The sequence below is a fragment of the Episyrphus balteatus genome, chromosome 3 (assembly GCF_945859705.1).
Source record: "Episyrphus balteatus chromosome 3, idEpiBalt1.1, whole genome shotgun sequence".
In the NCBI taxonomy this organism is placed as follows: domain Eukaryota; kingdom Metazoa; phylum Arthropoda; class Insecta; order Diptera; family Syrphidae; genus Episyrphus; species Episyrphus balteatus.
This window is the reverse complement of record NC_079136.1, coordinates 58,314,359-58,386,447: the sequence shown is the minus strand read 5'-3', so window position 1 is coordinate 58,386,447 and position 72,089 is coordinate 58,314,359. Positions and strand designations below refer to the sequence as shown.

Genomic DNA, 72,089 nt, shown 5'->3' with positions numbered 1-72,089 from the left:
CAACTAAGAAATATGAATAGCAAAAAGTTATTTTCCAAAATATTAAATAGCAAAACTAATGTGTTATTCTCATGCTACATGTAAGTAACATGCACTGCCTATGACCACCAAAAAAAGTCGGAGAACTGAGAAAATAACTTTTTATAAAACTTTAATGTATGCTACTTCTTCTAAGCAAAAAAACAAAACACTTTCTGCATTAACATTTTTTATATCTTTTTTTCAAAATTATGACCATATATAACAAAATTTTTTTTGCAAAAAAAAAATGTGAATTTCAGTCCCTTTTTCGAAACAAAAAAATTAAAGGTATGATATTTTACTAACTTTTTGTAATAATCTAGTAACAAGGCATTATTATCTTTCAATTAAGCCATCGAAACCTAAAAAATTGTTTAATTTAATATATTTTACGAATTAAAAAAAAAATGTTACATGAGAGTAACGCTGGGTCCGAAAGGGTTAAAAATGGTCAAAAAAACGTGTTTTTTAAAAACTTGTTTCTTCCGTTATTCAGTCAAAACTCACTAAACAATTCCAAGTTCTTGCAAATGTATGTCCTATTAGTATAAGGTGTTTTTCAAAAATTCATATTTCGAAACGCAGAGTGTTGGAAAAAAACCCGTTCAAGACGCCTAATTTTTTTTCCCTCATCTTTCACCTTGCACCTTTAGAATTGTAAAAAAAATGTTCCCTACCCAAAATCATCATTTTGTCATAGCCCCAACAAGTGTACAACGTTCAAACAAAACGTTATAGCTAAGTTTCAAAATTTTTTAGAATTTTTCCTTAAATGCAGTTAGGTACTCTTAAATTAATCTCATCTATCTATAACAAAAAAATCAATTCTCTACGAATTCGAGTTTAGATTTTAGCCCAAATTTCATCTTTCCGTTTTACCCCTGTTTACCCTATTAAATGACGGAATTTTTAAAAATTCAGCTTTAGGTTATTATCTTTCAAATAAGCTATAGAAGATTTTTTTATCTCTAATAGTTTATTTTTAATTTTTAATTGAAATTGAATTGCCTCGAAATTTTTGCCGCGAGAGTGGAATGGGATAAAATGGCTTCACTTTTTTTGTGGTGGCTGCCATGGTTCATCGATTTATAAAACTTTATCACGTCAAAAATGTATTTCTAAATACTAATGTTACACCTACCATAGTACATGAATATTTGGATAAATATTTGGATTCTAAAAAACGATTTTTTTTCTTTTTTTTGACAAACTAAATTTTCGAAAACGATACATTGGATTTTTTTTTTTTTCATTTTGTGCATTTTTGATTTTGATCGAACTTTTTTTCAAAATCAAAGAACATTTTTTGTTTCCATATAGGGGTGAGTCATCCAAATAAATTAACTTTTAGTATAGCATAAACCCCACCGACTTATTACTTTCTCTGTCTGAACTACCTTGATAAAGTCTGAATTGGAAAAATTATTCGATTTCGACAATTTGAAAACGATAACATTAGCAAAGATGATTGTTATGATTTATGGAAATTATCTAAGTTCCTAGGCCGTTATAGGTACATCATTTACTGAACAATTCAGGTTTTTTTTTTTACATTTTTGAAAACGTTCGATTTGAGGCTCGAAAACTTGAGATTTTCATAACATCATAACTCTAAACAACTGTCGCATGTTCTGAGGTAATAGGTATCTATATTAGAATAAATAAAGATTAAACAGTAATTTATTCAAAACAAAAAATCAACACATTTTTCAGTATAATTCTTTTTGCACTCTAGATGCATTCTTAACATATCATATTTTTCAATAACTTCTATACAGAAGCTGAAAGGTATAAAGTGTGGTATGAAATTATTAACTATATTGATATGACACAAACATTTTGTACGTGTGTCCAAAGTCTATTTTATTGTGAACGAATTGTTTTCGAAAGTCATTAAGGCAATTTTGGGGTTAGAATTTCATAAGTTTTTTGTGGAAAGAGAACTAGAGTAAATTTGTCAACTAAGTCACGTGCGGTGGGCATCACAGTAGAATGGTTTCAAATTTAGCATGAATCCGCCCCCGATATTGTTTTATATATGAATAAGCTAGGCTAGCAACAAAGGACCATATTATAACCTTAGGGTGCAAACGGTATAAAGGCATATTCTCTACGGTCGTCGGTTGTAGAATAGGATATATCATGCTATACGCATTTATAGGATGGTATGACTATCACCATCAGAGAGATAGATGTCTTCAATGGGATATCAGTTGACACGTTATCCAATATGGGACGGGATGTTCTCATATCGAAAAGGGAATACATACTCTACTAAATATAACGAAGTATATGTTATAATAGAATGTATGCCCAAAAGATAAAAACCTCCATCGGTGATACATTACCAAATTAGGGACTGTTTTTGAAAGTGCTTCGGCTGCCATGTGGAAATGATATATTTATGGTTTTATTTTTGGGTATAAATTTGTTACCCTTGTTGTTATATTGTTGTTGTTGTTGGTTTTCTGGGTATAAATAAACTATAAAGGTATACCTAAATCTTAAAGTGAGTCTTAAAAATGGGTCATTCATAGTGTCATATAGAAGGTGTGATGATGGAAACACTTTCAAAATAAACTTAAAAGAAACTCGTTAAGGGTTATAATAAATTATTTTTCATTAAATTTATTTTCGAAAGTGAAAGGATACAAAGAGGGGAAGACAATCGATGTAATAGTTTCTTTTATAAGAATATCCGGATGACTCAGAATATTTTCGAACTTCAGTTGTTTCCAAAAACTATACCTTCAGTTCATCATTTGTGTATATATTGGAATTCCTTTTATTTGATCAAGACAATCAATTTAAAAATGGATTTTTGTATTTCTTGTTGAATTGTTTTGAAAACTTAATTAAACTCTCTATCATAGACGATCTTGTGTCACCAGCCCGACAAACAATTTTGGCACTATAAAGCTTTACAGATCCAATGTTGCTTCTGTAAAGCATTATAGAAGCAAAATTGTTATAAGGGAGAAGTAGGTATATCTTTAGAGTTCTTAAGATATAGGTATGCCTAGTTTGCAAAGTTTTGGGGAATAATAAATTTTTTATATTTATTTTGGGAGCCCGTGTTCAACAAAAAATTAGACTCTTCGCACTTTTAAAATAAAATGAAAATAAAATAAGAATTTTAAATTTTCTTCTTTTCCAGAACTTAAAACTTTTCAAAATAAAATTTGTTACTTCAAAAACTCAATTTTGTACCTCTTTAGTACATTTTTTTCTTTATTCGTTAAAAAGTAGTTACCTAAAATTTTGGTCCACTGAAGCCTAGTAATTGAGTAGCTTCTCAAAATTTTTCGTCGCAAACCCCATTTTGTACCTTAAACCTAGAATTATATGAAAGGAGCACAAGCGCAAAAATAGTAGGTACCGAATTCCATACGTACCTACCTAACTAGGTACCTATCAATGTTTTCAAAAAAAAAGGTAAAATAAATGTTTTTTTTATTAATTTAGTTATTTATAAGTTTCAGACAATCGGAAGTAAACTTTTTAAACTTGAAATAAAAATAAAAATGTAGTTAGATACAAACAAAAACTGGAAATCGAATTTTTTGTTGCCACTATAATTTAATAAGCTTTATCTTTGGACATATAAAAATAATAATTTTCTTAGTTTTGTTCTCTAACTGCAATCTTATTATGCAGGATTAAGAACAGCAAAAAAAATAACAACACCAAACTTTTTTTCGAAATATGCAATAGGTACCTATATAATTTATTGTAGGTAGGTATACCAAATAATTTTTAGATTATAAACAAAATTTGCGTATTGACAAGTTATCTCACGATAAGTGAACTGATGAGTCCAAGTGAGCTCCACGGCAATGAAACGCCAAAAAATTTGTGTTGGACTAAAGGCCGTAAAAAGTTATACCTATTTAATCAAAAGTCAAATTAAATATAGTGCTTATTCTTCTACTTTACTGATTTCAGTAGTAGAGTCGTTCGTGGTAAGTGTGCGCAGCCGGTAAGTGTGCGCATTGCTATTTTCTCGAAACTAGTGTAAAAATTTAAATTTCTGCTGATGCACAATTAATTAAATATCTGATCTTCGTCGAAGTCCGTTATATTTATGCTTCTGTTGTTTTTAATGTTTCGAGAAAAAGCAAAAGAAAAAAAAGTTAACTTTCCTTAAAATTTTTCACACTTTTCAAACTGTGACAGTGACCTGTCTTTGACTTAAAGTGAAATCAATTGATTTTTTTTATTGAGCTTACTATTTAAACTTTATGTTCCAATAAAAATGTTATTGTTTTTTGTATTTATTTATTAATATTTTATCAAAAACAATAAAAAACTGCATTTGGGGTAAGTGTACGCAAAAATTTGGGGGCAAGTGTGCGCATGCAAATGCATGGGATTCCACTGAAAATATATATACTTGCATAAAATGCTTCAAAATGCATCAAAATTTCACAGTGTACAGAATGGATCAAAATAATGAGAAAATCGTATGGGAGCGGGAGTCTCAGACCCCTCGTTTGGTTTTTATATGTCTTTAAAAAATGAAAAAAAAGAACAATAGATATTCATTTAGATTACTAAGCAAAAGTACCTGCGCACACTTACCGTACACCCTGCGCACACTTACCCCTTCGAAGGGGTAAGTGTGCGCAATATGACCTGTTTTGGTTTTCTTAGGAAAACATAAATAATTTTATAAATATTAGTTAAATTTTAATTGAATTTAAGAAGTCAAAACATGTATCTGTAATAATCAATTTACTTTTTTTATGTACATCCTATATTATGCTTGTAATACTTATTCAAAGTCAAAAGTGCGCACACTTACCACAAACGACTCTATATATAATTTGTAGATATTATAAAACCTATTTTCTTCTTCTTTTCTAAGCAATTTTAATTAGGTACCTTAGGTTTTCTAGAACATACAATATTGGAAACAAAGTATGTCAAGGATGATTTTTAAACTTAACTTCCTGCGAATTTATTTCACTTTACCTATAGAATAAGTAGCTTCTCATTGAAAATAAAATTAATCTAGAAGGTCCTTTTTTTAATTTCTTCATTTTTGTTGACAAACGCAAATTTAAGTACTAGTCTACCATCCAACACACCAATCCAAAAATAAAGTACTGAAAATTTGTTTCGGTTTTTAGTGCAGAACATATATCTTCGTTTGGTGTGTGTGTTTTTTTTTTTTCATTTTGCAATGCAGAAATTGCAGATACATATCCCAACATCCTGGGATACCAATCTAGAATGTCCTGATGGAATCTCAATTCCACGGCTCACTGTTAATTTGAATTCTATCACCGAACTTCGTATTTAATCCTTTTTTTTTTGCTGCAATTCTCTTGTGTCCTTCTGATGATGGTAGATATACAACATGTCCTCCAGTTTTTGCATGGTGGAAGCAAGTCTATATTGCAACAACTGGCAAAAGGATATCCTTCTATATACAAACAAATATATATAAAACAACAAAAAACACATAGGTTTACCTATCTACAGACTGTAGATAGATTTGTATATATGCTCTATAGCTGGAGGAGACATTATTGCATTCCAAACATTTCGAATGCCACATCTGTGACATCATCCGCATACAAAATACTGATGCACTGCACAGCACAGCACATACGAGTAAAGTCAGAGTGTGACTGACTATACGAGTATAACCAACTGGCTCTGGCCAGAAGTTTGAATATTCTGCATTTGGTGCATCTTTTCCTGATGATACCATGGAACCCGCAAGGCAGTTTTGCATACACAAAATCCTCCTCTATATTATACCAGATACAATGTCGATGATGATGATGATGATGGTGGGTCCTCGCTTCTCTCGGTCCTGGGCTGGGTCCTGGTCGGTCACAATGCTAGCAAGCTATATAGCAGGCCACTCAAAACTCACTTTGCATCCTTACCACACTCTCTCTTCTATATCGTCCGTTCGTTCGTCTGTCCTCGTGTCGCTGCCGCCATACTCTGAAGAGCCGAAAGTATAAAGATATATATGTATCTACATGTGCATACGCAAATGCAGCCATGATTTATGATCTGAAACAATATTGAGCGTACGAAAATTTATGGAGTGCTCTGTAAAAAATATTATTTTGTCAGTTTTTCCCGTGTCTGTCCAAAATACCAAAAAAAGACTGAATAAAACAAAAAAAAGATACAAAAAATTGACAAAAAAGGAGAAAAAATATCCTGCAGGCCATCGGGCCTTATACAATTTTTTTTTTGTCCTTGTTTCCTTTGTTTTTACACATTTTTTGTTGATGTTCTTGAATTTCTTTTTGAGAGCGGGCGGATCGAGAGATTCTAGTTATTTTTTTTTTTTTTATTCAGTTCAGCTTCAAAGTTATCCAACCTACATGATTATGGGTAGAGATATATTGATTGAAGAAAAGATGAATGGATTGGATACAAGTTTAGTCTGGTTGTATATGTATATTCCTCATATCACTTCGTTTGAAAGCAGGCGATTTTTTTCGAGTTTTTTTTGTAAGTTTTTTTTTTTTTAGCGGACTGTCGAGTTCGAGCGCGTTTCTTTACGAATTTCAAGTACCTATGTAGCTCTTCGAGGTATAGAGAGGATGTCAAAAAAGCGTTATGTCTTATTTGTGCACAAAATTCTTTCTTTCTTTCTGATTTAACTTTTTTTTTTTTGTTGGGAAGATTTATGAGAGAATTTTTGCTTATTGATGTTTTTATTTTGTTCATGGAATTTATTATCGCCCAAATTGTGCAGAGATAAAATGTAGTTAGACACAGTGTCTCAACTTGTATGAGTTAAGAGGAGGCTTGAAATGATGCGAGGTGTGATGGCTCTGAATAACATAATAATAATAAAAAAACAAATTTGAAGATTTAAAATTAAATTATGATCTCATATTGCAGAATATAAAAAGCTGCGTTACGCCAGAAATAAGAAGAAACGCTGAACCTGTGGACGACGCCTTAGCGGAGCTCAGGAACTAGAGTTCCGACCTATAAGGGTCCGTCAATTCGATCAAGATGGGATGACCTCCGCCGTGATCTTTACAGCGACCCCTATTGGAACTAGGCTGTCCCCACTAGCTATTGGTGCTCATCAGCAAAGGCAAAGTAAACCCGGAGTTCCCATCTATATATAGACCTTTGTGTATACCTAAGTAGGTACATACTACCCAAGTATAATAATTAAGCTTTTATAAGGGTCAATGCAAGCTATTTTTTTGCTTGCATTAGAAGAAGGACAGGTCTTAGGCTAGGCGCACACATGCGATTTTAGTCGCGCGATTATTCAGTCGCAAAAATGGATCACATGGATTTCAATGCCTGTGAACATACATGCTTCCCACGATTAAAAATTTGAAAATTGTGTCTACAGTCATTGAAATTGTTGTCATCTAATTTCCGACTGAATAATCGCGCGATCAAAATCGCATGTGTGTGCCTAGCCTTATGTAAATCATTTTGGCACATTTTACCGAAATTGCATAGGACTTTCCACAAGCTAATAGCTTGTGAAAAACAGCTTAAAATGGCCTTACGGAGGTCTTCCTGCAGAGGATTTATCTAATGCACAAACCGGATTACTTGCATATGATGTTATAATAAGGCCTTATAGAAGTTGTTATAAGATGTTGAATTTATGCATAAAAAAAAGAATGTTTTCTTTGGATTTTTTCTATTTTGCATTTTCTACAATTTATTTAATTTTATTTATTTTATTTTTTTCCTTGTTTCTTCTCCGTTTTTGGAAATTCCACTGCTTTTTCTGTTGTTCTGAAATGATGAGAATAATATTTTAATGAACACATTTTTTTTATTTTCAACACATGGCCTGGCCAGGAATCGATCCCACGCACCTCTGCATACCAGGCCAGCACCTTACCAGTAGACCATGCTCGAATATTAAAGATGAGTGCAAAATAGGGAGCTAATTTTTGCTAATTGAAGTGCAATGTTTATTTCTAATGCGTTCAAAACATTGCATATCTGCATTATGATAACATTGCATACTTACAAGAACCTCTTGGAACAGGTCTTATAAAAGCCTTCTGTCACTTGAAAATACAAGGATTCTTTAGAAAGGTTCAAACAGGTCTTATAAAGGTCTTCTTTAACTGCTATTTACAAGGCTTCTTCTAAACACTTCTAGATAGCCTGAAGGAGACCTCTTTTTTACCGACTTCCAAAAAGGAGTATTTTTTTTTTTTTTTTTTTTTATGTTTGTTACCTTATAACTTTGGACTGAGTGAACCAATTTTGATAATTCTTTTTGTAATGGAAAGCTGGTGGCTGCAATTTCGTTCAGTTATATGCATAGGAACTATTAGAAAAACCATGTTTTTAGATAAAAATGATTATTTTCCAAAATGGTTGACTTGCGTAAGTAAGCCTTAAACTAAACGTATACAAACTATAGCTTGTCGAATCGAACAAAATGGACCTTATTCAAGCAAAATTGTTACTTGGGTAACAGAAGAACAGAAGAAGAACTGCACCTACACGAACCACCTTCTCAGAAGGAAGAAAAGAGCTGAAGAACAGTTCAGCAAGGCAGTGGAATTTAACTCTACAACAGAATTCTTGTATCTTTTTGAATTCAGAAATGTTATCAAGAACTTGAATTTTACTTTGATTACAACTTCTTCACTAATGAACACTGAAAATTCACATATCATAAAATCATGGAAGAAAAGCAGTTCTGAGTTTGTACATTCCCCGGTGTTCAATCATAAAATAAAAATCGAAGTGATCTATTTTTGACAACTGATTTCAACGTATCTGACTAATAGTTCAATGTTCAGCTTCTTTTTCCGTCGCATCTTTCGGACTCCGTCGGTTCTCATAAGAACGTGTATATTTTATCGGGCTTTAAAATAGGAAAAGGTTTACAATTCCCGTTGTGCTCTTCATCCATTGCTACATTCCAATGTTCTGAGAATCGGTTTTTGCAACAAAAGCAAAACGGAAAGTAGTTCAACAAACAAAAGTTGAATTTGTAATTCTTTGTGGCATACCTATATAATAATTTCTTTAGAGGCATCTTTCTTGTCAATATTTTTTTTTTATTCGGTCAAAAGTCAAAAACAGCAATTTTTGCACTTTGCACATAAAAATAATAATATTTTCGTAAATTGACTTATATGTATCTGTTAGGTGCCTTTATATTTTTGTACCAGCATTTGTTAAGTAAATATTCCATTTCAAAGAAAAGGTCGATATCAAAAATTCTTTATTTTTTTGGTTAGGTATCATTCTAAAACGAAGAATGCTTACAAAAATTGCATTGGTAGGTATACAAATGTGTAGGAAATGGTAACGGAGTTATGATTATCAGAGTTATGCGCGACAGAGCTACGAGCGTCAAAGTTACGCAAAACCGAAGTTACGAAAAACCGAACCGAAGTTATGAAAAACCGAAGTTACGAAAAAACGAAATTATGAAAAACCAGAGTTATGCACACCAAAGTTATGAAACGTGGTTTTTGGGTTGGCAACCATTGAGATGAACGATATACGGGAGGAACGTACCAAAAAGCTAGAGCGTAAAGGTTGAGTCAAGGCAAGAAAAAAATTGTGCGGGACGGGGTGTCTATTCCCTTCCGTTTAGCTGAGATGAGGGGATTTTCTAAAAAAATGACTTAATTTGAAAAAAAAATTATTAAAAACCAATCGTTACACCTATAATAAAGTACTGTACCTTTTTTGTAAATCCAAAAACTATATCTTTTAATATGTTTTCAAAAAAAGCTGTTTAATTGACTAGTTTTTAAAAAATAATTTTAAAAATCAAAATTTTGAAAAAAATAGTGGAAAAATAAATTTCGAACTTATTTCGTTCAAAACTTTATGTAATAAAATACAAATTTAAATTACATAATTTATATTATTCTTGTTTGTTTTTAAACAAAATCTAAAATTTGGATCCAAAACCGTCTTCTCGTTTTAGATGAATTAAAAAAAAAAAAACTACTTTTTTTTCAAAAAATCCATATATTTTTTTCGAAAATTAATTTTTCAAAAACTGGTCCATTAAACAGTTTTATTTAAAAACAAGATATAAGAACAAGTCTTTGGCTTTACAAAAAGGTACAATACTTTATATGATATGTAATCGTTGATTTTTAATAATTTTTCTTCCAAATTAAGTCATTTTTTTAGAAAATTGCCCCACCCGGCTAAACAGTTTTTCGTAACTTTGACGCGCGTTACCCTGTCGCGCATAACTCTGGTATTCATAACTTCGTCGGTTTCCAAATTTGTAGAATTTGTTTTCCATCCAAAGAGATTAAACTTTGTCAAAAGTAAAAACATTCTGTTTCTATTTTAAATAAACCTAAAGTTTGTGTAAAATATTTTAAATTCAATTCAAATATTGAAGTTTATACCTAGAAGTTTCTCAAAAGTCTAAAAAAAGAATCAAATAGATACATCAGTTTTTTGTACGTTGTTTATATATTTGTTTTGTTTAAAGGCATAGCCAATTTGTTTGAAACTAATTTCTTCGAATCGCTTAGCATGGAAATCCAATTAAAATGCCCAGACAACTTTAAACCAAAACCACAAACAAAAATATAATATACCTAGAACACTTGAATTACCGCCCATGCATTTGCTTTTGATGGCTATATCTAGACAAATAGAGACACACTTCATTATTATACTATAGCATTGTTGCATTTTCACTTTGGGACACTGTTAATTTGAAGCGTTCCTCCACATGAGTTGAGTTGCCAATATTTTTTTTCTACATGATATAGCTAATTAACTGAATTTTTTTCTCGGATTTTTTTTTCTTTAGCTGTGTTTTATGTATACATTATTTTTGCTGTTAAGTTAAAAGTTTTTTTATAAATTTGAAAAAAAAAATGAAAAAAAAAAGCTTTTCATGACCAAAAACCATCACCAACGTTTGGATGTTTCGAGTCGACATTGTTACTGATATGAATATGCCAGAATTTGGAATATGCAATTTCCATCATAATAGTAGAACAGACTCTATAGGTATAGACTAAAATTATGAGATATACTCATAATATGGCTACTATTGGCGGCCAAACAGCCAGGGTTAATGCTGGTATCAAAGAGTGTGAAGATGAATCTTATAATACAAGTGCAGTTGGCTCTGAGTCAAAGTGTTGTGATGCATAAATCAAACATTATGCAGTTCTGCAGTAGCACACACAAATCGGCACATTGCGACTATAATGCATTTTGCATTTGTTAGAGAATTTGACATTCATCATCGGCATTCGAAATGATCTATTGCTTAATTAATAGAAGTCAATTATTTTAAAATTTAATTTTTAATTTTAAAAGTTTGAGTAATTTTTACATTGATGTAGCTTTGCAAAAAAGATACCAAACTAGTTCTTTTCTTCGGTTAACAAATTTACCTGAAATTTCTGAAAATTGAAAAAAAAGGAAGCGGGTCATAATTCTGCTTGTCAAAATTCTGTACGACAAAATTCTGTGGGGTCAAAATACTGTAAGACCATAATTCTGTTCGTCATTATACTGTAAATACAAAATTCTGTACGTCAAAATACTGTATGAACAAAATACTGACTTGCAAAATTCTGTTTTGTAAAATTCTGTACGGCAAAATACTGTATTTTTAATACAGTATTTTTAAAGAAATTTCCTTTGATAAAAAACACTAAATACTAGCTTTAAATATAATTATTGACAGTAAAGTTGTCATTTTATACAAACAAAATTATTAAAGTAAAAATAAAAAAGTAAATCAATTCTAGGAACACAAATCAAACTTTTCTTAAACATACAAAATACATTTTACAAAAAAAAATCTCAAAATCAATATAAATTTAATTTTTTTCAATTTCAATTTCAATAATTTTAGGTATGCAACGTGGTTTAATTCAGATTGTTTTTTTAAATAAGTGTAGTTTTGTTTTCTCTCTCTTTTTTCCGTAGCTCCTAATAAAGTACCTAGATTAATCAGTATTAGAAGCTTGCCTCTTTATATAGTTCATCTCTTAGAAATTAATAGTAAACTCTCTTTTAAATATATCTGTATTTCAAAGTTCTGTAAAAATGCTGTAAAAAATTTCGTTTTGATAATGTAAAAAAGTGCGCACTCACTTTTTTACATTATCAAAACGATATTTTTTACAGCATTTTTACACAATTTTGATATACAGAATTTTGATGTACAGAATTTTGAAATACAATATTTTGACCAACCAGAATTTTGCTATACAGAATTTTGAATTCAGAATTTTGTTCGTACAGCATTTTGCACATACAGAATTTTGACATACAGTATTTTGGCATACAGTATTTTGAATACAGAATTTTGCAACATACAGAATTTCGACCCCAACCCAAAAAAAAAAAAACACTTTTATAAGTTCAGTAAAATTGCCGAAAAAAAAAATTGATATACTATACTAACAGCGATCAAATTAACATTTTGGATTGACAAAATCCGCCCAACAAATAAAATATCAATTTTGATATGATAATCATATAAGGTCTATTAAAAATTTTTTGTGCACTAAATTAGGAAGTCTATCAAATTTTAAGGAGTGGAGAGAAAATTCTCTCAGAGAAAAAAAATTATCAAAAGGTGTTAACCCTCTACTGCATACGAAGCCAAATATGGTTTTGTCTATTTGTATGCACTTTTCTCTTCTCTGTCACAAAAAAATGGTAAAGATTCAATACAATCCTCTTCTTTGTGTTTCTGAGAACCCATAGAGATAGTTTTTTCGTGTGTCCGACATAAAATAAAGGTGTATTTTATGATCACAGTTGAGTCGATCAGTCGTGTGCATTGAAATCGAAAGTGTAGAATATTTTCATACTTTAAGTGTTAATTAGCGTTTGTTTGGAAAGAAAAGTGGAATTAAAAATTTATTTTTGATGGATTGTCTTATTATGTATGCTATGAACCAATTTTAATTGAAAAAAAATGATTGGCCTGGTCTTGGGAGGGCAAAAAGTACGGAAGCCATATTTGGCTTCGTATGCATTAAGGGGTTTTAAATCTACAAAATTTGATAAATTTTTTTGTTGTAAATTTTGTTCCTTTACATTTTTACTTTGCTTTTAAGCTATGTTTTACTTCAGAAATGGAGCCCCTTCGCTTTTAGAGACATTTTTTTAATGTTAACCCCATTTCCAGGGGCGTAACTACAAAAAAATTAGGTGGAGGGAGGCTCACCTATAATATTTTTCAATCGTTTTATTACTTTTTAGTTTTTTTTAAGATCTGGGAGTGGGTGAAAATGTTGGAGCAAGACTAACTTCCACAGTGGAAAGAATGTGAACCAGAAAAAATATATGTAACTGAAAAAACAAATTGCTTTTCTCGGTTCCATGGCTTAAAATGAGCCAAATTTGAAGTAATTCTTAACCTTTTGTAATGCAATGTATTTATTTTACTTTATTTTGTTTTTAAATCATAAATATTTATCTTTTTATAATTTTAATTTTATTCTTTACCTAATCTGAATAAATAAAATTAGTAAAATTTCTTACCCCTTAATGCATACGAAGCCAAATTTGGCTTATAAACAAATTTTTTAAATTAATTAATTTAAACAAATTTTTTTAATGTAAACCGTTTTGAAACAACCCAAAGAACCAATGTAAAGCATTTTTTAATTTTTTCGTCCGCTAATATTAATTCATGCAGTAGAGGGTTAAAAAACTTTGAAAAACTTTGGAAGATTCCATATTCTTATTTCTTTTATTTTTGCGACAACAAATTATTTAATACAATTCAGGAACAATTCCGGAGGAAAATTTATCATCTCTATCCTCACGGGAAATTACCTATCTATCAAGTAGATAACCAGTACCTAGAGTTTTTTTTCAATGTGAACTTATAAACCCACTTGCACCATCCATCTAATATGATTCTCAAAAAAGATACTGTCGATAGAGTAATTAAAGTGCAATTTTTATGAGACATTTTGGACAGGCTTTCTCTTATCGAAGATCGAATAAATTAAACTCGCACATGATGGAAGTCTGAACAGCAGCGGTTATTCATTGGGCCAAGTTAAAACAACAGAAGCGATGTCCATACACTACACATAACAGGTCTTTCATGATATCATATCCGCTAACAATGCACAAAAGCTATAGTTTATAGTTATAGATACTATTATTGGTATCACTTTATTTTTCAGCAGGCATCAATACGCCTCAGACGTGTATACCAAATGTGCAACATGGATATTGGCGATGATGGTAGCTCCTTTAGTTGCACTTCAAAGGGACTGTTGGCACTGACACCGGCTACTGGAAACTTAAAAAAAAATTTTTTAAACTTTGATGTCTAATCGGATTTTTAGAAAAAAAAAAACACAATTCTATTAGTTATGTCCTCTTTTGAACATAAATGAATTACATAGAAAAAATTTATAATGTGCCACACATTTCTTCCCGGTTTCTAAATACATATGTTTATTAAGTTCCAGTAACAACATTTGTGTGTGTTCGAATTGGGAATAGTTGGTGTTGCCTCAGGATAGACCAGCGATATGGTGTCTCCTAGATAGAATATGGATACACAGCCTCACACGTACACTTCAGCCCACACAAACCCAGGAAGATGCGGAGACACATGATCAATTAATAAATCTTCCACATCGGGTAACATGTACCGAATTTAATCCGAGGATTTATAAATTTTTGACCAAAAACCCAGACCGGGAAACAAAAACGTGCCACAGCACAATGTGGTGCTTTACCACTAATTGGAACTGCCCCAAGCTCCACAGAAATAATAACATATATAGAGATTCTCAGAATGTTGCAAATTGAATAAATAATGTGCGCACTCTTTGATGTCGAGTATATTATACAATGATAGATTAGATAATGTAGGTTGGTGCCGCATAGAAGTATTTTAATATGATTATTTGAAACAAAAGAATTGTGACATGGGCGAAGGTACTATTAATTTAATTTTTAAGGACGTGTTTTACATTAAAACATATACCAACGCTCCAAAGTACCTACCCTCAGCAAATTTTTGAGTGATTATTTTGTATTCTTTTTTTCTATGTTTTGTACACCTCTAAGCAGGGTTGCCATGTCCTGAACTAGTTCGATAGATCAATTTGAAAATTTTTGTAGCCCAAAATCGGAGCCGAAAAAGTAGCCCAATACCAATAAAAAAAAAAAATCAAATTTGTAGGTATTATTTTTTATTTAAAAAAAAACAACGAAAAATTAAATAAGTTTTTTGTTTCTAAAAAAAAATATGAGATAGTATTAAATTTAACATGACTCAATCAAAAAACCTTAAAAAATCATTTTTCTTGCAAAAAAAAAATCGTAAGAATCTGACTTTTTTTTATTCTATCACAACCTATAATAAATTTTATATCATCTGAAAGCTTATTATTTCATCTTTTATATGAAGTATCAATCATATTTCTACCATGCCTACAAAAAAAAGTAAGAATTTTTGAAGCCAACCATGTCGAAATTTCAAACTGAGATTACGGTACTTCCTACACTGGTGGCTGGTTTTATTATTTAGAAGAAATATTTGGCTTTTTAATGGTATAATATTCTTTGTAAGCTTTTATAATAAAAAAAAAATAATATAATGAGAAAAGAAAGAAAATGCACGACTGGGGTCGCACGTACTTGCTCTTGTAGTTCAAAGTATCGTTATCTTAAATAGCTATTGGAAATTTAAGATTTTGTTTAGTGTCGAGAAAAAAAAATCAAAAAAAAAAATTGTAAGTTAAAAAAATTAAAAAAAAATTTTTTTTTTCAAAAACTAAAAAAAAAAATTTTTTTTCAAAAACTTTTTTATTTTCGACACTTCAAAATTATGTCTGTAAATTTTGAATAAAATTAACTCATGTTTTGATGAAATATATGAACTTAAAAAATATGTTAATTTTTGAAAAACGGCAACGCCATATTTCCGTTCTCCTCATTTTTTGGGAAAAACTAAAAACGCAGTTTTGTAAGAATCAATGGGAGTATTACCTACACCAAATTTAATCAAAATCGTTAGAGCCGTTTTCAAGAAATTTGCAATACCTCGAAAAATTTATATGGGAGATATGCGTTTAAAAGGAGATATTAGAAAAATAAAAAAAACGGGTCTAGGGAATTACTTAAAAATCATGTGTACCAAGTTTCAAGCAAATCCGTCCATCCGTTTAGGCCCTAGCTCGATGTACAGATGGACGCACAGACGCACAGACGCACAGACCGACGGACGGCATGACGAAAACCACTTTTTTGATTTTCTCCATCATCGTAATGTCGGTTTTGATTAAAACCTCGAGTTTTTTTTCTACACGAAACCAATACTTGCCCTATAGAGCAAGTAAAAAGGTAATTTGTTTTAGCTTTTTCTTGTAAATTATGATTGTTTGAAATAAATAAACGCTTCAATTGACTCATTTTAAAAGCACACAACCTGTTTTCTTACGATGTTATAACGTAAAATCATCGTCCGTAAACCGACTTTAAAGACAACATCTTTTTTTTCAAATTTCCACCTACCTACCTTTATTTTCTAAGGTCAAACAAATATAGATCCAACCCAATCACTTCTTGCCAACACAGGATCAATACGTTTTGCATAACGCAAACACCGAATACCTACCAAAGTAAAATACCTTTTATAGAATGAAATCGAGGTTACCTACAGTCAGACTATAAAGTTTACAAAACCTTCTAGAGTTATAATTTTTGGATAGCTCAGAAAATTCTGCACAGAATCAACGAATAAAACATTATTTTTCATTATTATTTTCTTTCCGTTTTATTTCAAATTAATTCATATTCAAATCATAGTTTATTCCTCTACTTCATCTTCCTCCTCGTTATATGTAATAATTGAAACCTCTGCAAATTAAAATAACAAATTCAATAAAATGTTAATATAAATAATTTTTTTAACAAACTTTTGTCAGAATGAAGCCATCCAGTACGAACATTCTGTTCACTGTTCATTTTAACCAACCAAGATTTCATTGGAGCATAATATTCAATAAGACTTTCTGCACTCACAGAAGGATCTTCAGGGAACATTGTTTCCAACACTTCACGCATAGGTTTAGAAGATCCAAGTTTCATCATTTTTCTAAAAAAGAAACATACCTACTAAGTTTGAAAAATTTGAAAACAACAACAACGACTTACTTCAAAGCATCACCAGCTTTTTTGTTGCCATAGAAATCACAGTTGTTAATCGGTTCCGATTTGTCTAATCTGGAGTATTGTTCACTAATCTCACAGAGTTTCTCATAAAATTGATATCCTAGCACTTCTGTCATGAATTTACTAAAACAAGGATTTAAATTAGTCAAATTAGTAAAAATAAATCAGGAAATCCTTACCTAGCCTGTTTGTTCTCAGTCAGTTCGGTGTAGAATTTGAATGGAAAATCGTATGCTTCATCACCACGATCAACTGGAGGTGCTACTCCGGCATGTTTCTCCATCAACTTCCAGTAATGTTTGTTCAAATCGGTCATATCAACAGTTCCAGCAAATAAGTCATACATGACTTTAGTATGGATGTAGTACACTGGCATATTAAGCAAAGTGTGGATACCCTAAGAAGAAACCAGTTTGACAAACCAAGATCTAATAAAACTTCAATTCTTTCTTACCATTCTCAAAAGACGATTCATTTTAACCTCTTCGGTAAATTTAAAATCAGTAACCAAGCCAATAGCACTTAAATGTTTTGGTGTTGAAGCTGACAAGACAACAGCTTCACCAACAGGAAACTGTAAATAATGAGCATCAAAGTAATAAACTGGTAAATCAACCTTTTCTCTAGCATAGTAAACTTCTCCCATATAACCATGAGCTTGTAAGAATTTCCTAAAGTCCATTTTCTGACAATATTGCATGTAAACATTTGGCGACATATCGAAAATTGTTGGTTTACAATCGCCCTCATCTTCGTCAGAGTTCATTTTGAAATGACTACCCCAGTATTCTTCGGGTATTGAATTGAATCCCAATGATTGATAGAATTTATCGGCCATTTTGAACATTTTCAAAGTGTCAAAGTCGTTTTGTTTAAGAATTTCATCGTATGGTGGTAAGTCTTTGTGTGGGTACATGTCATCAATGATACTACCAGGAGTCCATGCTTGGGCCAACACTTGTTCGAATAGATGATGGGGAATTGGTCCATTTGGTTTGATAACCAAATCACCGTATCGCTGGTACAAACGGTTGCGAATGAATGCATGTAGTTGATTGTAGAGTGGACGGATTTGTTTAACTACTTTCCTCATTTCGGTGATATTGTAGTCGTGCAGCCAGAATTCCAAGGGAGTTATTTCTGAAAAGTACAGAAACCATTGTTAACTATGAACTTGGTGCGTATCACACACAAGTTGTTGTTGTTCATTCAAAACCTTCAATAAACATAAACAGTTTGCTGAAATTTTCATTTAAAGTAAATATAAAGATTTAATAAGGTTCATTCTTATACACGAAGAAAAAAGACCACATAGAATTAAGCGGATCGCAACTTAATTTAAGCGGATTTCTGTATAGTTTTTTGTTAAGATGGCTTTCACCTTAAATTAAGGTGACAAGTCACATTAATTTCTTGAATGCGCAAATTAAAAAAAAAAACTGGCAGCCACCGGGGATCGAACCTACAACTGTTGGGTTACTAGGCCAGTGTCTTACCACTGTGCTATCTCGCTGCTGGAAATGAGTATGTTAAACTGCAAGTGAAGCTAGAGTGTGCATATTATTTGAAAATTTTTATTTTTGGTCGGTTTTTTTTTTTTAATGAACATTCACATAAAAATAAGATGAAGTTCACATTAAATTTAACTGAGTTTAAGTGGAATCAACTTATTTTAAGCGGGTATAACCTTATTTTAAGGTGGTGAAATTTAATGTGCGCATCATCTTATTTTAAGGTGACACTTTTTTCTCCGTGTACACCCAGAGAAAAAACGCATTGTAATTTTTAATACGTTCTACATTGAATCAATGGTGAAAAATATATTCATTAATTTTCTAAAAATCGTCCTATGCTTAAGTTACAGTTTGTCACATCAATTTTTATAAGTGAGATGGCACAGTGGTAAAGCACAAGCTTGTCAATCCAGGTATAGCAGGTTCGATCCATAGCGGATGCCAGTTTTACTTTTTTTTATTTTTTTTAATGTGTGAACAACTTAGATTTAAAGTGTGCTACTTTGATTCAATCATTTTCCACTTTAGGCTAAAAATGTAGTGATTTTCCATTGATTCAAAGTGGTTTCCATTGATTTTACGTTGTTTTTTGGCTCAGTGTACCATTAAAAATGCTTCACAATATTTTTTTTACTTCAAAACTAGGACCTTATCTGTCAAAGTCTGCAGGTACCGTTAATTTTAGTCCTTAAAATAATATTTAATTTTTTCACTCAAGTGTATCTCTCAAGCTACCAAGTTTGACTAAATCGCTTAGACAGACACATAGACAGACAGAACTGTAAGATTCATTTTTGTCGAATTATTATGTCGCATGTATAGATGCGAATCTATTTAAATTGCACAAGCCAAAATTTTTTCCCACGGGAGAATAAATTTTGACGTGTGAAAATAAAAATTCGCGCGAATTTTAATTTTCACACATGTGAGCAAATTTTTTTCCGCTTCGCATCTTTAGTGTGCGGTATTGTCATACAATTGCCAAAACGGGACTTTTTCATTTAATGTATTCAATGTTTATTCAAATGTTTTAAAAAGCTTTTGAATAATTGTATATTTATAAATGTTGTAAATTGAAGTAAAACCAATTTTTGAAAGTTGGTCTTATTTCACTTGGATTGATTTTATGACACCAATTGAACGTTAAATAAAGAAACTTTCGAAAATTGACGATTGTTCCAGTTTTGAATACTTATAAAAGTAATTTTCGAAAATTCACTCGAATTTAAAAGGAAATGGTAACGACGGTTACGAATAACAGAGTTACGCGCGACAGAGTTACGGCCGTCAAAGTTACGCGAAACCGAAGTTACGAAAAACTAGAGTTACGAATTCTAAAGTTATGTTAAGATATGACATGTGGTTTTTGGATTGGCAACAATTGCGAGCAACGATATTTAATTATGGAAATACAAACAAGAGATTAACATTTTTCTCATTAGTCAGAACTAAATGAGTTAAGCGAAAATGGGTGTTATTTAATCTTGTAAAATTTTGATTGGATAGGTATAGATATACAAAGTGGGTATTACAAAATACGCTATGAATAATTATCATCATCATATAATAAAACGGCAAACACTTATTTTGTGGTACAAAATACGCGGCCCACAAAAACCGAAGGGGCATAAATTATATACCGAACGATAGGAAATTTTATCTAGATGTGCAGAATGTATACTTTTTTTATTTTTTTTTTTACCGAAATAGATAAAAATAATAAATTAAAATTGAGAAAAAAAAACAAAAACAAATGTGCTGAACCACGCCCTCTCCCTTCTGTAAGTGGAAACTTCTAAAAGCAAAGACGAGAACCTTCGAAGACATTCTCGAATTTCGAATAAAATTAAGTGTTGCATATTCTTAGTAGTAAATAAAGTGATTTATATAGTGTGCTTATTTGAGCATAAATAAAAGTTACAATTGGCACTCGAATTTTGAGTGCGGGGTCGGCTAGTATTAATTAATAGAAAAAAAAAAAATACGTAGGTGCAATATTAGTTAGACAAATAAGAAGTTAATTTCAATTATGTCCCCCAAACTTACATAAGTATACTTATGTTTTTTTTTGCGATCTTCTCACAAAAAGAAAACCATATATGTATATCTATACCTATCCAATCAAAATTTTACAAGATTAAATAACACCCATTTTCGCTTAACTCATTTAGTTCTGACCAATGAGAAAAATGTTAATCTCTTGTTTGTATTTCCATAATTAAATATCGTTCCTCGCAATTGTTGCCAACCCAAAAATCACATGTCATAGCTTAACATCTTAATTTATAAGGTGAAAGTCATCTTAGCAAAAAAAAAGAGTGTGTGTACATACATGTACACGCGACTGAAGTTATACTTCTCATTCAGTAAATGTAAATGAATTTCATTTGACATTTTTAATTTCTATTATTAAATTAATTAATCCACACTTCGTTTTTTTACATTTTTATCAAGTGAACAATAAATTAATTCTTTCATCCTCCTTGCGTCCATGTAGTTTTCAATTTATTCTGTGAAATTTACTCATGTTGTGCGGTTCAAAACGTACGGTATATGGTTAACGAAAGTAAATGAATTGCGCATAAAATGTGCGATATGGTCATTTTATGAGAATTGTGTGTGCTTCAGCACTAGTAGTAGCAAAATGGAACTTGCAGGGTTGCTACAAAGCTCAAAAGTTAGCTGAGCTCAGCTCACAGCTCAGCTCAAATTTTGAGCTATGTACCATAGCTCAGCTCATTTGAGCTGAGCTGAAAGTGAGCTGAGCTGAAGGTTGAGCTGAGCTGTTGGGTGAGCTGAGCTGTTGGGTGAGTAAGGTAAAGTGAGCTGAGCTGAGCTGTTATGGGTGAGAGGATACATTGATTTTTATTTGGAAAGTATAATGAAATATGAAGATATTTTAAACTTTTATAAAACACCATAGCTTAAGATGTTTGGTTCTAGTTATTAATGGAATTATTTTAACACATGGATATTTTTATAAATAAAACAGATAATTTTTCATGATCTTTTCTCTTGGTTTTTTTAATAGTTAATATATTTCTATTTTTATAGTAAAATGTTTAATTTTTTATCATAAAAAAAAAATCCTTTACAATCCGGTTTTTGACTTTTTTCAAAATTCAGAGAAAATCGCGTTTGAAAGTTGGGGCAAATTTTTTTTTTCGAAAAATCCCCCAATCTTTGAACGCTCCTGGAAGCTAAACCGCTTGAGAGCAATTTTTGGGAGTGATGCCAAATGATAGCTTGTGTCATGGGCCTACGCTTTGCACATTGTCAGATTTTTAAAAAATCGCCTTCCATGTTAAACCGCCACATCATGCTTATTTTTTCAGAATCGTGCCTATTTTTTTTTTACTTTTAAGTTCTCCCGGTTTGACAACGCGTGGACCTACAGGGATGGGAGTTGTACCCAAATGTAGGTTAGAGTCCCCGCTACCTTTTGGCATCAAAAATTTTATTTTCATTTTCTTCAAAATTCCGCGATATAGGCGTTGAAACGCTTTGATCTAGAGACAGGGGAGTGGTGCCATATGAAAGCTTATATTCTCAGCTACCCGATAGTGGTATAATCCGGTTTTTCGATTTTTTTCAAAATTCCGAGAAAATCATGTTTGAAAGTTGGGGTAAAATTTTTGTTCGAAAAATCCCCGAATCTTTGAACGCTCCTGGAAGCTAAGCCGCTTGAGAGCAATTTTTGGGAGTGATGCCAAATGATAGTTTGTGTCATGGGCCTACGCTTTGCACATTGTCAGATTTTTAAAAAATCGCCTTCCATGTTAAACCGCCACATCATGCCTATTTTTTCAGAATCGTGAATATTTTTTTTTTTACTTTAAAGTTCTCCCGGTTTGAGAACGCGTGGACCTACAGGCATGAGAGTTGTACTCAAATGTAGGTTAGAGTCCCCGCTACCTTTTGGCATCAAAAAATTTTTTTTCATTTTCTTCAAAATTCCGAGATATAGGCGTTGAAACGCTGTGATCTAGAGACAGGGGAGTGGTGCCATATGAAAGCTTATATTCTCAGCTACCCATAATCCGGTTTTTCGATTTTTTTTCAAAATTCAGAGAAAATCGTGTTTGAAAGTTGGGGTAAAATTTTTTTTCGAAAAATCCCCGAATCTTTGAACGCTCCTGGAAGCTAAACCGCTTGAGAGCAATTTTTGGGAGTGATGCCAAATGATAGCTTGTGTCATGGGCCTACGCTTTGCACATTGTCAGATTTTTAAAAAATCGCCTTCCATGTTAAACCGCCACATCATGCCTATTTTTTCAGAATCGTGCCTATTTTTTTTTTTACTTTTAAGTTCTCCCGGTTTGAGAACGCGTGGGCCTACAGGCATGAGAGTTGTACTCAAATGTAGGTTAGAGTCCCCGCTACCTTTTGGCATCAAAAAATTTTTTTTTTTATTTTCTTCAAAATTCCGAGATATGACGTTGGAAGTTGGGGCGCTCACTTTCAGCTCAGCTCAAATGAGCTAAGCTATGGTACCTAGGGAGCTGAGCTAAAATGTGAGCTTTTTGCAACCCTGGCAACTTGCCACATGGAAATTACAACATGCAACTTGCCACATGCAACTTGCCACACGCAACTTGCCACATACAACTTGCCACATGCAACTTGCCACATGAAACATGTAACTTGCAACGTGTTGTGTGTTTTATGTTTGCCGTACTGCGGCGTACTGCATTTTTAAATACTAAAGTACTGCCTACTCTAAAGGTGAAACGACAGCCCTGCTACCCAGGGTGATCGCGTCATAATCCCTTTGACATTCTTGTCAAAAAGTAAATTTTCATACCCACCCTCCCATAAGAAGTATAACTTCAAAAACCATGCAGAAATCCGCTTAAATTAAGGTGGGATCCGCTTAATTCAATGTGGTCTTTTTTTTCGTGTGGGAACAATTTGCGAGAAAACAAGAGGTTCGTAGATTTAAATTAATTTTGAACTTATTTTATCTCAAAAACGTGACGACAAAGATTTTGTTCGAATTTGGATTTGAATTAAGAATATAAAAATCAATTAGAAAAGTATAATTTTGGTTTACCGAAAAAATAAGATCTCAGTTTTATTGAACATTGAAATTTTTCATTTATCATGCTTTCTAATATTTACTTAAGGGGGGAAATCCCTCTGGACGACAGCTTTTTCAATAATTTTGTTTGGAAAACCGAAAGCATTTATTGAAATTTGGAAAAGTATATGATATTATTGACATTATGAGGTATTGATACAATTTTTTTTAAGTAAAAAAAAAAAACAAAATGGCGGCTTTTCAGCTCTTTAAAGTTGACGCCTCGAGTTTGCGCCGTGCAATGCCCTGGTCCAGAAAATTATTTATAATCAAAAAAGTAATTTTTTTCCAATAAAATATATTTATACGCATTGCATGAACCTAAATTTATTAAAAACAAGTTTAAAATAAAAATTAGAGACCAAAAAAAAGAAAAAAAACAATGTTTCTTTATAAACAAATTGTTAAAAAAAAATATTTATTGTAAAAATTTTGTTGAACTTTTAGGTTTATGCAGTGGCCAGTTAGTTACCGAGTAATTTGCACTTTATTTCAAGTCGAAAGCTTCATTAGTTTTTGAGTTACGTTGCACGGCGCGAAAACAAAGGCGTTTCGAGAAAAATGCGTTTAAAGTTTTCGTTTTCGTTCTATGGTGGGTTCGGAGCGCATGAATTTCTGGACTATTTAGGACATATGAGGCTTCATTTAAGGCTAAAACCACTGAAAATAGTTTCTTCGGTTGATAAATGAATTTATTAAGGGAAAAAAAAAATAATGCAAAAATAAAAAATTCCAGAGGGATTTCCCCCCTTAAAAACATACTTTGCAACCATATTCAATTTTTTTTATGAAACATAAAAATATCCATGAAATAGCGAAATAAGAGGAAGTGTGATTTGCTAATTTGACACTTTTTGGGCTTTGTTTTTTAAATTTTTGAATTTTTTTTATGAAATATGAATTCTATATGTAAGATCTAAAACATTTTTGACCTGAATTTAGCCAAATTTCTAGCTTATATGTGCCCATGATTATGAAAGTGGACTAAGTCACTTTTTGCATTGTTTGAAGAAAAACTTACATAATAATTTTCTTATAACGATTTAATTATATTTCTTTCATGAAATCACTAGAGGAGCAATAAATAAGTTTATTAACTGCGATTTCGCTTTCAAATAAACTTTGCCCCTTAAATAATAGTTATTTTTAGGGGGTCATGACCCCCCCCCCCCCCAAACCACAGATGAAAAACAGAAAATTATAAGGCAAAAAGGTTGAAACGAGCTTTTAAACTCTAAGAAGGGTTTCTTTATTGTTATGACTAGGTATGCTTTAGGAAATAATTCATGGGCATATTAGCAAGAAGTCGTTTTTAGTTGTAAATATAATAAGGCCATGAAAAAAAATTTTTGATTACTTACACATTTTTTTAATGAAAACTTTTAAAACCTGAATAATCATATAACTTTCCATGATATAATAACTATTACATGATTACATGTATTCCGATCCACGAACGCTATATCATAACCAGGGCCCGGATTTTTATGCAAATGCATATTTTTTTTTTCGAGCATATTTTAAGAAAAATAAATTTTAAGGACCTTAAACTAATTTCTCTGATAAAACTATCTTCATCTGGAAAAGAAAGAATACTGGTGAGAACTTGGCAGCACTAAACACAATTCCAGCTGACTTTCATAAGTTTAAACTAGGTTTTTCTCAGTGAGACTATAGTAAAACTAGAGGGTTGGAACTCGCTTAGTAAACAAGTAAGTTTGATGAAGGAAGCAATTTCGAAAATGCAGTAGAGTCTTCAATGGGTCAGTCTATTTGTAAAAAAATAGAAAATGTTCTTAAAAAAAAAAACGAAGGATACATAAAAATGAAGAATTTCTCCACCATGTTATCCCTAAATGAAAATGAAAAGTGCCTGGATAGTCAATATTCTATAAGTCAGATTAGCTCTTTAATAAATGCTCCACTAACGTCTGTGGACTTGGAGAGGTCATTTTCCATGTATAAAAGTTTATTAAAACCAAATCCCAACGGTTTAAGTTTTGAAAATTTTAGGAAGCATTTCATGATTCATGCTTACAAAACCTTTTTACGAAACTAATGTACAAAGATATTTTATAAATAATATTGTATATATATTATAAATAATATATATATAAGGTAAATGTTTGACAGCTGAAAATTTCTAAAAAAATATATTGTCAAAAATTTAGCTTAATTTAAGCTCCGAAACAAAATCCTCTCGAAAATGCATTTGATATAAGATTTTGGATTTTTTTTATGTTAGCTAAAATTTAGCATATATTTTGAGCACTTGATGGTTTTTTTAAAATTATTTTGGAAGTAAGTTTTTTTAATCCTGTGACCCCCCCAAACCAATTTTCTAGATCCGCGCCTGGCAGATATATGTACTAATTTATACTCTTATAAGGGGAGAAAAGATTTCGGAAGAAAACGTGACTAGATAACCAAATTTGTTGAGACATTGTTCTTTCTGGATTGCAACCTTAAGCCCTACAACAAAATACTGTGATAACTTTTCGATAGTTCTGGTAAAACTATGCAGTTTCAATCTTGCATATTAAAAAAAAAATCATTGATAAGAAAAGGTTTAGGTATATATCTACTACTTTTACTTTGACCACTTTTAATTGAAAAATTTTCCCGGTAAGACTTATTCCTTTTCAGACTTACCAGTCAATGCAGCAGCTTCCTTCAAACTTTTAACCAAATTAACAAAATGTCCAATAGCCCATGCACCATTCTTCGCTCTCCATGTTGTCCAATAATATTTCAACTCCTCTGGATCTTGACTCTTTGCAAAAATATCTTGAATGTCTGGGAAAAATGCCAACTCAACAGAGTTATTCCGATAAGCTGGAATATCTTTGTCACTTGCTAATTCTTCCAGCATACCCATCGAAGCAAACAATTCAACAAATTTCTCTTCGCCAAGTATTGCTTCTTCAGCTGATTTACGAATAATTTTAAATACATACTTCAATTCAGGATCGACAAATTTCGAATCATCGTATTGTTTTGATTCTTTAACAATTTCAACTACTTTCTTGGCTGTTTTGACAAGTGTTTCCAAAGCACTCATTACTTTTGCCGGATCATTGTTATCGGCTTCAAATATTTCCCGGCTAAGTTCGTCATAGTAGTTGAACATTTTTGTACTAGCTCTTTGAACAAAGGCACGAGCTTCTTGTTCATTGGAATTTAATGGTGCAGCATTGCAAACCTTTAGAATTTTTGGAAATTTTAAGAAATCAATTCAGGTGAAATTTGTCAAAAATAAAATGCTTACTGCTACCAATCCAATAAGGAACAAACACAATATTTTAACTTTCATCACGGCAACTTGTTGTTGAAATCACAAAGTTTTAAACAACACTAAGTTATAACTAAGAACTTTTAGCTTTTTATACTCAGAGAAGTAGTGATAAGTTTGAAATCAAAGCTTGTGATCTAGTCATTTGGTCACCTCAAGGTCCAACTTTAAGAGATTAAATAATTCAAAACAAAGTCTAGTTTCCAAAAAGTTTCCAAAATAGAAGTTTTGAGAGAATACAAGCTGATAAAACAATTTTGCTAAGGTCTTGCAATATTGCAAAAAAATTGTTATGGACTACGAAAAGCTGATTAGGTAAGTCAAGAATTTGTGTGTTACTTTTTTCTTTATTGATGCTAGTTGTTATCAATTTTATACAGTTTGGCAGATGTTTCATTGCTATCAGTGCGCCCCTTTGACTCATGGATTGCATGTACTGGAAAACAACAGTTTTGTATTTGGAGTGACATCATTTTGCTAAGAGTGCGGTAAATTTTGAGTAAAACTTAACTTTATGTTAGGTTAGGTTAGGTTAGGTTAGGTTAGGTTAGGTTAGGTTAGGTTAGGTTAGGTTAGGTTAGGTTAGGTTAGGTTAGGTTAGGTTAGGTTAGGTTAGGTTAGGTTAGGTTAGGTTAGGTTAGGTTAGGTTAGGTTAGGTTAGGTTAGGTTAGGTTAGGTTAGGTTAGGTTAGGTTAGGTTAGGTTAGGTTAGGTTAGGTTAGGTTAGGTTAGGTTAGGTTAGGTTAGGTTAGGTTAGGTTAGGTTAGGTTAGGTTAGGTTAGGTTAGGTTAGGTTAGGTTAGGTTAGGTTAGGTTAGGTTAGGTTAGGTTAGGTTAGGTTAGGTTAGGTTAGGTTAGGTTAGGTTAGGTTAGGTTAGGTTAGGTTAGGTTAGGTTAGGTTAGGTTAGGTTAGGTTAGGTTAGGTTAGGTTAGGTTAGGTTAGGTTAGGTTAGGTTAGGTTAGGTTAGGTTAGGTTAGGTTAGGTTAGGTTAGGTTAGGTTAGGTTAGGTTAGGTTAGGTTAGGTTAGGTTAGGTTAGGTTAGGTTAGGTTAGGTTAGGTTAGGTTAGGTTAGGTTAGGTTAGGTTAGGTTAGGTTAGGTTAGGTTAGGTTAGGTTAGGTTAGGTTAGGTTAGGTTAGGTTAGGGTAGGTTGATTATGAACCCATTGTTTTCATCAGTCGCGACTCCCTTTGAATATACATACATTACTATATCAAGTGGTCAAAATCCTGCTTAAACATTATTTTGAGAACAATAATTGCTACTTGAGTGATGGCTTTATCTTCCACCAGTAGCTTTCTGTTAAATTCAAATCGTGAAAAAACGCTATTAGGCAGAAGAACTCTTACATATTAAATCAGTTTAGAAAATGAAAAGCACTCAACAAAACCAAGCATAGGTACGAGAAAAGTGCCTCAAATTTCCATCTTCTTAATTAGCGCTCACAAACATGAGAAGTGTTTTTTCTACTCCATCATAAACAATCTACCTGCACCATAACAACGGGTCTAAGAAAAAGGTTACATCTCGTTGTAATAAACTCGCGGATAGAATAAGAATCTGATCCTTGTAGGATTAATTACCGCATTATGGCATATAATAAAAACAAAAGAATCCGCTCGCTAATTAACTTACTGTGTATGTGTGGTAAACTTAAAAGTCTTCTGGTTGCAGGCATATGAGCCGCTAAGGAAAATGTTATAATGCTTTTTAGTATTTTCAATTAAACGAGATAAATTTATTTTCCTCCCTTAACAGTCCTTATTTTTCCACCGCACACATGAAGATATGTGTATGTGTACATTTGCATGTTTAGATCAGGTTCTTTAAAATTTTCTAGTTTGCCTCCCCTGAGTGGAGTCCTGTGTTGTGTTTTTTTGTTATTTCTCTTTTTCTTTTTTTTTTTTCCAAAAATGTTGAAATATGTTTTTTTGTGTTGTCAGAAAATTGAGGAACATCCTTTTTCCCAAAAATAATTAAACCATGTTTTTGGGTTGTTATTTTTTTTATTTTTGTTTCCTTAATTAAATAATTTGCGTGTAGGTATATATGTTCAATGTACATAATGTCTAAATATTATATTATATGTATGTATTTTACTGTATAGTGTATGTGGTGGTTTCTTTATACTTAAAAGCTTAAAAGAATTAACTTCTTTCAAAAACTGGATACCAATAAATTAAATATCTTCTGTGTTTTATTTGGTCCATTTCTACCTTTTCATTCCCATTTATTTGCTTCAAAGCCAACAAATCAAATAGGATCGAAGGTTTTTTTCGAATTACGATTTAATAATAATTTAATCAATTTTCCAGACATGTCAAGTACATGTCCCAGATATGTCCCAGGCATGTCCCATGCATGTCCCGGACATGTGCCGGGGATATGTCCGAGACAAGTCCGAGACATGTACGGGACATGTCTGGGAAATGTCCGGGCTGAGTCTGGGACATATTCGGGACCTATCCGGGACATGCATGGGACTTGGGACATGTGTTATGTCTGGGATATGTGCGGTCCATTTCCGGGACATGTCCAGGACAATAAGAAGATTTTATTTTTTTATATTTAATGGAAATTTCCCAGTAAATAGTTCAGCAGTGTTATAAACAATTGAGAAGTTATTTTCTTTCCTTCTCACTACTCATTAATTTTGTAAAACTAAAAGGACAAGATACAAGAATCAATATATTTTTTGTGAGTACAAAAATATTGGAAATCATCCAAATTGCTAAATTTCTTCCCCAAAAAGGCACTACTTTTTTTCATTTTCCTTTCCCTTTGAACATCATTAGAGCATACATATCCATAATAAGGAACAACATACTAAACGAACCTAATACATCCCTTTTATACACACAAATTCTATATACCCCCGCCTTCATATTTTTTTCTTCTGACTACAAAATGTAAGACTTTCTTGTCGCCAGTCGAAAGCTATTCATTCAACTTTCAACTAAAAGAAGAATAAAAAAAAATAAGTAAAAATATACAAAAACCAGAAAGACGCAATCAAAAGAACTCAAAAGCTGTGGAAGTTTTGGAGAAGATATGAAGGGAATAATTTTTTGTCTGGCTTTATATATTTTTTTTTTTTTTGTTCTTGCTTCACTTGAGAGAACACAGAATATTTTATTAGTATTGCCTTTTAAGTATGTCCCAATCCTATATAATAAAAATCAATCTAAGGGGATAAGATAAATTGTTTAAATAGAGTGAATGAGGCAGCAATGGGTGGCATATCTTAATGAATGTTTGAATGATGAAAGAGAGGACTAAGTGTGGAAGTAAAGTGTGGTTTTTGGAAAATATATGTTTGGGTGGCATTGAAGAAGTTCAAAAATTTACTTGGTGAAGGGTAATCAAAGCTCTTTAGTGGTTAAAGTTTCTTTTATGTTAAAGCATTTTATTGATTTGATGTAATAGCCTTTAGGTTTTCTTAAACCTATGTTTTCTATGTTACTTATAATAGTTTTATAACATCTAGGAGTCAATTTTCAATTAAAAAATTACAAATAAACAAAAACTATGGTTCACTATGGTGTATACGTATTTTTTTTGTAGTTTTTTTTTTTAATCACCAGCTTTTCTATAAATATAGACAAAGAACCATAGGTAACAATAGATAAGATAATGTGAAATTCGTAACACTGGTCACATGAATGCCAAAAAATTTCTACCTCGAGTGTACACAATAGGTATTATGAAAAATTTTTAAAAAAAATTTCATTTTTTGTAAGTTTAACCAAAAAACTCTTTTTTTGATGAAAACAATCAACTACGGTCGCAGGGTTTTAGTAGGCAATAAAACCGTATCCTAACCAATCTAAGCAAGGATTTTAGCGTGATGATCTAGTTAGGATTCATACTCTAACTCATTTGAAATACATGGTTGAAAGAAATTATGTCCCATCTGTTAGAAGTGAGACGTTTTGAATTGTTCCTAAAAAGATATACAGGGTGATTCAGGTAATATTCCAGAAAGCTAGAGCGTTTAGCATATGTCGATATAAAATAAACATCGCATGGGAGGGGGGTTCTATTCCCCATGTTTAGGGGCAATTTTCTAAATATCTTACTTCATTTGGAAACAAAATCATTAAAAATCAACGGTTATACTGACAAAATGACGTGCAATACCTTTTTGTAAGGCTATAAACCTCATATTTAATTCTGTTTTTGAATAAAGCTATATTTTGAAATAGTTTTTGGAAAAATAAATTTTCAAAGTCAAAATTTTGGAAAAAAATTGTAATTTCTAATTTTTCTCAAAATTTAATGTAATCAAGTACTAATTAATTTTTTTTTTTAATTCAATGCTCTTATGTTTTTAAACAAAAACAGAAAACCGGATGCAAAAATGTCTTGTCGATTTTGAGAAATATGAACAAAACTAAGAAAAAACTTTTTTCTTGTTTTTTTATGTGGAAGTACTTGTAGGTAAATTGATTTTTAAAACATTAACCTTTGTTAATTATAAACTATTATTCCTTTCTTCGTGACCTTTGTTAAATAACTTAACTTGTTTCTCTGTGTAGGCTATAGGTCGTTTTTGATAACTTATTGTTTTTCGTCGACGTTTCAAGTGTGAATACACTCTTCTTCAGGACTAAAATAATAAACTAATTCTAAAAAGTTATAATATATTTATAATAGATACTTATCTTAAACTTTTCTTTTCTTAAATTCTTTGTTATGGTTCTCAATAAGTTGCTTTTAGATTTCTTAAATCGCTCAAATATTTTAAAAATTCAATAAAAATGTCTTGAAAAAGACGTTTGTAATCATTGAATCTTCAAAATATAAAAACTTTTTATTCATTGATAAGAAATTCAAAAAAAATTTTTTTTTTTTTTTTCTTTTCTTTATCAAATTTAAGTGAAATTAAGTTGATTATAAAATTCACCTTAAGAAATAATTCCATTTAACAAACTGACTATAAATACAACTAAGCCCTTCACAATGGTTTTAGAAATGCTACATATTTTAAATACAGACAATACTGTAAATAGGAGATCGGATTGTGAAGGGCTTAGGGCCAATTTTTCAATAGTCAGTTAAACAGTCAGTTAGTACTTATTCCTAAGGATAGAGAAAAAATCAATTTTTCAAAAGGCAAATTTAGCTTATTCCTAGGAATAAAACTATCTGCTTCTTTCAGAGACAAATAAAAATTATTCTATAGAATAATGTAAACAACAATATTGTGTCAATTGTCAAAGCTGTTTTGAAAGAATTTTGAAAATAACACAGCGGAACACAAGAAAACAAAAACAATCATGAATAAAAATGACGTTTAATTTTTAATATTTTTGAATTTGACAATTTTTTTTTGTTATTCTGTAGAATAGATTTTTCTTGATTGGAAAATTCAATGTTTTTATCTGATTGTTTATGAGCCTAATAACTTTATTCGTCGAACAGTTAACAGACTGTTTATTAGAAGATTGAAAAATTGGCTCTTAGTAGTATTTATAGTCAGTTTGTTAAAAGGAATTATTTCTTAAGGTGAATTTTATAATCAACTTAATTTCACTTAAATTTGATAAAGAAAAAATTTTTTGAATTTCTTATCAATGAATAAAAAGTTTTTATATTTTGAAGATTCAATGATTGCAAACGTCTTTTTCAAAACATTTTTATTGAATTTTTAAAATATTTGAGCGATTTAAGAAATCTAAAAGCAACTTATTGAGAACCATAACAAAGAATTTAAGAAAAGAAAAGTTTAAGATAAGTATCTATTATAAATATATTATAACTTTTTAGAATTAGTTTATTATTTTAGTCCTGAAGAAGAGTGTATTCACACTTGAAACGTCGACGAAAAACAATAAGTTATCAAAAACGACCTATAGCCTACACAGAAAAACAAGTTAACTTTGTTAATTATTATTTTTTTTTTTTTTTAAACCCGGAAGTTTACTAGGGTACCTACAATAAAGTTACGTAGTATTTGATTAACATTGATTAGTCCTTTTCTCATTGAAAAAGCCTGAAAGAAAAAAAAAAAAAAAAAAAAGACCACTGACCTGTAAATTTTTTCTTATTATGATTGTGGTCACCCACCACCACTGAAAAGAAATCGTCTTTGTTTTTCCCGCATTGCTTCTGAACCCTATGATTTCTGCTACTCTCTCCACCTTTGATGTCATTTGATGCAGATCCATGATCGTTATGAGAGAGTATAACAATGCGTCACACATAGGAGTATTTGCAGTAAAAACCTGGTCATAAGTCGATTTTCTGAAAATCGAAATTGACACCGAAAAGTTTGGCAAAGTGGGTGCAAAATAAACCTGTGTCAATATGCTGCAATCATTTTTTTTGTTTTTCGATCGTGTCTTGTTAAAAAATGAGTTCAAAGTTAACTGTTACATCTACCTCATTTTTATTTGAATTCGTAGTATTTTGGCAAGTGTTATTCTATATGCGATATCGAAGTGTTGTGATAGAAATCTAAAAAAATTTAAATGGAGAATTCTTCTTCAGTTATTTATTAACGATATTAATAAAGTTTTGAAAATGTTAGATGGTTTTTTCTATTTTAATTCGGGCTTAGAACTAGTATCTAAAAACTTGATATTTTTGGTAAGTTATTATTTGAACTTTAATGATTTTGTTTTAGTATACCCCGTTATTCTGCGATGAATTGCAACTTATGAGTTAGTTTATATATTCTTTAACACAATGCAACAAAAATTGGGTGCTCTTAGGTGCTCTTTAGAGAATCGATTGTCAATTAGTTTTTCACTTACTGATAGAAAATACTCCTTACTCTATGCAACGTTTTTTATTTTTAAATTAAATTTACTGATGTTATTAGTGTATTTTATTTTGGGTGATCTTAATTAAGGTTGGGGAAGAGAGAAAAGAAACTGAGAATTGCGTATTAGGGATGAGGAAAAAATTTTGAGAAAAATAATGTCGACAGGCGGAGTACAGGCCATTAATCAATTTTTTTTAGTTTTTAGTAAAAAAATAAAAATAACAAAAACTAGGTTTATATTGTATTTTCTTGTAGGAATACTCATTTTAAACAGAAATAATAACAAAAACTACGAAAAATAATTATGGCCAGGTTTTTGATACAATACTCCTATGTGCGTCATCTAGGTATATGCTTTAGATTAGATGTAGGAGTTCTTTGAGTTCCCCCTTTCATGTCACTACATGAAAAATAAATATTCCATGGTAAATATAATTAAAATTTGTTTTATTTTTGGTTCTCATTGTATGTATTACATTAGAATGAAGTCCAAAAAAATGCACAAATTTTCCATGTGATCCATTTCAAAAGCGTCCTTTCTCACTAAAAAAACATCCTTTAACCTAAAATAATTTGATGAGCATATTTTATTATTTTTTTCTATATTTTAAAGGTACCACTTATTTTCAAAGAGTAATTGATAAAATTATGACTCTTTTATTACTTAATACTATGATACCTATGCAATAAGGCAAGTGCAACACAGAAAAACCTTTGTATCTACCCTTCCGGATGGAATACCCGGATGGAATACAAGGTAGCCCAATATCTGAAAATAACTCTTTTATGGAGTACTACCAATGTTGTAAATTTTATGCTTTTATCACAAAGTGCACGATTAAGCTGTTTTTTAATGCTAAGCCGCCTCACTATAACCTTTCTTTCAACGTCTCTTGAGGTAAGATGTAACGGGTGTTACGTTATGAAATAGATATTTTTTTGAATGAAAAGTCGTGGATATCGTATTCAATATGAAAGAAGATTTAATTACGTTTACAGCATAGGTATAAACATATTTCAAAGGAATTAATTAAAACAATGTGGTGTAACGGGTTTGACATATTTTTTGTAAGGGGCGTGACACCTTAAGAAAAAAATATATTTTTAAAACTAAAGAAAAAATCAATAAATTCAAGTTCCAAATAGGTATTTAAGTACTATTGACAAAATAAATAAATTAATTATAAGGGTCATAATCTCAGTATTTATCGAGACCCGAGATTTTTTGTAACAAATAATTTAAATTTTGGATAAAAATACGCCTATACCGTCGATTCAGATTATTCTAGACTTTTTAAAATAATGCCGGCCTTGGAAACTTTTAGAATGTTAATTTTTCATATCTTTTACAAAAAAAAATCTCATTTTTTTAATTTTTAAATTGAGGAAAATAAAAAAAAAAATAAACTAATATGAAATTATAATTATTAATTATTAATAATTTATTATTAATATAAAATGCAAAAGTATTTTCACATCATTAAATTTCTTATATTTTCACTTTCACAAAAACAAAATTTTGTTGAATTTTTAAATTTGTAAAAATGATCAAATTATTTAAAAGTGACCAGTTCCGATTATTCTCAAAGAAATCCGAATACTTAAACGCAATTTTCTTGCCTTCTCTCGAATAACTAACTCCATACAAATAACTTGAATACTTAAAAACATTACAAAATTATGATGTTGATAAACATCAGTATATGTCATTACAAAAGACAAATTCAAATTTATGAGCTATATACAAAATCGTTCCATCCGTCATTAAAGCTTTAACACATTTCTAATAGTGTGCTATATTGTAGACAGTCTACTGATTGACCTTAAATTCCACACAAAAGTCGGACATATATACATAAACACTGGTGACTTAGTTTAACAACCCATAAAACACTTCAACATTATAGCTCAATCATGAGACCCTTGACGTATCCTTACACCACAATCCAGACTGTATACAGTCTTTATTCGAAGAGGAACTTAATTCCATCTTGTCCAGACACAACAAACACATCATTTTGATGGGTCTGGACCAAAATAAACTCCAGAATCATAAAACAAGTACTTAAAAAAATGAATCTTTAGCGCCTTAACAAAACCATTTATACATTATGTGACCTTTATTTTTTGGACCTGCGATGGTTGAGTTGGTTGAGAAACACATATTCACAAGCTCTAATTCCAGAAGTAAAGATAATAAAAAAAAAAATTATTCGGGTAACACACAAAGTGGAACGGTTAAGGAATCGTAAAAATTCGAAACGTTCTATACTGCTACCAACCCCTCGCTGCTTGAGCTCTCTCGGTCTATGGATATTCACATAAATGGTACTCAAATTTAATGCGACCATTATTCGCGTCGTAAAATCCGATCAACAGTTGGTTGGTTGCTACTATACTATACGTTCTACTACGATATAATATAGCTTGGTGGCCTGAATTTGTTTTTTTTTTTGTAATTTTTTATGACAAATCAGGATTTTAGAGTATAATTACTTGAAATTGTTTGTTTGTTTGTTTTTTATTATTATATTCCCGAGATTACTTTTAGTAGGTGAAAATTGAATGAATATCTTTTTAAAGGGATGAAATTGTGAGTTTAATGACTGAGAGCTGGCTGATGGGGCGTTGATAAGATTTCATATTTTTCATGGTTTGTTATTTTAATTTTAAGAAGGATTTTTTTTTCTGGTGGAAATCTTCTTAACACAAATGAGGGCTGGTTAAGGTATCCCGATTTTCATAAACCTGTTTTTTAAATTCCTGCTATTAAAATTCCGTTTTCTTTAATACTGTTTTTTAAAATCCTGCTTTTTTAAAATCCCGCTTTTAAAATCCCGTTTTTTTTAAGTCCGCTTTTGGAATCAAAACAATGTAATTAATTTTAAAAATCATTGCGATTTTCAAAAAAAACACGTTGTGAAAGTAGTTTTCCTATTTTTTTCAATTTTCTCACAAACTAGAAGGCTTAACAACATATGGTTTTCAGTATTTGATAAGGAATTTACTGAGGTAGTTTACATTATTAATTTAACCCGTATTGAAATCCAAAGTCTTCACAAAAATAGTATTCAATGTATTTTTTCATACTTATTTTTCACAAATGTTGACTTTGAAATCGATTATTTCGACAACAACTGAATAAAATAACTTGATTTAAGAGATCAAATTAAGTGTACAATTCTAGCTTTTGAAAAAGGTATCATTGATAACTGTAAGTGTTGCCGTTGTTTTTTTAATATTTTTTTTAGTAGTTTTTTTTGAAAATTGCCCCTCCCGCCTAAAGGGGGGAACATAGACCCCTCCTCCCATAACAAAAAATCATTGTATTGAATACCTCTACAAAAAACCGTTTTCAATTCTCGGCGCCAAAGTTATCGTACTCGAGCCTTGCGATGGTATGAATTTTTCTTGAAAAAAAAAACACGTTTACGGGGGTATCTCGAAAAAGAAAGCTAATCCGATTTTAGTAAAAACGGATTATTATTGCTTAGGCCTTCAGGAACAAAGCCTCATTTTTAGTTTTTGTCGTCATTTTTTTAGGTCAACCTTAAACTTGTTCAGGCTCACTGTGCTTTGACTGTTATCTTAACTTCGATTATTATTTTACGATTGCACAACAAGTTGACTTTATATACCCTTTTCTCTTCTGAATTCAACTTAGGTACAATAAATATATTCAGTCGACTTTGAAAGATAAATTTATATTTTATTGAACAATTTTGAAAAAAGACGGGTAAATTACTATTTTTGATTAGGTATCAACTTTTTTCTTTGAAATTCGGAATTTGAGAACATTTTATTTTTTAAAAACTATATGTATATATACAATCTTACTATTGCATTTGTTGCCGTTCTCTTTAAATATATTTTTTTTGTTATATTTTCAATTTGTGAGAAAATTGATTTTGTTTTGTTAACAAAAATCTTATTTAAACAACAATACTATACGTATCAAATTTGGAACAATTCGGCCGGGTAATTTGCTAACCAATGTTTTATTCGTGATTTAAACATTTTGTATGAACATAATAAATGCGTTATTTGTGCTAGATGAAACTATAGAACGGTTAAGGCAAATTTGTTTTTATTTCTTATTGGAATTCACTCACTATCATTTGTTTATTAAAAACGACTTCATCGAAAAGTCACCTTATTTGGAGAATAGGTCAGTGTTTATTACTCTCTTATCCCAATTTTTAATTGCAATTTAAAATTTTTTTATGAGCAAACTAATATTAAAATCATCACCGCATCGCTTTAACATTTCAGTTTGCGTTTGAATGGCATGAAAAATTTATATTTATTATACATTAAAAAGTTTTAAAAATATTCTAAACTAAAAACATAGAGGACAGTTGAGATAACATTTTTCCATGACATTACGATACAATGCCAAAAAAGTGGGTCCCGGAAGTCCGTCTGTCTGTCTGTATAAGGAGCTACAGCCTAAACGGATGGACCGATTAATGTCAAACTTGGTACGTAGCGTTATTTGGCGACTCTCCAGAGGGATTTTTGGAATTAATTTTTTTGGACCAAAAATAACGGTACTTGTCATATAGCGATTTCAGTAAAATTGAAATATCTCGAAAACGGCTCTAACGATTTTGTTTAAAAAATTCAAATGTTAGTTTAAAGTTAAGGTCTATCTTTCAATGAAAAAATTTTTTTTTTTAAATCATTATTAACGGTACCTGCCATAGAACCGTTTTTTTCAAATCCGATTATCTCCGAAACTGCTTATTCGATTTCAACGAAACTTTTTGTGATGAAGCATTTACATAATTTAAATATAAGCCAAAAACAAAATTTTGCAAAAAATAATTTTTGGATTTTTAAAAAAATTTTCGAAAACGGGACATTGAATTTTTTTTTAAATTTTGTTTTTAAATGTTGATTAGTGATTTCTACAAAATGGCATACCTATTTTATTTTAAAACTTTTTTTCCAAAAATTATTTATAAAAAATTAGTTTTTTAAAAAACGTCTCTAACGATTTTGAAATTTTTTTTCTTCTAAAAATGCATGTTAATATATTAATCAAAACTGCATACTTGTTTTGGAGGGCAATTTAATTTCAGATTTTATTTAATTTTTTTTTTTTTACGAATTTTATTTTTTTTTTCAAATTTCTATATAAAAAGTCTTAAAAATTTAAGCAACTTTAACTCTAAGAGCAAGTACGTGCTTTCCCAGTCGTGCAATTTATTTAATACAGCTCTTGTAATAAAGCAATTTGTAATACAAAAAGTATTACATTTTAATGTACCAAAATATTAAAATAATTTTTAATATATTTTGTATTAAATTTAAATACCTATTTAAGTATTAAGTTTATTACTTGTAATACAAAAATGATTAGAAAATAAGCACCGTGGATTGAAAGCTAACCCGCCGGTATTAAATTCCAATCTTGTTTTGAATTTTAATAACGGTGTATTAGATTTTAATATGTTTGTATTACATTTTAATATAATGGTATTTAAAAAATATTACAAATTTAGTAAAAACTAATATAAAAAGTATTAAATTGTAATACAAGAATATAAAATTTTAATAAATAGTACTAAATACCTAAACGACAGCAGCAGCCATTAAAAAGAAAAAAGAGTGTGTGTACTTATGTACACGCGACTGAAGTTATACTTCTCATTCAGTATATGTAAATAATTTCATTTGATATTTTTAATTTCTATTATTAAATTAATTAATCCACACTTCGTTTTTTTACATTTTTATCAAGTGAACAATAAATTAATTCTTTCATCCTCCTTGCGTCCATGTAGTTTTCAATTTATTCTGTGAAATTTACACATGTTGTGCGGTTCAGAACGTACGGTATACGCTTAACGAAAGTAAATGAATTGCGCATAAAATGTGCGGTATGGTAATTTTATGAGAATTGTGTGTGCTTCAGCACTAGTAGTAGCAATATGAAACTTGCAGGGTTGCTACAAAGCTCAAAAGTGAGCTGAGCTCAGCTCACAGCTCAGCTCAGCTCAGCTCAGCTCAGCTCAGCTGGAGCTATGTATATGTACCATAGCTCCAGCTCATTTGAGCTGAGCTGAAAGTGAGCTGAGCTGATGGTTGAGCTGAGCTGTTAGGTGAGCTGAACTGTCGGTGAGCTGAGCTGTTGGGTGAGCTAAGGTAAAGTGAGCTGTGATGGGTGAGAGGATACATTGATTTTTATTTGGAAAGTATAATGAAATTTGAAGATATTTTAAACTTTTATAAAACACCATAGCTTAAGATGTTTGGTTCTAGTTATTAATGGAATTATTTTAACACATGGATATTTTTATAAATAAAACAGATAATTTTTCGTTTTCTTTTTTTTTTTATTTTTTTTTAATAATAAATATGTTTATATTTTTTTAGTTAAATATTTCTTTTTTTATCATAAAAAAAAAATTCCGGTACAATCCGGTTTTTCGACTTTTTTCAAAATTCCGAGAAAATCGCGTTTGAAAGTTGGGGTAAATTTTTAATTTCGAAAAATCAGCGTATCTTTGAACGCTCCTGGTAGCTAAACCGCTTGAGAGCAAATTTTGGGAGTGATGCCAAATGATAGCTTGTGTCATGGGCCTACGCTTTGCACATTATCAGATTTTAAAAAAATCGCCTTCCATGTTAAACCGCCACATCATGCCTTTTTTTTTTACTTTTAAGTTCTCCCGGTTTGAGAACGCGTGGACCTACAGGAATGGGAGTTGTACCCAAATGTAGGTTAGAGTCCCCGCTACCTTTTGGCATCAAAAATTTTATTTTCATTTTCTTCAAAATTCCGCGATATAGGCGTTGAAACGCTTTGATCTAGAGACAGGGGAGTGGTGCCATATGAAAGCTTATATTCTCAGCTACCCGATAGTGGTGTAATCCGGTTTTTCGATTTTTTTTCAAAATTCCGAGAAAATCGCGTTTGACAGTTGGGATAAAATTTTTTTTCGAAAAATCCCCGAATCTTTGAACGCTCCTGGAAGCTAAACCGCTTGAGAGCAATTTTCGGGAGTGATGTCAAATGATAGCTTGTGTCATGGGCCTACGCTTTGCACATTGTCAAATTTTTTAAAAATCGCCTTCCATGTTAAACCGCCACATCATGCCTATTTTTTCAGAATCGTGCCTATTTTTTTTTTACTTTTAAGTTCTCCCAGTTTGAGAACGCGTGGACCTACAGGGATGGGAGTTGTACCCAAATGTAGGTTAGAGTCCCCGCTACCTTTTGGCATCAAAAATTTTATTTTCATTTTCTTCAAAATTCCGCGATATAGGCGTTGAAACGCTTTGATCTAGAGACAGGGGAGTGGTGCCATATGAAAGCTTATATTCTCAGCTACCCGATAGTGGTGTAATCCGGTTTTTCGATTTTTTTTCAAAATTCCGAGAAAATCGCGTTTGACAGTTGGGGTAAAATTTTTTTTCGAAAAATCCCCGAATCTTTGAACGCTCCTGGAAGCTAAACCGCTTGAGAGCAATTTTCGGGAGTGATGTCAAATGATAGCTTGTGTCATGGGCCTACGCTTTGCACATTGTCAAATTTTTTAAAAATCGCCTTCCATGTTAAACCGCCACATCATGCCTATTTTTTCAGAATCGTGCCTATTTTTTTTTTACTTTTAAGTTCTCCCGGTTTAAGAACGCGTGGACCTACAGGGATGAGAGTTGTACCCAAATGTAGGTTAGAGTCCCCGCTACCTTTTGGCATCAAACAAATTTTTTTCATTTTCTTAAAAATTTCTAGATATAGGTGTTGGAAGTTGTGGCTCTCACTTTCAGCTAAGCTCACTTCCTGCTCAGCTCAAATGAGCTAAGCTATGGTACCTAGCTCAAATTTGAGCTGAGCTGAAATGTGAGCTTTTTGCAACTCTTCCAACTTGCCACATGGAAATTATCACATACAACTTGCCACATGCAACTTGCCACATGGAACTTGCCACATGCAACTTGCCACACGCAACTTGCCACACGCAACTTGCCACATGCAACTTGCCAGACGCAACTTGCCACATGCAGCTTGCCACATGCAACTTGCCACATACAACTTGCCACATACAACTTGCCACATGCAACTTGCCACATGTAACTTGCCACATACAACTTGCCACATGAAACATGTTACCGTACTGCGGCGTACTGCATTTTTAAATACTAAAGTACTGCCTACTCTAAAGGTGAAACGACAGCCCTGCTACCCAGGGTGATCGCGTCATAATCCCTTTGACATTCTTGTCAAAAAGTAAATTTTCATACCCACCCTCCCATAAGAAGTATAACTTCAAAAAATCTTATCTATGGTTTGGAGGTTACCGTCACCTGAAAATATAACTTTTCTAAAAAAAAAATCAAAAACAAAAATTGTAAATTTGTACTAATTTGAAGGCGCTTTGTGTTTTTTCGAAGCAAAATGCATAAATTGCAGACGAAGATTGATCGGCAATAAGATTTCGCACATATCACCATTATTTTGAGTAATGAATTTGAAGATTCTCTCCTGAAATGCAACAAGTCAACAAGTTTGTTCAGATCTTGTTGTTCACTTCAAAAATTCGCACCTCTCTAACTTTGAGTGATCTGTGCACTCAAAATGTTTTAGATGCACAATGATGCTATTGAATTTAATAGAATATTCGCAATTTTAGTAGGTACGTTATACCATACTCAATTATGATATTTGACATTTAAATAGATGCATACTTTTTATGTACACATCTCATAACTTTATTGCAAAAAACAAACTTTTCCTAATTTTAAAACAAAAAGCTTTTTGTTACGAAATCTGAACTAATCGCATGAAGACTCATTGCATCAAGCTTATTTGAGTAACTTCGTACACTGAGGGAAAAGCCACCATAAAACAACGTAGAATCAATGAAAACCACATTGATTTAACTATTATTCGTAATGATTTTGAATTGAAGATGAACATTGAACATTTTAGAATCAACGTGGAAAATAGGTTAATTTTTTATGGTTTCGTATCTTAAAGTCACATAAGTCAAAGTAGTTCATCTTTGAAACAAAGACGTTTCAACTTCAATTTATTTTTTCCCTCAGTGTACCTACATAATATGATTATGAATCGTCATAGTTTAGGTATTGCTCACATTTACAGATAACAGATATGTATATTTGTATAAATTAACAAGTTTTAATACAAAACAAACAGTTAAATTGCATCTAAGCTTAGTCACACACCGGCGCAGCGGTAATGTTTAAGTTTGAGTAAATTATAAAAAATAAATAAATATCACAACATTTTAAAAATGACGAAGAAAATATCAGTACTAGGGTGGGTCAAAAAAATCGAAATTCTTTTTTTTGATTTGGTACTCCGAAAAATCGATTGCTAGACCCCTCTAGAATATACACACCAAATATGAGCTCTTTATATTAATGGGAAGGTCCTCCGCTTTGCAATTTTCCATTTTTACACCAAGCTTCTACTAAAAAAAAATATTTTTTTTATTAATTGACTTTTTAGCAAATTTCTTTTCAGATTCTTGTAGGAAATTGAACGCTCTACAAAAAAGGCCTTATACACTTTTTTCGTTTATCTAACCGTTGAATAGATATTTGAGGTAAAAAAATCGAGAAAATCTTTAAAAATTCGTTTTTTGGTCTTAATTTTGTAACAAACTGAAAAATTATAATCATCAAACGTGCAAGACATATTCTTGTTGGAAATTGACTGCTCCACAAAAAAGGTCTTATTAACTTTTTTCATTAATCTAACCATTCTAAAGATATTAAAGGTCAAAGTTAAAAAAAAATATAAAAACTTTTTATATTTAAAAAAAAATTCCAATTCACTGAAACTTCATTATTTTCAAATTAGCAAGATATATTCTTGTAGGGGCTTAAACGTTCTACAAAAAATTTCTTGGAATCAAATTGATTGCTTTAACCGTTTAGAAGATATTCGTATCCAAACCAATGCTCACTGATTTCAATAGTTTTCTTATGACCCGTAGGCATTGCGATTTGGATACGAATATCTTCTAAACGGTTAAAGCAATCAATTTGATTCCAAGGAATTTTTTGTAGAACGTTTAAGGCCCTACAAGAATATATCTTGCTAATTTGAAAATAATGAAGTTTCAGTGAATTGGAATTTTTTTTTAAATATAAAAAGTTTTTATATTTTTTTTTTAACTTTGACCTTTAATATCTTTAGAATGGTTAGATTAATGAAAAAAGTTAATAAGACCTTTTTTGTGAAGCAGTCAATTTCCAACAAGAATATGTCTTGCGCGTTTGATGATTATAATTTTTCAGTTTGTTACAAAATTAAGACCAAAAAACGAATTTTTAAAGATTTTCTCGATTTTTTTACCTCAAATATCTATTCAACGGTTAGATAAACGAAAAAAGTGTATAAGGCCTTTTTTGTAGAGCGTTCAATTTCCTACAAGAATCTGAAAAGAAATTTGCTAAAAAGTCAATTAATAAAAAAATTATTTTTTTTTAGTAGAAGCTTGATGTAAAAATGGAAAATTGCAAAGCGGAGGACCTTCCCATTAATATAAAGAGCTCATATTTGGTGTGTATATTCTAGAGGGGTCTAGCAATCGATTTTTCGGAGTACCAAATCAAAAAAAAGAATTTCGATTTTTTTGACCCACCCTAATCAGTACACTATTTTATTTTGGCAATCACTGTAATATTGGTAAGAGAAACTATTCTAACTTCTTTATAATATTTGTAAGTAATTGTTGTTATAAATATTTAGGTTTGTCAAGTCAGTAGTCAACAATTAAATTCCAATGAAACAGAAGCTAGAAATTTCTTAAATTGTACAAGTGAAGAAATGTTTACATTTTTCAATAATTTAACTGATAAAAAATTTAATTTCGACGTAAATTCTCAACGCAATCAATACAAATTAAATCGAAATTACGTAAATTTTGTAAATAAAATTGTTACGAATGCAAAAAAATTCGACTTTAACAACTTTAAAGATAAAGAATTAAAATATGCATTTGAAGTTTTGGTTCAATTAGCTGATGAGAATATAATTGGAGCATCTCGAAATTCAAGATTATTAGAGTCTTTGAGAGAGCTTGATTATTTACCAAGCTATAAAGAAATTCCAGAATATGATGATGATAGAGTGAAATTATCATTTAAATCACATGTTGAAGAAATAATGAAAAAAACTACTGATGAAGAAGAACTCAAACACTATTGGATTGAGTGGAGAAATGTAACTGGAAATTGGGCAGAGGATAATCTTATGATCACTATTGACGCAATTAGGGACGCTGCTGCTTTGAGTGGTAAGTTTTGAAGAAATAGACGTACAATACCTGCATTATAATAGCAATAGGAAGAATGAGTCTAAAGACATATGGAACAAAATTGACTAATTCACAGCTAAGTTTTCAGTGGATAATAAAAGACATAATTAAGTAGTTAATTCAATTTAAACCTAATTTTTGTATGAAGAACTCAATACAGGCCGGACATATCGCAAAATAAAAAAAATTGCATGTTGTTTCGAATATTAGATCTTTTTAAAAATTCATACATAAATTAATACAAAAAATTGGTTTAAAGTTACAAAAACATTTCATTAAATGGTATTGACCTGCAAACAAAATATATGCCATAGCCATTTAATTTCTTGTAGGTTCCAATAACAAAGAATTTTTAGAATTTTTTTATTGAAAATCTTTTTTTTTCTCACAAAAATAAAAAAAAAATTGGTAGGCCAAGATTTAAACTGACAAACAAAATAAGATAAAATTCAATGAAATTCATTCATCCGTTTTCAAAAAATTGATTTATCAAAAATAAAGTTTAGAATCTTTTTTTAAAAGTGGTTTTAACATTGAAGCTCCAACAACATTTTATGTAAAAAATTTTCTTTGAAATCGGTTTAGTCGTTTATGAGAAAGCTAGAAATCAAGAAAACGTAACGTTGATAACGGTCTAAAAATTATTTTTCTTAATTTCAAAAATTGGTACGACTTTACGGCTTTACCTGCCTGATTAGATTGCAAAAGGTTAGCATAGGATATCCCAATTTTAATTTTCACTATTTTACCTTTAATTTATAAATTATTGAAGTATTATTTCTTATTCACCTCAAAAACCACAAAAAATATTTTTTTTTTGTTCAGTCAAAATATCGTGGATTTATCACTAGGTAGGGTTCGTTTTTTTGAAAGTTAGCCCAGGCTAAACCACCATTTATATTCGTCATCCCAACTTTACTTGGTTACAAAGGCCAACTAGTTTCATAAATTTTTTAGAAAAAAAAAATTCAACAAAAATAGTACGCATACACCACAGTGACTTACTTAAATTATAATTTAGAAAAAGTTAAACCACTGGTGTGAGCACTGCACTTCAAATGTTATTTATTTCACTTAGAATTCTTACTTAATTGAATGTAGTCCATATAAAATTAATGTTAGGAAACTTAAATTGATTTGTTTTATTTCACCTTAAAAACCTTGAGTAAGAATCATTGAGCACCTAGAAAAGCTTAATTCTTAGTATAATCTATCCAATTTTTGTTTCAAAAGTAACAACAAATATAAAATGGTCTGTGAGGGGATTTCTTTTTTAGTACACGAACAGTACTTTTTTAAACCTCTCTCAACTAACCATGGTAATTCCAAAAAATGCCATCACTTTTTTTTCGTTAAGGAACCCTTAGTTCAAAAATTATGACGGCAAAACTGTTGACAAATTACCAACTTCTTAAAAATCAGATTTTTTTTTTTTTAGTGTAAAAATTACCTTAGCGGATTACTATTTGCTTGAAACTTGGTACAGATAATTTTTACTTAATTTCCCATAGACCCATGGTTTTATTTCTTTAATATCTCGTTTTTAACGCATATCTCCTATGCCTACATACATATAACGTTTTCGAGGTATTGCATTTTTTTCAAAATTGGCACTCAAGATTTCGATAATGTTTAGTGTATGTAATACAGTCTTAAAAATTCTAACAAAACTGCGTTCTTAATTTTTTTTCAAAAAATTTGCAGAACGGAAATATGGCGTTGCCGTTTTTTTTTTAAATGTATTTATTTTTTAGTAACTAAGCATATATAATAAAAAAGTCATTTATATTAAAAATTAATACCTAGAGATTTACAAAAATTTTAAAGTGTAAAATGTACAATTTTCAAAATTAAAGTTTTTGAAAAAAAAAATGTTTAAATTTAATTTTTTTACTTTCGATTTAAAATTTTTTTATTCAAAACTTAGAAAAATATTTAATTTCCAATAGGTATTTAAGACATAGATCCTTAGAGCCGAAAACCCAAAATCCGGAAATCCAAAAATTCAGAAAGGCTTAAATCTCGAAAACAGAAAAAGCAAAAATTTCTTCAAAATCGTTTGTTCACTGAAACTTCAATTGAACAAAAAATCACTAAGGTCCATTTTTCCAAAATCGATATTCCAAAAATTTACATGAAGAGACAAAAATTTGCTCAAATTTTTTTCATTTTATATAATTTTTGTGAATTTGGGGGTCCCACATGGATCTTAGGTGTTCTGAATTTCGGGGTTTTGGAATTTTGTGATTTTGTATTTTTGGGACTATCGGCTTGTAGGAATTTTGATATTCTGGATTTTTAGAATTTTTTATTTTCGGGAATTTCGGTTTTTGAAATATCAGATTTTTGAGATTTTGACCCCTGTACGCTTGACAAGCTTAATAATACATACCTACTTTCTCAATTTTTTTTTCTTTTAGGTCTATCACCTGTAGAATTTTGGTCTAGAGGCTTCAACATAACCGATATGGAACATTTAATGTGGAAAACACGTTCTCTTTATTGGCAACTTCATGCGTTCTTTCGAAATCTATTGCAAAAAAAATTTGGCAAATCTATTATTGGACCAAGTAGACTAATTCCTGATCATTTATTTCGACAAATTGGACATCAAATTATGACAAACTATAGCATAATTGAAGAATTGTTTCCCTACAATAGTCTTCCACATATAGATGTTGACGCACACTATTCATCAACATTGTATGAAATTGCCGACTTATTTTATCAAAATTTAGGTTTTGAGAAATATCCATCAAATATTTGGGAAGATCGTATAAAAATATTTCAACCTAACAAATCAGTTGAAAATGAAGAAGAAGATGAAGATAAAGATAAAACTGATGATGATTATTCATTTGTTCATTATGATTATGATGAAGATAGAGAAATTGATAAAGTCGATAATTGTGAAGTTCGAACTATTTATAAAACTCCCAATATATCTCTACAATATTGTGATAATATGGACTTTTTGGATTTTCTTGAAGCTCACGCAGAAATGGGAAAGCTTTATTATGCCAAAGAAATGAAAGGTTTGCCAGCATATTTTTTTGGTGCCCCGCAAAATTTAGACTATGCAATTGGAAAGACTGCAATGCTTACAGCATCGACTTATGACTATGTAGAGAAGATTGATACTCGATTGATTGGATTTTATGATATCACAAGTAAAATTGAAATGAATCGAGTTTTTCGAATGGTTTGTATATTATTTGGTGATAGTTGATCATAAATAATACGATTTTTTCGTATAAAGGCTGTACAACGATTTTTATACCTACCATTAGATTTTGTTCATGCTCAAGTTATGATAGATTTGTTGTCAGAAACCATTACATTCGAGGAACTTAACGATCATTATTGGTATAACATGATGACATATGCTGGGATAAAGGCTCCAGAAGGACATACTACTGATACTTATGATTTTCCTTTCAATTTTTATCAAGAAATGAACAACAATCAAATGTCAATGTGAGTTATAAGAGTATTGTTGATTTATTTCGGGCAATTTGGATCAGGCGGGTAATATGGACCACTGCCATAATTCTTAATCGAAAATAACTATCCAAGAATATTGTTGGTCTTAAAGCATTTAGGTTCGCAAACGGAGTAAAGCTAGTCTATTAATTCCGGGATCTCACAATTTGGCCATATTACCCGCAGGTGTATTCCATATTACCCGAACTTAAGCTTTCTAATGAAATATGTTTGTTTATAAATTTTTACTTATTTTTTTTTTTTCTAGTGAATTTACAACAGAAATTTTGAGTTTTCAAATTCATAAAAAATTATGCGAACTTAGTGGAAAATTTCCAAAAAAAGCTTTGCATTTTTGTAGCATATATGGAAATGGAAATCGAACCAGAGATGCTGGTAATGCATTAAAGTATGTATTGAGTGTGAATCTTAAAAAAAATATTTTATTGAATTTTGTCTTAATTTTATTTTTTAGAAAAATGATGAAATTTGGAAAATCAAAACCATTTAACGAGGTTTTGGCGTCCATGTTTCCTGAAGATCCGAAAGTTACTGCTGATGGAATATTGGAATTCTTTAAACCACTCAATAAAATGCTTGTTAGAAGGAACAAAAAAGCTAACATTAATGTTTTGGGTTGGGATCTTACTTTGATTGATTGATTTTGAATGACTTTTAGACAGTTAAAGGCTTTGAACGTAAAATTCCTTTACACAGGTTCTTAAAGCTCCAAACAAAATAAATATATATTTCTTTTGAACTTGTTTATTTTATAAAAGATTAAATATTTTTTATCTTGTGTATGAATGTCATTTAATTGAATTATCAACTTGTATCAAATTACATTAAGCCCAGATAAGCTATAGACCAAAGATAAAAAAAATAAAATATACTTACATCCAACACCATCATACAAAATACTTTACCATTACCTATCATAAGGCCATCGACATTGCCTCTTTGCATAGCTTTTCAAATATATGAATGGCGGCCAGCGAACGAGCTAGAGTGGCGGCATTTAGATCCGCGACCAAAAGGAAACTTACAAAACTTCTTTGAACCACATAATAAATCTCGGATAAATCTCAAAAATTTATTTATAAGCAAACACACTCGTACTTACTTGTATGCATATGTCTATTTGCAAAGAGATGGATGCGATTGCAGATTATCATCTTATAAGTGTAGAGGTGTGTTCATTCAAATGTGTTTTTTTTTTATAACTATTATTATCCATCACCACACACAAATACATGTTTGTTAAAGTGGAAAACTCTTCTAGTGGGTATGTTTTTTTTGTATGTGTGCATTAACAGTGCTGAATAATTTTGTATGCAAATTCCTATAATTTTAAATTTTTAAAAATTTATTTGCTTCAGATATTTTATATTTTATTTTACTTTTAAGTTAAGCTATGCAGATACAAAAATTTTGAGGATTTTAAATAGCATTTTTTGAATAAGAATTTAATGAAATCAGTTTGAACGAAACCTAATATTGGATTGCAAAACTATTTCGTCGGCAGGTATGCAGTTTAAGCCACGTTTTTTATTTTTTTTGAAAAAAAAGGAATACAAACAAATTTTCAAACATTTTAGCTTTCGATTGGACTAAACCAAATTATATTTTTTTTATCAAGTATTCAGATGTTTTCATTTATTTATTTTTTTTTTTTTTTTTCAAATAATCAATTAAAATTAAGTCAAAAAATAAAAAAACTTTTTGGCAAGCCTTTTAAATTTTAGCTTTAAATAAATATCTTGTATATCTTTCTACAGACTCTAGAAAAAAAATTATTGGGTAATTAATATAATGTATAATATTAAATTTTAATATTTTATGTTGAGGCAAATTTGACAATTTTTTTAAGATTGGGGTCGCAATTCAACTGGACAACAAAATTCAGTTTTTCAAAATTCTACAAAAAAATAAAAAAAAGGTTAGGAAAACGCTAAAAAGCAAGCTTTAATTAATTTATTCTAAAACTTTTTTTTAATATTTTGCATAATTTTGTAATATCAAACTCTCACAATATTTGCAAAATTTGTAAAATGTAAAATGTTCAACGTTGATTTAATGTTGATAAAATTAACATGAAACTTCTTCAAAATAAAATTGAAACAACGTAAGAAATTTTTTCATTTTTGTCGGACTTCAGATTTTGTTGCATTTTATCACTCTAATTTTCAACAGTGAGATAGCATGTTGGTAAAGCATTCGCCTAGTAACTCAAAAGTTGTAGGTTCGATCCCCAGCGGCTGCCCGTTTTTTCTTTTAATAAATTGATGCTTTTTTTTAAAGTCGAAACAACTTTGATTTAAAGATTTTTTATAACGGTAAACCACTTTAAACTAACGATGTTCTTCTTTGATTTTAAAATTTTCGTCTTCAACGCAAAATCATTCCGAAAAATAGTTGAATCAACGTGGTTTTCGTTGATTTTAAGTTGTTTTTTCCCTCAGTATACTTACTTATTTTGCCTGTTTTGTTACTATTAATTTTTTTTGAGAAATTAATGAATTTAAAAATATTAAGAAAAATTTAAAAAAATTTTCATTCAAAAAATTGAAAAAGAAAATGAATATATTGTGTACCGTCCAACAGAGTTTGTAATTGGTAGTATGTCATACAAAAATTTATGCAGATAAGATAGAAAAAAGCTGAATTTTGAAAAACAGAATTTTCTTTAAAAAAGCAGTGTTTTGAAAGTCAGAGTTTTGACCCGCTTCCATTTTAGATGTAAAAAGTCTAACACATTAAGAATAAAAATAATTTGGTGTTAACCCACTTGTGGTATTAGTACAAAACAACTTCTTCTTTTGTCCCCAGAAGTGGCATTAGAAAAAACCTTGCCTATTTTCAAATCATAATGTGCCAAATTATCTCATTTGTCTTCTAGATAAAAAAGGCAATTATAATGACTTTGGAAATATTTTTTAATTATTTATATTTAATAAACGTTTATTTGAATTCAATGTAGCAAAATGAAGTGTTTTATACAAAATCTATGTATATAGGTACTTCGAATGGCAACCTGTCAAAATGAAGGCGTTTTTTAAGTTATTTACCGTTTTTTAGCATTCATTTTATACCATTTTTTACGGTTTTTAACACAAAAAATGTAAAACCAGTTTTTTACACGAAATCGCCCATCAGTGCTAAACAGTCCTCAGGCTTATAAAATCCAACCCAATCAATTTGTTATATGTCCTTTTTAGTCTTACAATTTTTAAAACTCCTTCGTCATTTTACAAAAATATTTCTTGTATTTCTATATTTCAAGATATAGAATTTTTAACTATATGGAATTATGTAATAACTACAGTAGGTATTTTACTCATACAGTATTTTCAGTTAGGTACAGAATTCTAATTTTATGTACAGTATTTTGAAATAGATGAAATGAAATGAAATGAACATTCAGTCTCGTACAGTGTTAAATAGAATTTAGATCACAGAATTTGGATATAAGACCCGCTACCAATTTTTACTGTTGGAATTATGAAAGTCTACCTATGTAAAATTACAATTATGTGTAAAATTTAAAAGGGAAATTAATAACACCATGGACATGGTACAAGTGTCCCACCCGTGACGATGGAATGCTTCACAAAAATTAATTTTTTTGTAAAAGGGTCGTTGATTTTTTTGAAATTTTGGTTTAATTTGTCATTTATTAAAAATTGTATACCTATAGGGCGTTTCAAATCAAAAGTCCTGACTCAGAGTTTATTTTCTCCCTTCCAATAAAATTGAGACCAAGAAAACTCAATTTTATTGGCTCATTGCGACAAATCAACTCAAAAATCACAACAATTCATGCTTGTTTGAATGAAAGAAATGCTAGGGAAAAAAATAAGCAAATGAAAAATCTGAATTTGTTTATTTATGAAAATAAGATATTTACTGCGCAATTATACAAATGAAAAGATGTGAATAGAATTTTAAGTTATGAATTGCTATCATATAAACTGGACATTTCTGGTCCATATTCACCTAGTCCTATAATAATATCTTCGGCAAAGTTATCCCAACTGCGTTCAAATAAAAAATAATTAAATAATTGTATGTTTTTGTTGTATTGTCCGCAGATATGGAGTGATGCAAGCCCGGGAGACTTGCCTCTGCTTTCTGAGGCTAACCCAGTGAACTTCACAGACGGATAAATTAATTAAAATTGGGATATGAAGAACTGTTCTTCATTATTTTATCGTAATTTTAGAAAAAGTTCAGCTGCCTCATAAATGCTTCCTTCCAGTAAGCGAATGAGTTTTTTTTATTTTTGCTCAATTTTCCATTGGACTTTTGATTTGAAACGACCTATACTAATTTTTTTTTAAACGTTTTCAAATTTTTATTTATATAAACCTATATAAAAAAACATGTCTTATGATTTTCCAAACAAAATTTCTAAAAATTCGTTTTTCAAAAAGTTAAACAGAGCTCCAAAAAATTTTAATAATTTATATTCTCTTGTTAAGATGTACCTATTTTTAGAAAAGTTTTTTTAAAATCGTTTGAGTATTTTTACATTTAAATAAGTTTTTAAAAACAAAATTTTAAAATTTAGTGTTCTATAGTAATTTTATATATCAAGACCTAAAACCTAAATTTCAAAAAAATCCATTTATTTTTAAAGGTTTTATTAAAAAAGAAATCAAATTTCTCATTTTAACCCAAAAATCTGGGATAAGGTTTCACAAAACCTTTTGAATTTTTTAACGAGTCCCTTTTTTTCCATAATAAAAACAAATAGCCCATAAAATCTCTAAAAAAAGTTGATAAACTTAATTTTATACAATTACTAGCTAACCCCCACCCGCTTCGCTGAGTGCACTTTCGTAAAAATTGAACTTTTTTGAAAATAATTTGAAACCAATTTATAGAACCTATTGCTTTTTGATATACAACATTTCTTGCATAACGAAAAAAATGCGGTTAAAATTACATGCGGTGGTTCCGCTGCGCTTGAGTCTTGAAGCAGAATTTTCAGATGTAAAATATACATTCTCCAAATGCACTGCTCAATGAAGAACCGCTGCGCTGGATAAATTTCAAGTATTTGAAACGAAAAAATTCGCCAAACTGCTTCGTTTCTGCTTATGTAGGGTTCTATTTGATACATAGTGATTTCATCATTCCTTTCAAAAGATTCTAATGCAACACAAGCTATATCGCGCCCTATATCACATATTTGCATATGTATTTGATGGACTTCACAGAATTACAATACTCAAATTTATGTTGGCTTTGAATGCCTTGTATAATATCGGTGAATATGGCACAACTTCAATATTCACATTTTTCACTTTCACGATCATTGATTTCTCATTTTCTTGAGTGGAACGCCTATGATATAAAGGGTATCCATCATTTCCAGTAACTGTTTCTGATATCAAAGCTCTTGGATAACGTTTCGAACATTTTGCATCAACCACATGGGGAATTACTATTAGTCTAAGAGCCTACAGCAAATTTTGGGAATAGAGTGATAACCAAAATGTGAGTATGCAGATTTATAGCCTTATAACGAAATCAAAAGTCTGGCAGCTTTTAGTCGCAGCCTTATATGGATTTCGGGAGATTAGATATCGCGAATTTTCCAATTAATGTGAGTAGGCTAAATTAACACAAATTCACATTCTGAATACAAACACTGATGTTCTGTCATTTCCCCTAAGCCTGAAGACACCAACCTTGACGATGCGATCTATGGAACTCAAGATATAAGTTGTTTTAGCGGCATTGTTTTGGAGACTTTTCTGCAGCCCAATCAAAATGCGGACATGCAGTAACCCCACTCTACTGAGTACATCCAGCATTGTACTTTCCCTAAACCTTTATGTTTAATGATAAAATCCATTAATGATTTTAACTTCATCTTAAACAAATGCGCTATTATATCATTATATCATGCCTATCAGCCGGCGATCCAGGCAACAAAAGATCTTTAATTTCTATCCCTGCAGGCTTTATTTCCTTTTTAATATGCCAATTTCACCCGTGTGTGTTATACCTAACCTTTTCTTATTTTTCCCAGTTTTAATTGACCCACTTTATAAGATCGAAAAACAACAAAATTGTAATTTCACTTTGAGGAAGGTATGGGGGACATGCTGCCCCCCTGCAACCCCCCTGCTTGGCCACACTATAGTATTTAGGGTGGGTGTCTTATTCCAAGTGAAAGTGCTTACCTATTATTCAAATTCAGAATGAAAAAACAACCGTGAGGCTTAATGCCTTTTTGAAGTGGGTGTTATTGCGTCTTTTAAAAGGAAATAAAGCCTGCAGAGGATATTTTGCATACATATCCTATCCACAGCATATTGATTAAACAATCTTCGGCACAACAAAGTATGATTAAGTTCATTTCTGCAAACCTGTACGTAGTGTACGTATATACATTTGTAGGTAAATTTTGAAAATTATTTGTTTTACCTACTAATAATTATTTTGAAAGTTTGTCTTATGGCGTTTTCGATTGGCAGTCCGGAAGCGTCCGGAATCATTCTGAAAAAATTTTATTCACACAAAACTGTCAGTTTTGTACGAATAAAACGCTTTCAGAATGATTCCGGACGCTTCCGGACTGCCAATCGAAAACGCCATTAATAAATTTGTTTACAAGTTAAGCTAAGTTAAAATTTTTAAAAAGCGAGAGTGTTTTTTTACTCGTACAAATTGACAGCTTTGTAAAGATGCAATAAAAGGTATTATTTTTTTTTGATACAAACCATCTACATATTAATACCTTTCAAACAAAAAAAAAATTAAAAAAATCGGACCAGCCAAACGCGAGTTTATCGGCCACACACACTAAACGAACTCATTTTTATATATAAGATAATTCTCGTTGAAGCTATAATAACTGGGACTAGGCTCGCTATTAATTAAAAAATGAATTTTATAGACATCAAACAAAAACTTTTCATAAAACACATTTGACTTTTAGCAAAAATCTTATTTAAATCTCAGACACAGCAGGTAATATCACCTTAATGCTTAGTTAAAAATCTGCAACAACATATATGTATTTTTAAATCTTATTATTAAAAAATTATTCTATACCTACAAATATTTTTCACAGCCCTGTAGGGTGAATATATTTTTTTTTTTAGGATTCGCGCAAAAAGATTTTTTTTTTTTATTTTTGCGATTTTTGTTTGTTGCATTTGTCTAGCAAAACATTTATTGTGCAGAAAATGCCGACATATGTCTTAGCGGCGCGTCGTTTGAAAATAGTTCGTCTTTCGCAATAATTTATCATTTTTGTTTTCCTTGTATTTATTTAGTTTTTTTTCTTTCATTTTTAGTTTTTGGATTTGCCAGATAAAATAAGAAGAGTAGAGGGCAGCAGAGTTAAGAGATGGCCTATCCAATGTGGGCAGATGGGGGCTTATATTCTCAAAATGAATACAAAAAAAAAAAAATTGTTGTCTCATATAAAAGTCAATCGGGCTGGAAAGAATCTTAAAGAAGGCATCAAGGGTGAGAAGGACAAGCGAGGGACGACCAATATGGAGAATAGATTTGTATATTCTTTTCCAAGTGATATACTTGGAAATTTATGTGTCAACTGTTTAATTTCTTTTCGTTTCTTTTATTTTTATTTCAATTTAAATGTTTTTGGTTTTATGAATCATTTTTGATATTTTTGTGGTGAAGTTGTGTATCTACGAATTTGTTATAATATACCTTGGAAGGGATTAGAAGATATTATTATAGTTTTGGCAACGCACTTTGCATCTTGACTTATTAATATCACAGCAATATGACTGCCATTGATATATTGCATTAAAAACTTAATATCAAAAAAAAAAAAATATCACAAATTATTCTGCAAACAGTATGCTAAGCAGATGTGTCCTGATTTTCTTGTTTATTCAATATGGATATGGAATTTAGGAATGGCTTTTCCATGTGAATAGAGACAAACAACATACAAAAAAATTAAGTCATCCCGATCAGTTTGTGGTGTCGGTGTCAGTGTCAGCCATATTGGAAACACATGCGGAGATTGAGTTTTTATATTTTTTCTGGGCTTCAATTTAAATTGAATAAATTATGCATATTGTGGAACACAATCATTTTTCCACTCCATATAAATAATTATAGTGATATTGTTGTCGCGGAGTTGTTATGACGATTGATATATGTTGAATGAGTGTGCATGCATATGTTTTTTTCATTGAAAAGAAACATACCAAAATGCCTTTTGTACCCTCCCCTTTGATTTTCAACACATAATATACATATAGATGAAAAAAATATGTATGATGGCAGATTTTAAAATTTATCTTTCATGATTTAAAATACATTAAGGGGTTGTTATACATTTTCAATACCTACAGATACAAATTATAATGAAGAAGGGAGACCCTAATGGTACTTTTTTTTATTGTGACTTTTTATGTTAAAATATTGTTTGCAGGAGTATATCATAAAATTCTTTAAGAAATTATTTTGAAGACAAAATTTTGAAAAATGTATTTTTGCAAATTGTCCGAAATCTATACAAAATTCCAAAAACGAAAAAAGCAATTGAACTTTAGTTTAGTTTAATAAATTTCGCTAACATGCAGAAAGAATGCACTTTAAAACAATAAGATTTCTTGTTAAAAAAAGGGGATCCGTTTAAACTCAGTAAAATTCAATACCTATATGAATTTCACTATATTTTAAAAAGAATTTTATTTAAAAAAATATGAAAAGGTTGCTCAATATATCTACATTAACGCTCTGTCGGCACACGGGTGCGAATTTGGCAGGACAAAAATGAAAATTGGTCACAAAAAAGTGTCTCTTTAAGGGTGAAAATACATTTTTTTGGAATTGTGAATACAGTATTCGAATTCCTCGGAAAATTCAATTTCAAATATGATTCTCCATAAAATAGTGGGACCGAAAAAAGTTCTAGCGCCATGAAAAAGTATACACCAAATTCGCAAAAAAGAGGTGTGCCTATAGAGGGTTAAGGTTTTCATTATATTTGGTCGAAATTCAAAGGTGGATGGCCATCAATTAGTTCTATATAGCAATAAAAAAATACTGTAATTTTTGCGAATTTTTATTTCAACTGCTTAGTCTCCCGGTACAATCCGGAAAACCCCATATTAAATTATAAAATTACATTTAAAAATCAAAGGAAATGACGTTTTACATGAAAAATTCACGCTGAATCCGGGAGAGGAAGGAAGTCAAATAAAAATCTAAAAAAATAATTAAAATTTTTCTCAGTATTTCCAACCGGATGTCGGTTATCCAACTGCATGTCCCAAATAAGGACGCCCGTAATCGGCATACTTATTTGTGTTCAATTTTTTTGTTAAGAAAAGGAAATCATGTTGAATTAATGTGAAAATCTGCTTAAAACATACATTTTTTCTAAGAAATCAATTAATTTATAACACGGTTAAAAATTCTGTCGTATAGTTTTTAACCTTGGGAATTAGGCTTTTTTCAGTTTAAAAAATATGTTTTTAAATTACGACTTTATTAAGCCTGAACTACATAGAAACACAAAGTGAAAAAAGTACAAAAAAGTTTATAAATTTTCAAATAATTTTCATTTTTAAATGTCACATCAATAAAATTGTTTTTGTTATTTTGTACTTTTGTTTACTTTTTATAATTTTTTTTGACATTGTGTTTCGATGTAGTTCTAGCTTTAGGCAAGTACCTACACACTTTTTAAATTTTAATTTCAAATATATTATTAATTAAAATGTAATCTTAAGTATTTAAATATAATTTGAATTTAAAAGTTATCCCTAGGCACCTAAGTTACAGTTTTTAAATTTGAAGAATATTAAATTAAAATAAAAATGGTTTAGAAACGTAAACGGAAATGGAAGTTATTTTTAAAAAGAAATAAAATTTTTTGTCCGTTTAAGGGTGAACATTATCTGAAAAAGTACTCACTAACAAATATTTTGTTAGAAAAAATTATGAAAAAATTTCAAAACATTTTTCAAACGAAAACCACGTTGATTCAACTATTTTTCGGAATGATTTTGCGTTGAAGATGAAAATTTTAAAATCAAAGTAGAGCCTCGTTTAAAGTGGTATACCGTTATAAAACATCTTTAAATCAAAGTTGTTTCAACTTTTAAAAAAGCATCAATTTATTAAAAAAAAAAAAAGAAAAAATGGGCAGCCGGTGGGGATCGAACCTACAACTCTTGGGTTACTATTAGAATGCTTTACCAACGTGCTATTTCACTGTTGAAAATTAGATTGATAAAATGCAACAAAAGATGAAGTCCGACAAAAATAAAAAATTTCTTACGTTGTTTCAATTTTATTTTGAAGAAGTTTCATGTTAATTTTTTCCACATTTAATCAACGTTGAACATTTTACATTTTATGTTGCGTTTTTTCTCTCAGTGTATGTAATAAAAAAAATCATTATAAAAACTAAAACTATTAAAATAACTAAATATAACTAAAACATAAAATTTAATCTTTTGTTGGATTTCAATGTAAATTCAATACATTCAAAGTATTAAATTTAAATAAAGTATTGGTGTTTGCCTCCAATGTGAACTAAATTTTCTTAGAAACAACACCAACATTTTTAACAGTGTATGAACTTTTATTTTCCTAAGGCCAAAATTATCTACAAATTCGTTGCGAAATGAAGGCCACAGAGAAAAACGTCACTTTTTGTACAAAATAAACTAATGATGAGGTATTAGTATTTACTGAGCTCTATATGAAGGCATCTTACTTTTAGAAAAAAAATTTAAGAATTGCTAAAAATATAAATTAGTGACGTGTTTTTAGTACTAAAATGTATGAAAACAAAATTTTAAAATGCGTTTTTCACGCAATGAGTTGGAATAGATTTGTGCTGTTTTTCTTGTGGACCCTTCGACTCTTCGTCTTTTTTTTTTTTAATTTATCGTCCAACTTCACAGTCTTTTGAAACAAATGTTACGCATACGCCACAGTGAACTGCAATTTTTTTCAGCAAAACAAAATCCAATGCTTATTGAATTCTTTAATCGTTCGAATTTTGTTATAGTTTGTGTAAACAATATTCGATCTGTCTGTCTGCCTATCTATTTGTGTATTTGTCTGTCTAATTCTCGTGCAGCAGTCTTATAAACTAGAAACGATTAACTTCAAAGCTCGCAGTTAAGATTTTTTTGGTTATTTGAAAGCATTTCAAACGATTTTCATTACAAAATTACATTTACAATCACTCACATAAATGTTGTGCTTAATGCAAATAAAAAACAACAATATGGCTTGGCTAGGTTACAATAATATATCTACTGATAGCTAATAAATGTAACATATAAAGAAATTTTTTACATTTAGGCTTAATATTCACAAATTAACCATTATAATGGTCAACAAGGTTTTTGTTACAGACACCAAGACATACCTTTCTATAGGTCTTTTGGGTGCTGAGTTCGAATCTGAAGTCAGAACAATTCTATCACATAACGTTTTTGAGATAATCCCGTTAGAAAATCGAAAATGCCGCTTTTAACCAGTTATACTAAATAATAACTAATGAGAAAAATATAACTTTTTTCTTGTTAAAAACAATATAAAAACTTACAGGAATGTAAATGAAACGTTGTGTCAACATTTGAAAGCGATTGGCAAAGAACTTTTCGAGATTTGCTATTAAAAGCAAATAAACATGAGATATACCAAACACGTTAATTTCAACTTAAGATTTCTCAAAGAAGAAAAGAGATATTTAAAAGATTTAAACGGATCTAGAAACACAAGATTTAGTTCTTTAAGAAACTGTTACAAATTTATATTAAACAAATGACCAAAAGCTATGAAATAATCTCGAAAACTGGTTAAAAGCGGCATTTTTGATTTTCTAACGGGATTATCTCAAAAACGTGATGTGCTAGAATTTTTTTGACTTGTACTATAACGAAAATCGGATAAATTAAATACTTTGGCTCGCAAAACCTGGTTTAAACTATATAAAGAGGACTTAAAACTGTATTACCTATAGAATTTATCTATTTTAACTCTAAATATGTATGTTTTTTCATAAATAAACTTTTTATTCAATTACACAAGTTTCAAATTTTAAATTTCGAAATAATAATGACGTTAGATAGGTAGACCCAAAATATTTTTTTCAATCATCCCCTAAATATACAGACATTTTTATTGACTGAGAATTGAATTAAAAAAAGAAAATCGAATCACAAATCCCCGAATGGCGAATGAGTAAAGTTTTTTGTAATTTTTTTTTTCCTCTTATTGTTGGCATCCTTCAATCTGGGTATCTTCTCTCCTATTCCCGAATAGCCAAAGATATATTTCATAGTCCTTTTTATAGAACTTCACATATAATGTAGAGACACTACACAGGCACACACTTAATATGATAACAAACGAAGAATTATTTTATTACATAAATTTTAGAGAGATGTTCAGTGAACTGTGAATGAAAAATGAATTGGAATTCGATTGACAAAATAATGTTTGGATGCTGTTTATCTTCGGATTCGGCATTCGGATGCCTTTTGTACAAAAACACACTCAATTGGATGTCGGTTGTGTGTTTTTACTGCAGCAGCCAGCAGTCAGCAATAGCAACAGTATAGATGTATGTATGTATGTATATAAAATATACCATCGAACATCCTTTAGAATATGCTACTGAATTTTACTCCAAGGATAAAGAAATAGACACGATTGTAGATTTGTGTTTTGTTTTTCTTGACTCGTGTATATTATTTGTACGATTGCATGTACGTATACAGTTGAGTGAGCACATATTGGAAACAACTATTGTATATATTAACGATTATACTTTTCAAGTGTATACAAAACTATATTATGTAGGTAGATATGTTTGAATATGTTTTTTTTTTGCTCTAAAGGGTCCTCTCAACAACATCAAGGAAAGTGTGTGTGTTCTTTTGTGTATATTTTGTATGATATGGTGTTTATAAATATTTATGCGCAATTTTAATAGCAATGAAATAAAACTGTAAACAGGATAGACATTTTCCGACATCGAACAATCCATGGATATAACTTTTCACATAGTTTTTAAGTTATTTGTGAGTTTACCAATGGCAAAACTTTATGGAATAATATAAGAACCAAAGTAAACCAACTATGATTCAGAAAGCCAGGAATTATTAAGGACTTTGTGAAAGGTCTAAAAAGTTCAAAATGATACCCAACTGTCATATTTTTTTTGGCTTCGATATACCTAATGTACTTGGTAATATTTTGTTTTTGTTCAAGATTTAGTGTTAAGGCAAAAAAGTGACTTGAGGTGATATTTGACAAAAATTAAGTAGGTACATATTTAATTTACGCTAAAGATTATTCATTTTTTCTAACCGTCAAACAATGAATAGTAATAGTAACAAATATTAGTAGTTTTGTAATTTCACTTTTAACATACCTAAACTTTATTTTGGTTTGAGAATTTGGCTGAAATTTTGTTGAGTCGCTACAATTACTACCACTTGCTCGAAGAGGGTTCATAAATTCTCTGGAAATGTAGGGGAGAGTGGGGCCAAATGTAACACTTTTTTCTAAAATCGATGGTTCTCCTACAAATTTGAAAGTGGGTCAACCAGACCTTTTTTAAATTAAAGACCCATGTTTTAGCTCCAAGATCCATCATCCAAATTTACCAAAACATAACGGTAATGTTGAAAAATAAAGCTTCCAAAAAAAAAATCGTGTTGTTTCAACTTACCCCACATACGGGGCAAAGTGTAACACATACCGGGGTAGGTTGTACCAAGAACTAAAAATAAGAGAAAATACCTTTATTTGTTTATATTTATTTATTTTTAATTAATAACAATAAAAACAAACCTCAGTCATGAAATTTTGGTGCAAATTTGTAAAAAGTGGAGCAAATCCAAGATTTCCAGAGAAACTTTGACAGTAGTCTTAAATAAAAGTTATTCGAATTCATAAATTGTTTTATAAGCTTTATAAATTCAAGTGGTGGTTCAAAAATGTGTTTCCAATTTCAAAATAAATACAAATTCAATTACAAGCATTCATATTCAGGGTTGTTAATTATATTAGGTAAACAATTTTTCAGTATAGGTAGGTTTTTACATGGTACAACTTGCCCCGGAAAAATGTTACAACTAGCCCCAGCATGAAATTTGGCACATAAAATCAATTAAAAAAAAAAGCGAAACTGATATAGACATAACATATACACGCAATTTGAGCCAAAACACAGTTGCATATAACAAAAAAACACTTAGCACTCTATCTTTTTCGGGTAAAGAGGTAGACCAAAAATAAAATTAAAAAAAAAAGTTACTAACATGCATTTTTTGGGCACCACTAGTGTAACTTCTCACCCTGTCATCTAATCTTCATCTGAAGAAAATGTGCCGGTAGATATGCAAAAATTGAGCATTTTTCTCCTTTACGCGTTTCTTAATATTGAAAGGAACATCGCTTTTTTTAGCTGTTAATTCTTACCCCTGTTACATTTAGCCCCACTCTCCCCTACCTACTTTGATAAATAAATCGTTAGGTTAAAGACCTTTTTTTAAATACTAAATTTATATAAATAAAATTAATGAAATATATGCCATTTTTAAGCACTTATTAATCAACGTCTAAAACCAAAATTAAAAAAAAAAATTCAATTTCCTATTCTCGCAATTTTGATAAAAAAGTTCATAAATTCATTTTTAAAATCCAAAAATGTTCTTTTTAAAAATTTTGATTTTGCTTTATGTTTTTTATATATATCTATAGATAATTGCCTTTGCAAAGAAAAATCGTTTAGGAGATGAATAGTCCGAAATCAAAAAAACCTATTCTATAAGAGGTTCCGTAAAGAAAAGAGTTTTGATTTTTATTCCTGAAAAGATAGATCTTATCTGAAAATTATGACTTGAAGTTTTTTAATCAAAATAATATCCGTTTTTGAGAAAATCAATCGTTTTCAAAATTTTGATATGACACACTGAACCAAATCCTTACGTAAATACAACGAACAAATTCGTTGAGCCAACGAAAATTTAATTATTAATTTTCAGCCGATGAAAAATTTAATTGACTCAACGAAATGTTTTCATACGTTAATGAAGAACTTGATCAATTAACGAAAACTGTCGTATTTTAATGAAATTTTTCATAAAAATTTTTGATCGAGAATTTATGAATTTTTACATTACTTTACGAAATTTGTTCATCAATTAACGTAAACTTTTGTAAGCTAACGAATTTTTTCGTAAATTTTATGAATATTTTAATTAAATTATGAAAAAATATTCGTTAGCTAACGAAACTTTTCGTTGTATGGATTATTTTTTTAGTAGATTATACTTATTTTATTTTCGTAAGCCTATGAATTTTTTCGTAAGTCTACCAAATTTTTCGTTGGACTACGAATTTTTTCGTCCATTTTTCTTTCCTAATTTTTTGAATAAAAAACCTGAAATTCAAAAAAAAGTGGAGCAGAGCGAAATTTTGTAACCATTTAAGGAAAAACATTTGTTATTTTGAATTTAAATTTTTAATCATGAGAGGGAATATTCTAAATTAAATACATAGGTACATCGAATAAAATAATTAAATTAATTTAATTGAAAATTTTGAATAATATATGTATATGGTGAACTTTATCGTATATGTTATTGTTTGGAACAGAACCCATCCATTAGGCACATTAGGATGACATCTATGGAATCTGAAATAAAACAGAAAAACAAAAAAACAAAGTTAAAATATTTTAAGAGACAAAAATATTGTTTTTATAAAACATAGGAAGCAATAATCGAATGGTACTTACTTTCCTCGATCTCATCGTTCATCTACTCTTCATCCACTTTTTTTTGAAGATCTTGGTCATGGTGACGCTCGTAGTTGGACTTTGAATAGTTGTAGAAGGATGTCTGGTTTTTGAAGTCCAATAAGTGGTCTTTTTCGATAGGAATTCAAATTGATTCCCTCCATTTTTCGGCATATTCCAAAATTATTTTGCTTCCTGTTGTTGAAGTGCAAGTGAATGTTTCCCTTTTCATTGTTTTGAGAACGTTGACGTAAAATTTTTAATACTTTTGAAAAGATGAAACAGAATCATAATTATTAAGAGTCAGTTTACAATTTACGTAGGTATATCTTACCTATAAAATGCTCGCCTAAATGGCCCAAATTCGAGCATAGTAAATAGTTATTTTAATTTCTCTGGCTCAGCTTTTTGAGCGCTTCCTAATTTTTCTTACACAATGTAAGTCTTCGCACTTTTGGGGTTGAATTTAAACTGTGACTTCGACTACCAGAGAAATACACACAAGAAACGAAAGTAAAGCGCGCTCTGTTTGCATATTTTCGTTAGTCTAAATTTTTTTTTGTTGGGTTGTATTTATTTTCATAAGCGGATGTATTTTTTCATAAGCCGATGTAATATTTCATAAGTCTATGAAAAATTTTCATAAGCCAATTCTTTATTTTCATAAAATGATGAAGATTTTCGTTAGTTAATGTTGAATTTCATAAGTTAATGAATTTTTTGGTTACTTCATTAAAGCTTTGATAAAGTAAGGACAAAATTCTTATTTTTATTCTTGAAAATGAGTATGAAATTTTTCGTTAAGTGATGAATCTTTTCATTAAATTGGATTTTTTGGCACTAAAAAGGGAGAAAAAGTGTATGAAACGATTTCATTAATTGATGAAGGTTTTCATATTACGAAAAATTACATATTTTCGTTGAGCCAACAAAAATTTCGTTGGGCCAACGAAAATGTAGTGTATGAAACGATTTTCGTAATTTTACGAAATTTATTATTTTCAGTGCAGATACCGTTATTGTTTGGTCTAAAAACCCCTTTGTAGAGTGTCTAAGACCCATTTCATACCAAGTTTAAAGTGGGTCGACCTATATCGTAATAGGGAATACAAAAAATGGGACTCGCAATTCTGTGTGTTTGTCTGTCTATAAATATCTATCTTAAAATACCTACGATGAAAAAACTTAATTATGCTGTACCTATAGTAAAAGTTTTTCTAATTTTTTGTTCTATTAAATTTTTATTTTTCAAGAAGCCCAAAGTTAAATTTAAAAAAGCTGTTGTATTAAGAAAGCCGGTCATTTTAAAATGATTCAATACTTGCTAACTTTTAAGAGCATATAGATACCATTTTTTAATTGCGTTTTAAAGGGTTGGTGATGAATGACCAAAACCCATAATCCCAAAGAGAAAATTACCAAAGCTAAAATCCCCAAGACAAACCTGGGTATAGACAAAATCTCCAGGAAAAAATCTCAAAAAAAAAAAATCTCCGAGCGAAAATCCCAAAATTTCAGATGCACAATCAAATCGCGCGCGCGATTTGATTGCTTGATACACAACTTGCGCATCTTCATTTTGGAAAGACCTATTTTTACTCATATTTAATTGTGTGCTGTGATAACTTGCCTCAAAAGATTATGCTTTAGAATCAAAAGATTATGCTTAGTTCAACTCGCTGTATCCTTCCAGTATATTAGAATCATTGTTAAGGCACACGAATGGTAGGTCAAACAAGGAAGGTTCAAGTCACGGCTGCTTACACAATTTATTTTTTCTATTCCGTTTTAAAAGAAGAACCTTTATGATTTTAAAATTGTCGTGTTTAGTTCTGATTTTACTTTGACTTACAGTGTTTTTTTTATCATTCTATTACGTTTTTGTTTTTGCTAATTGGAGATTTTTGGGGATTTGGAGAAAATGGGAGAACAAATTATTTATTGGAAATTTTGTCCATTGGATGCCTTTCCCCATGGAGATTTTGTCCATGGGGTCAACAATTTTCTGGAGATTTTATCCGATTGAGATTTTATTTTTTGGAGATAGTGTAGGTTTCCCCGTTTTAAAACATTTTGCTACAGTTTGAAAATCTATAGACGATTTTTATATAGTGAGTGACTATTTGTTGGACCAATTATTATGATTAGGGAAATTATTTTCATGAACATATAAAAAAAAAATGTTTTTTGAACTCTATACGCAATGATTTTCATGTGTTTAAAAATACACACAAGTTAGGTTTACAGGAAGAAATTTATTACCTTTATTATTTCTTTTTCCACAGATAACAACACATTTTGTATCACAAAATAAAAAAATGACGAATATTACAAAAACAATCAAAAAAAGAAAAAAACACAAACAAAAAATAGGCAACTTTAGGGATGATAGAAAAAAAAAAAAAAAACAACTAGAAGCCAATAAATCTTGCAAGGATATCATTATGGAACAACATCGATCCACCCACCCATTACTGGAAGACGCTTGTAAACATCCTAGAATCGCAGTATATTCTGGAAATTCTATACCAAAAGCTATTCAAGAAAAAACGGTCGGTATCGGTATGTAATGTGGGGTATATCTATGGCAGGGTTTGTGCATGATGATGATGATGGGGTAGTTCTTATGGGCGACTTTGTGCGAAACAACAACAAAAAAAAAAAAAAATAAAAGAAAAAAGAAAAGAAATCATTTACAGAGAAATAAACAACCACCAACCCTCTGCTCCACCATCATACTATACAATGTAATTTATACTCTCATTCATCATTTTTATCGTGAAAATACATTTGCCTCCTTCTAGAGTTGCCTCATACAATTTTCTAACAATTTTTTTTTCTTCTCATTTTTTTCCTTTTTTTCTTATACTATACCTACCTACATATATATTCTTAATTTAGAGGGTTTCTTCAAGTTTGAGTTCGGCCTTTATAAGAAAAAGTATTTTCAAAGAAAAAAAAATACCAAAAAAAAAACCAAAACTCTCGAAAGATGGATGTTGTAATGAATCGGCCATTTCAAAGGGAATATAGCTGAAGAAGCCCTATTTTGTCCTCATATTTTATTTTTTCTTTATTTTAACAGAAAATACAGTCACTATGGACGCAACCCCACTTCAATATGAAACGCGCATCTTCTTCAATCATCCCTCGATAGTATTCAAGTCCTGTGCAATTACAAAAGAATTATATTTCTCAACTTTTCTATTGCTTTTGTCATGCCAGCCAATGCCACCCCAACTCATATATCCCGCATTTGGTCTTGAGTCGCGTTGAAAATGTAAGATTGACGAGTCATAAAATTAGTTTTTGCCTTTTGAAATTACAAAACAAGATTGTCGGGGGTGTGCACGAGGACGAGGATATTTATAAATATGGGGTGCGGTTAGAGCAATTGATTAAATTAGATTCTTCACAGATGTGGCTCATCTCAATGGTAGCTATCTACTTTGAGTAGCAATAACTTATGTATGGATGATTGCTCAGATGGTTTAAAGACTTCTGTCTATAGGCTAAGAATTATTTAATACAACTTACAAATGGCAGCGCTAAAAATGCACAGAAGAGAAAAGTTAAGCATCAGTTCGTTTGAATTGCTTTATTTGTTGACTTTCAATTAAAAGGCCGTAAAACTAATTTTAAATGGATCAGAGAATGGATGAATAGAAGGAAGTTTTACTGTTTTAAACGTAGGTAGGTCAATTTTTGAACAATTCCCCTATCTTCGAGTTGTGAGTTCTTTGCTTTGAGGGATGTTAATATTTAACAAAGAAATAATAACTCCTCATATTGTTATGATATGATATAAAAGCCTTGAGAAACAAATATCTTTACCCTATAAATCATATAATTGTACTTTGAGAAGTCTCAAATCATCATATTTTTACGAATTCGCTTTTATTTTATAAAACCACATCACACTTGAAAGATTTTTTTCTTCATAATGATTTCATGAATTTGCATCACTCTTCAAAGCTTGATGAAGACTTTTCATTTTCTGTAGTCTCATTATTTAAAAGCCTCTTTACCTGATGAAGAATTTGTGATTTCTTCGAAGACTCTTTTCCTGGATGAGTTTTTTTTATTTATTAAAGTCTTATAACTTGGAAGCCTCTTTTTCCGATGAAGACTTCTGATTTCGTCGAAGGCTTTTTAATTTTTAAAGTCTCATATCATTGAAGTATCTTTCTCTGATCATCACTCTTCAAAGCTTCTTTTCTCCCATTTTTTTATAGGTATCTTAAAATTTCATAAATTCTTCGAAGACTCTAATCTTGATGAAGAATTTTAATTTTTCAAAGTCTGAAAACTTTAAATCCTCTTTTTCTGACGAAGACTTCTGATTTGACGAATTCTCACGGCTCTTCTAAGACTCTTTCTTTGATGAAGATATTTTTTTTTTTTTAAGTTTCATACATTTTAGGCCCCTGTTTCTGATGAAGCCATTCTTATGGCTCTTTGAAGCCTCTTTTCTTGAAAAAGACTTCTGATTTCATAGAAGACTCTTACTTTGATGAAGAACCTACTTAATTTTTCTTTTTTAGGGTCTCACAACTTTGAAGGCTTTTTTATGATGAAGGCTTCTGATTTTATGAATTTTCATCGCTCTTCGACGACTCTTTTCAAGATGAAGACTTCTAATTTCTTCGAGGACGAAGACGCAGGAAAGATCCTTTATAAAAACTTTTTGTTTTTCAATGTCTCACAATTTTGAAGCCTCCTTTTTTGGATTTAATGAATTTTCTTCACTCTACAGAGCGTCTTTTCTTGATAAAGACTTCAAATTTTATGAATTCTTCGAAGACTCTTTCATGAATCCTCATCATTATTCGAGACCTGTTTTCTTCCTGAAGACTTCTCCTATCATTTAATTCGATACCACTTCGACGCAACTTTTCACTATGAAGTCTCATCACTCCTTGAATTATTATGACAACGTTTGTAGGTTCAGTTAGCTGGTTGAAAAATGAAATTTTTTTTTTTCAAAATCATACATTTTCTAGACTCTTTTTGTGGTCTAAATATTTTAGAAATTCTTTTAAGTTTTGAATAACTTGAATTATTTGAAAACACTAAATACGGCAACATTTCTTTATACTCTTAAATATTCAAGTGTATGTGCAAAATATACCTTTTTCAAAAACGAAAAAAGTAAAACTGAATGAAGTCAAACGAAATCGAATTTCCTCCTAAATCAGGGCTTTATACATTCACGGGCCATAATTTATTTGGCATTAGAGTTAAATCCCTTCCCCCCTCTGAACTTCGTTAGATTTCCATTATAAACTGCTACCATATTATAGCTTGGATATATACATTGCCATTCTATGATGTTTTTTTTTTGTATTCTGTTCAGGCGGATTTCATTCTCAAAAGTAAATGCCACTTTAGTCTCGGTAGGCGAATGAAGAAGGATCTGCTGGGGATTTTCGGAATATCAATGCAAAAAGTAGAAAATTTTATCTAAGATGAGAGAGAACTTTTTGTTTGCCCTTTTGCGCCTTATAGTCGCGCCATCCCGCAGCGAATAGATTTATATCAAAAGAAGAAGAGCTTCTCTTATATTTAGTTAAGGTATGTGTGCATCTACATAAATATATTTTAAAGGAGTTTGCTGAGTTAGCACAATTGGTCTTATACACTTGGAGAAAAATATTAAAAAAAGAAAAGAAGGAGGAAAGTCTGAAAATATCCTTTTATTGCAGTAAAGTTAAAAGGCGAAAAAATCAGTTTTAAGTATTGAATAGCCCTTTTTTTAATTATTACAAAATACTGAACCTCCTAGGGCCTAAAAATGTATTTAATTCAGAGAAGAATAGGCGACGGTGGCCTTGGTGTGTACAGTGGGGTCATCGGATTTTAAAAGGAATTAATTAGGCAAAGAGTTCTTTTACGACATCTTCTTGTCAAGTTCTGTTAGACTTTGTTTGAAACTCACACGAATTTTTTAATTTTTTTTTTTTCAGTGTACCTATGTAAAGTACTTAGAAGACAATAATGCTAACCATATGCTCTATGAAATGTATATTTTGCACTTTGCTATTTTATGCATTTAAAATCCAACAGCACGAATAATTATATTAAATTTCTGATAAGGCTGATATTTATATTGTATATCTGTCACAAAAAAAAAGAATAAAATGAATTCCAATACAAAATTTATATAAGTACATCAGCAGACAGGATGTTAACTTATACACGAGTCGATAATCCATCTTTTTCCAATGAATTATGACCGAACATGATTCAAAATCATTGAACACATATTAAGTAACACTTCAGATTGGCGGCTGGCTGTGTGTGGTGCATTCAGGGCATCAGTTTTTTTTAAGTGGAGATGCTGAATATTATTGAAACAAACAAGAAAGCCAAAACACTTATCACAAAATTCAGTAAGCGGCTGCTGCGGAGCGCAGGGCCCATTAGAGTTGTCAAAAGTTAAATGCCTCAATATTAATGGCTACCGGGTAAAAGATGGAAATTAAGGAACTTATCTGGGAAATTGTAATTGGATGGCGCGGGTTATATAAGAAATGAATGGACTCTCATATCTGTATATAGAATCTTTTGGATCTTTTGAGATATATATAAGGTCGTTTGCACAAATGTATTTCCAGTATTTTTCATTGAAGTTGGATTCTTGTGTTGTTTTTAATATATAAAATGCATCTGTAGTGTGATATCATTCTATAATTTTTTGTATTTTTCTTTTAAATTTTAAACCAAAAATGTAAAATTCAGAATTGTTTCTTAGATAATTCTATCACGAAAGGAACAATCGAAAAACTGAGTTGGTAACCTAGACACAAAATTTACTGTCATAGTCCCAAAACAGGTAGCTTTTCGATTTTTTTTTTAAAATTGGTTTGGACATAGCTAAAGTCTTCTACAAATAAAATACTCCGATTTTAATGATGTGAAAGTGTATTATTTTTTGTTCAAATGAATGATTCAATTTGTTTAAATCAAAATATTATAATTACTCGTTGCAATTTTTGTTTTTCCAAAAGATTAATTCATATAACATTAAAATGCCCGACTGGATCGCACGTATGCACTTGCTCTGATGTAAAAAATTTCTTGAAATATTAAAGGTTTTTGCGATTTTTTTAGAAATTTAAAAACAAAAAACAAAAACAAAACAAATAAAAGCTTAAAAGAGAGAGTGAGTTATAAACAATTGGTCATATCTCAGGCATTAATGAACCGATTTGAAAAATTCAAAAACTTGCTTGTCTTGCTAGACATCAATTATAATATTTACCTACTAATCTTGTTTAAAACGACACTTTCCGATTTTGAGATAGTTCCTTTTGTTTATAAAATTTCATGAATTTGCAAAAACTAACATTGCAGCTAGACGGAATAAAAAAAGTTATATTTTTTCGATTTTTTTAAAATGATTTTTAAGGTTTCACTTCAACCACGTGTGAATTGCACACATGATTTTTTTTTTGCTATTTAGAACTAATTGATGTCCATCCACAGTTGAATTTACATAGTTGAACATATGTATATCATTTAATTAAAGTTGAGCATTTTTAAGTGCTCTGGGATCGATTAATTTTGTTTTCTGATAAAAAAAATTGTAGTTTTATGGCTTGAAATTTCAGTTTAAAATTACCGAAACAAAAATAAGTGGTATATAGTTATTCATTCGTCTTAGTTTTATCTTCAAGTTATGAAATATTTATGTAAAGATTAATTAAATAT

General features: G+C 30.4%; 2 protein-coding genes across 2 annotated transcripts; one reads left to right on the top strand and one right to left on the bottom strand.

The window, feature by feature from the left end:
• Positions 1-16,723: 16,723 nt before the first annotated feature.
• On the bottom strand, positions 16,724-27,158 carry LOC129915564 (angiotensin-converting enzyme-like). The gene is made up of 7 exons (XM_055995167.1): positions 27,026-27,158; positions 26,410-26,959; positions 17,618-18,303; positions 17,343-17,560; positions 17,146-17,286; positions 16,908-17,086; positions 16,724-16,848 (listed from the first exon to the last, which is right to left on the bottom strand). Exons 1-7 carry the CDS (start codon positions 27,068-27,070, stop codon positions 16,799-16,801), a joined length of 1,869 nt encoding a protein of 622 aa, XP_055851142.1. The 5' UTR covers positions 27,071-27,158; the 3' UTR covers positions 16,724-16,798.
• Positions 27,159-44,450: 17,292 nt separating this feature from the next.
• LOC129916240 (angiotensin-converting enzyme-like) lies at positions 44,451-49,501 on the top strand. Its single transcript, XM_055996080.1, has 6 exons — positions 44,451-44,484; positions 44,548-45,094; positions 47,536-48,317; positions 48,375-48,592; positions 48,867-49,007; positions 49,074-49,501. Exons 2-6 carry the CDS (start codon positions 44,626-44,628, stop codon positions 49,258-49,260), a joined length of 1,797 nt encoding a protein of 598 aa, XP_055852055.1. The 5' UTR covers positions 44,451-44,484; positions 44,548-44,625; the 3' UTR covers positions 49,261-49,501.
• Positions 49,502-72,089: the final 22,588 nt, after the last annotated feature.

What these genes read in the sequence shown, in the direction of transcription:
- LOC129915564 (XM_055995167.1), bottom strand. Translation starts at nt 27,070, where the DNA reads ATGAAAGTTAAAATATTGTGTTTGTTCCTTATTGGATTGGTAGCA. An exon ending in ACTGAGAACAAACAGGCTAG is followed by an intron (nt 17,287 to 17,342) that starts GTAAGGATTTCC and finishes TCCTTGTTTTAG; the next exon opens with TAAATTCATGACAGAAGTGC. An exon ending in ATGGCTTCATTCTGACAAAA is followed by an intron (nt 16,849 to 16,907) that starts GTTTGTTAAAAA and finishes TTTAATTTGCAG; the next exon opens with AGGTTTCAATTATTACATAT.
- LOC129916240 (XM_055996080.1), top strand. Translation starts at nt 44,626, where the DNA reads ATGTTTACATTTTTCAATAATTTAACTGATAAAAAATTTAATTTCGAC. An exon ending in GGACGCTGCTGCTTTGAGTG is followed by an intron (nt 45,095 to 47,535) that starts GTAAGTTTTGAA and finishes TTTTTCTTTTAG; the next exon opens with GTCTATCACCTGTAGAATTT. An exon ending in TGAATCGAGTTTTTCGAATG is followed by an intron (nt 48,318 to 48,374) that starts GTTTGTATATTA and finishes TTTCGTATAAAG; the next exon opens with GCTGTACAACGATTTTTATA.